At 36.1% G+C, this 71,799-nt stretch overlaps 6 protein-coding genes across 7 annotated transcripts; all 6 read right to left on the reverse strand.

Moving 5' to 3' along the window:
- Positions 1–13,602: 13,602 nt before the first annotated feature.
- Positions 13,603–16,067, reverse strand: LOC133872709 (L-type lectin-domain containing receptor kinase IV.1-like). Its single transcript, XM_062310284.1, has one exon. The coding sequence runs from the start codon at positions 15,829–15,831 to the stop codon at positions 13,822–13,824; it is 2,010 nt and encodes a 669-aa protein (XP_062166268.1). The 5' UTR covers positions 15,832–16,067; the 3' UTR covers positions 13,603–13,821.
- A 12,663-nt stretch (positions 16,068–28,730) lies between these two features.
- Positions 28,731–31,334, reverse strand: LOC133873059 (L-type lectin-domain containing receptor kinase S.4-like). The gene has a single exon (XM_062310775.1). The coding sequence runs from the start codon at positions 30,991–30,993 to the stop codon at positions 28,936–28,938; it is 2,058 nt and encodes a 685-aa protein (XP_062166759.1). The 5' UTR covers positions 30,994–31,334; the 3' UTR covers positions 28,731–28,935.
- Positions 31,335–38,782: 7,448 nt separating this feature from the next.
- On the reverse strand, positions 38,783–40,311 carry LOC133873369 (uncharacterized). The gene is made up of 2 exons (XM_062311085.1): positions 39,394–40,311; positions 38,783–39,304 (listed from the first exon to the last, which is right to left on the reverse strand). The coding sequence occupies exons 1-2, from the start codon at positions 40,045–40,047 to the stop codon at positions 38,783–38,785; spliced, it is 1,176 nt and encodes a 391-aa protein (XP_062167069.1). The 5' UTR covers positions 40,048–40,311.
- Positions 40,312–46,575: 6,264 nt separating this feature from the next.
- On the reverse strand, positions 46,576–49,903 carry LOC133873036 (ribulose bisphosphate carboxylase/oxygenase activase 2, chloroplastic-like). Of its 2 annotated transcripts, XM_062310748.1 has the most exons (6): positions 49,706–49,903; positions 49,050–49,375; positions 48,466–48,571; positions 48,277–48,362; positions 47,697–48,169; positions 46,576–47,237 (listed from the first exon to the last, which is right to left on the reverse strand). In XM_062310748.1, the coding sequence occupies exons 1-6, from the start codon at positions 49,748–49,750 to the stop codon at positions 46,951–46,953; spliced, it is 1,323 nt and encodes a 440-aa protein (XP_062166732.1). In that variant the 5' UTR covers positions 49,751–49,903; the 3' UTR covers positions 46,576–46,950. The 2 variants fall into 2 exon arrangements, with proteins under 2 accessions (XP_062166732.1, XP_062166731.1); XM_062310747.1 differs by lacking the exon at positions 49,706–49,903 and having other exon boundaries at positions 49,050–49,444.
- A 5,612-nt stretch (positions 49,904–55,515) lies between these two features.
- LOC133874366 (uncharacterized) lies at positions 55,516–57,390 on the reverse strand. The gene has a single exon (XM_062312265.1). It carries the CDS (start codon positions 57,344–57,346, stop codon positions 55,883–55,885), a length of 1,464 nt encoding a protein of 487 aa, XP_062168249.1. The 5' UTR covers positions 57,347–57,390; the 3' UTR covers positions 55,516–55,882.
- A 7,770-nt stretch (positions 57,391–65,160) lies between these two features.
- Positions 65,161–67,821, reverse strand: LOC133873540 (uncharacterized). The gene is made up of 3 exons (XM_062311256.1): positions 66,912–67,821; positions 66,244–66,789; positions 65,161–65,477 (listed from the first exon to the last, which is right to left on the reverse strand). Exons 1-3 carry the CDS (start codon positions 67,797–67,799, stop codon positions 65,364–65,366), a joined length of 1,548 nt encoding a protein of 515 aa, XP_062167240.1. The 5' UTR covers positions 67,800–67,821; the 3' UTR covers positions 65,161–65,363.
- Positions 67,822–71,799: the final 3,978 nt, after the last annotated feature.

Here is a 71,799-nt window from a genome sequence, read left to right on the forward strand (position 1 = left end):
TCTAAAAAATTATCGTTCTTTCATTTTTCCAAACAGAAGAATAATAAGTTCACGTGCAATCATAAAAACGTCATTTTTCCTAGAAAACATTATTTCTTTCATACTAGAAAACAATAATGAATAAACACATTTATAATAGTCAACTGAAAGGATAATTTACAGACGCAGTACAATAGTGAAGAGTCCCGAAACCACAAAACAATTAAGGAGCTAATGCATTGAAGACAAACTAGAAAACAGAGTAACAGAAACTTCAAATTTAGAGAGATAAGTTCTCCGTAGCTTGTGCCTGTGAGGGATGAGGAGTGATCGTTGCACTCCTCAAGCACAACTTGTGCACTCACAGCAGGCACAAGTCCTCATTCTAGATTAATGCTTTGGGCATGCTTGGGGCAACCTTATTCAGTTTGGTTAATGTCTTGCCAGAGTCTTTTAGCAGTAGTAAACCTTAAGGTATTGTCTTGTCAGAATCTTCAACAAGTAGTACTTAATGATGTGGGACAAAGATTTCGGTAATGTTTGAGATTGTGTTAAAGAATATAAAAAGTATTTATTGTTAGTATAAAAAAATAAAATAAAATGTTGTAAAGTAAAAATAGATCTGTTTGGTGAAAAAACTCAAAAATATTTCTTTGACTTTTTTGTTATAAAAATTGCCAAAATGCAATGTTGGGAAAAGCTTAAAAATGAATTGTTTTTCCAAAAAAAAAAAAAAAATTATGAATAATTGAATGTAGAAACTCTATTTCCTAACATAATTCCAAACGGCAAACGGGCTCTTCGTGTATTAGTTGAGGGTGTCGATTTAATTTATATGGCCTTTTTTAAAAGAAAAAAAATATTATAAGCTTTTTTAGACGGGGCTTAATCCAAATTTTAAACTAAATACACTTGTAAATTAATTGTAATACCAAAATACAAATTGGATTGTAAATATTAGGCAACAAACTGGGACGACTCTGTCAATTTCGAAAACATCATGGATGTATAAGAACTCCTTATAGATCGAGTAAACCTTCGTTTCTGTTTTCGACCACACACTCAAATAACAAAATCAACAAGCTACTCACACATGATACGAAAACGAGGAGTTGGAGTACCTGATAGCCAATAGGCCCGGATTAGCACGCAGGTTGTTGATGAGCTTGATGTTGTTGCCGCTGGGGTTCTTGATCTGTATAGCAACGGAACCAATCTGCATGTAACATCTATAAGCCTCTATATATTTTGTATACATGCATGCAATTTAAATTTGTAAATAAAACCTACGCCATACACCTTTCCTTTAAACGAAGCCCCTTGTTTTACTTTAACAAAACAAAACTAATTTTTTAATATATATGGGTATGCGGAGGCGGCCTATTTATATTCCGTTATCCGTATGCATATGTGCAGATAGCAAATATGGTATCCACCCACCTAGAATTAGGGGTTGAAAATCTACTCATAACTCATGGGGACGGGTAAATAGCGGATGCAAAGCGGTTTTTAACCGCCCACCTAAACACCTATATATGTAATTTAAAAAAAAAAATTGCACTCTACTTAAATCTGTTGGACTCAGGTTAACAAATGTTTATTTGTGAAAGTTTTCAATGGTTCATATTTAATTTCAAGTTTTACATATAAAAGGATAAGGAGTTAAATTAAATATAAACTATATATATATATATATTGTAGTTTTATTTATAACACCAACACCTATATCAAATTCAAGGTGATTAGCAATTTAGCATGCTTTTCTTACTTATAGACATCTTCTTCCTTCAAGTAGGAATTTTGATTCAAGTGCTACTCTGACGCCGGAACAGAATAGCGATTATTCTGTAGGCTAATCAATAAGTATTTGTAAGGAAGAAACAAGAAAATCACCCCAAAACAGAGAGAAAAACTCTGAATTCTCATAATTAATCAATAACAATGAACTGTCGAAAAACGCCCACAAGCCGGGCTTAAATAGCTGAAAATTAGGTTTAGGAGAATTTTTGCCAAAAATAGCAAAATCCCGAAAACCCTAATAAAATAAAACACGCAATAAAATAATTATTCTGTCGAAAATCTGGCCCAAATCGGGCTCAGAATCACCTCCTAAACAATAAACGAAAAGTTACCATAAATGGTAAAAAATATCTAAAATTAGGGTTTTGACAAGGAAAACAGCGGATTTTGGGGCTTAAAACGAGGCGCACCGAGCAAAGCTGGGTGGCCACGGCGTGCGCGCCGAAGAGAGCTTTCCGAATTGGGGTCATATGCGCGAAACGGATACCCGTAGCCAAAGTTATGGCCAAATTACTGCAGCGCACTCGAAAATTGCCCCAATTAGACCAAATTACGATTTCTTGCCAATTTTGCGCTGATCCGCCTGCTCCAGGTATTTCAGCGCCATTATTGTGCAATCTGACAACTCAGCGTCATCAGACTCGGATCCTCCTGCATCATACTCATAATCTAAATGAAGGAAAATTATTCAAATCCACCTCTTACTCATCTTATTTTTAAATTTATTATTAAATATGTGAAACTTCATAATAAATTTAAAACTTGATTATATTGAGTTAAGTAAAAAATGAATGTCTACCATGCGGAGGGGAAAAATAAAAATAATATCCTTTCTATTATTCAATTTGTCCTTGAAAATGACGTTGTTTTTTAATTACACCCTGATTTTTGGTTGTCGGGAATCGTATCTGGAGGTGTGATGGTTATTGTCGGTTGATTTTTTTTTTTTTTTTTTTTTTAGATACTTGTAAAACAGATTACATCAAAAGGAAAAATACAAAATAAAACACGATTGTCGGTTGATTGTTAATCCTTCCATTGCATCCTTCGGCTATTGTGACTGCACACTGCACAAGCCTTTTGAACATATGGCACTGGTGTCTGGTCATCTTTCCCTTTCAAGTTGTTCGTTGGATTTTATTTTCTAATAAACTAATTCCAATCAATTGTAATAAATCTGCTGTTGTTTATGATTTTTGTCTCACAAATTACCATTTTATTTATCTCCTTTATGTTCAAAAAAACTTGTGGATCTAATTTATTGGTAATTATTCATCTTGGAATAAGATTCTAACCTAATGTCTCAAGATCGCATACGATACTGGATTATCCGGGATTGTGACGTAGTCGTCTCCTTCAATCTCAACGACCAGGTTGACACCACAGTTTCTGGGGTACCTTTTTCCCGAGACTTAGTAGGGGAAGTCAAACTCTAAACATGGGATATATTCATTCTTGGAGTCAAATATGCCGCTGATCACGTACCCTAGAAATAGCCGTTTCTAGCGGTCGCTTACCACGCATTTTTCAAGGGGCTCTTTTCCGAAAGATTTGCCGCATGGGTCCGGGCCCATACTTCTTTTTGAACCAATATTGGTTTGGAGGTCCATGACCTTTGAATAGGACTGGACTGAATGGAATCATCTCCTACAAATAAGTTGAGGAGATGTAAAAGTTCAGTGTTTCCGTCTTAATTAATTTCATTTGATGTGACATACTCCCAGTTCCCTAATAGGACCCGTTACCAAATATGAAAATTGGTCCCGATTTGTCAACATGCCAAATTCCATGGGTCACCAGAACACTCACCCACCCACCAAGTCTCTCTCAACTTGCCGAGCAAAGCGTTTTTAAGCCCCCACGAAGCCGGCAATGAACAGCGTTCTTATTGAACCTCTCAATTTCCAGGGAAGGATTCTTATGAATATAAACTACACAAAGAAAGGTTTAACAGGGGATAGATTATGGATATTGGGGTCTTAAGTTAAACCTATATAATTTGCAATTTAAGAATTGAGTAATGTTAGGGATCAATTTCTTTTTCTCTTTTTATTCTTTTAAATTGACGTGTTTCTTAAAATTTTTATTAAATTTTAAATGGATTACTTTTACATTTTGATAGAATAATCATTTTAAAAGTAACATTCACTTTAGATAGGAAATAAATAAAAAAATAAAAAAAAAATTCTCTAAAGTTACTCTTATGAATTATATAATTGTTGGTACAATTTCGGGTATGGTGTGAATCTGCACGTTCTTCTGATGTTCTTCACGCTTTTCAATAATTCTACAAAACAACAAAAACTAGGGACCTTTCCGGGGATCCTACTCCAATGCCTAAATTAGCATTTGTGATAAAATAATATTCTGTGCATAAAAAATTGAGTCTTAGTTTATACCTGGGGTATGGGCCTATTTATAGGCAATGAGGTGGAGTCAAAGCTGGATTAGAATTCATGCTCCTTGTCGATCTAGAACTGTTGTCAGAGTTCTAATTGAGATCTAGAATTGATGTCAGAGTTCTAATTGGACTCTAATCCTTTATCAGACTTCTAATCTGATATCTTCTTAGACTTCTGATCTGATCATTCTTCTTATCTGATTGGACCATAAGTCCTATCCCAATTCCAACAGGGATAGGACTGCTAATCAAACTATACTTGGACTAATTAGAGTCCTATCCCAATTTATTGAGATAACTGATACTTAATTTTCCTGAAGTAGTTGCTAAATGTCTATCTCTTCCTTGGATCGGGTTGAGTGGAATTTATCACCAACAGTTATCCCCCAATTCCCTTATCCGAAACTTGCTTGAATAATGGGAATTCTATTTCTAAGGAAACCCGAGCTTTGTCTCCTTCTGAAAACCTGCTAACCTGCAAAACCTAAGAGTTAAATCTTACCCCCCCCCCCATTACCTTCTTGTTTTTCCTTAGGGTTTTCTCCCTGTCTCTTGGAATGGCTAACTTCTGAAAACCTGTAAAACCCGAGAGTTAAATCCGACCTCCAGTTCTTCTTGCTCTCGTCTAGGACTGATCCAAGAGGCTTTGCCTCGCTCTCGGCTAGGACTAATCCGAGAGGCTTTGCCTCGCTCTTGGCTAGGACTGATCCAAGAGGCTTTCTTCTTGCTCTCGGCTAGGACTGATCTGAGAGGTTTTGCTGATCCGAGAGGCTTTCTTCTTGCTCTCGACTAGGACTAATCCGAGAGGTTTTGCCTTGCTCTCGGCTAGGACTGATATGAGAGGCTTTGCCTTGCTCTCAGCTAGGACTGATCCAAGAGCTTTGCTTCTTGCTCTCGGATAGGACTGATTCGAGATGTTTGGCCTTACTCTCGGCTAGGATTGATCCGAGAAGCTTTGCCTCTTGCTCTCTGCTAGGGCTGATCCGAGAGGCTTTGCTTCTTACTCTCGGCTAGGACTGATCCGAGAGGCTTGGCCTTGCTCTCGGCTAGGATTGATCTGAGAGGCTTTGCCTCTTGCTCTTGACTAGGACTGATCCGAGAGGCTTTGCTTCTTGCTCTCAGCTAAGACTGATCCGAGAGGCTTTGCCTCTTGCTTTAGGCTAGGACTGATTCGAGAAGCTTTGCTTCTTGCTCTCGACTAGGACTGATCCGAGAGGCTTGGCCTTGCTCTCTGCTAGGATTGATCCAATAGGCTTTGCCTTTTGCTCTCGGCTAGGACTAATCCGAGAGGCTTTGCCTCTTGCTCTCGGCTAGGACTGATCTGAGAAGCTTTGCTTCTTGGTCTCGACTAGGACTGATCCAAGAGGCTTGGCCTTGCTCTCGGCTAGGACTGATCCGAGAGGCTTTCCCTATAAAAGAAGCGACATCAACGAGTTCCCGGTCCCTAGACCGAGAACACTCCGATGCTAAAGTCAGCTCTATTCTTTTATTCTAAATATATTTATTTCCAAAATTTGGATAATTTTTTGTCTTTTATTATAACTAGTCTGAATTAAAAATAAAAGTCTAGTTAATTGTAAACATAAATGCTAAAAATAAAAGTCTAGCCTGAAATTCTTGAGAGTCATTTCTACATGATCACGGGCAGATTCTGCTGTTGCCTCGGCTCTCTAAGCCATGGGCTTCTGCTTCCTCGGTCCTCTCTTTTTTCTATGTCATCTCGGGGATCATTCTCCTGATCCCTTTCGTTTGGCTGGGGACGGTCTCAGGGATAGTAATCATGTGGCTGCTGATCTCGGGGTTGATAGTCTCGATGATTCCGAGGCCTATTATTTCATGGCTGGTTCCGTTGCTCTCCCAAGAACCGAACCAGCTTGCCATTCGTTATTAATTCTTCTATTAACAACCTTAGGGTTACGCACCCCTCGTTGTAATGACCTGCTTGTTTATGAAAGTCACAATACTTGCCTGCATTCCTGTAAGGAGGATTACTTTGTATCTTTTGCAGTTCCCGAAACGCCAGATCTCTTTTGATCTCCATCAGGACTTCTGATATCTCGACATTAAGAGGTGTAAAGTTGTAATCTTTGAACTTCTTTACCTGCCTCTGCTCTTCCCCATTAGCTTTTCTAAATTCTTTCCTTTTCTTTTCCAGAGCTGTCTCTCGGGGTAGCCTAGAACTGGCCATAGATTTCAGCATCTCTTCCTGATTGATGAATTCTTCTACTCTATCCATTAGGCCCTGCAAGGTACTCGGTTGCTTCTGTACCAACTTCTTCATCAAAGGCTCATCGGGTGAAATTACCTGATAAATGGCAGCAAAGATCATATCCTCGGTTGGCTCTTTGATCGTAACCTTCTCTCGGTTGAACAGAGCCATAAACTCCTTAAGACGCTCGTTGCTCTGCTGGTGCAACGATAGCAAATATTCCGAAGGCTTCTTCTTTGTCCGGAAGCTAGAAATTCCGTTAGGAATATTTTGGACAACTCCTTGAACTAATCAACAGAATTCGGGGGTAGCTTTCTGAACCAGTCTCGTGCATTCCCCGAAAGAGTAAGAAGGAAGGCCCGACATGCTACTTCATCGGGTGTCCCATGAAGGTCTAGATGAGCTCGGAAATTCTCTAGGTGATCCAAGGGATCTCTGTCTCCTGCATAACTTAGAATTTGGGGTACCTTAAACTTCTCGGGAAGCCGATAGTCTGCTACTTGTCTAGTGAAGGGTGAGTCTGAAGCCATTAGGAGCTTGTCCACCGCTATGGATCTGCTTTTGTCCTTTCTTTCCATCTCCATGTACGTGCACCTTCTCTCCAGCTCGGCAATAACTCTGCTCAGATCTTCTTGGCGGTCATCCTCCCTCCGAGGATTAGTGTTGCTGTTCTGATCTTCTTCCTCACGCTTATCCCTATTCATCTCGGGATTGGGCTGTCCTGGCCTACTGCGCAATAATTCGGCATTCCGCTGTGTTAAGAATTCAATCTGGGCTTCCAACACTGCTATGCGATCTTGATCTCCACCCCCCGGGGGATGGTTTGGTGGAGGCTGTGGATTATTCTGAATAACTGGCTCCATTCAAACTATGGGCTCTCGGTTGGTCTGGCTTCCGGAATGTGTGTTCACTACCATGCTAGATCTTCTTTTTCTTTTATGAGGAACGAATAATTGTTTTCCACAGACGGCGCCAAACTGTTGGTACAGTTTTCGATATGGTGTGAATCTACACGTTCTTCTGATGTTCTTCATGCTTTTCAATAATTCTGCAAAACAACAAAAACTAGGGACCCTTCCGGGGATCCGCTCCAATGCCTAAATTAGCTTCTGTGATAAAATAATACTTTGTACATAAAAAATTGAGTCTTAGTTTATACCTGGGGTATGAGAAAAGCTGGATTAGAATTCATGCTCCTTGTCGATCTAGAACTGTTGTCAGAGTTCTAATTGAGATCTAAAATTGATGTCAGAGTTCTAATTGGACCCTAATCATTTATCAGACTTCTTATCTGATTGGACCGTAAGTCCTATCCCAATTCCAACAAGGATAGGACTGCTGATCAAACTACTATACTTGGACTAATTAGAGTCCTATCCCAATTTATTGAGATAACGGATACCTGATTTCTCTGAAGTAGTTGCTAAATGTCTATCTCTTTCTTGGATCGGGTTGAGTGGAATTTATCCCCAACAATAATGATTAAAGTTGCAAGGAAAATATAATGGACGATGATTTTAAAGTAGCGGCCACATGATTCCAAAGTCAATTTATACCACATTCCCACTTGTCATGCCAATGCCGGTGGAGACATAATTATTAAATAGGATAAAAACCTATATTATATGCATATTTTAATTATAAGAGCACCTTCAACAATGCTTTAAAGTTTAAACCTTAAGAGCAGTTAAGGTTGACTAATTAAAATAGTAAAATATTATTTTAATTAGCTCTATAACAAAAAAAAAAAAAAAAAAAAAAAAAAAAAAAAAAAACACCTCATGTTAGCCATTTTGGCCAAGAGCATTCATGTGAGCCAACTTGGTGAAATTGTAATTAAAAAATAACTCTCCAATCGCCTCACAAATTTGGTGAGTGGATAGTACTCACCAACAATATTAGTGAGCACTATTCACTCACCAAATCTATTAAAAAAAAAAAAAAAACTATTAAAACTGTCTCTTTTCCTTTTTCTTTTTTCTTTTTATTTTTCTCTCATGTATCACACACAACCTCAATTTTGAAAAAGATTATTTAAATGTAATAATGATAATGGATAGCTAAAATGGTGAGACTGTTGAGAGTGCTATAAAAAAGTTGATAGCAAAATAGAGAAAAGTGACTTTAAGCTATTTTGATTAATAAAATTTGATACAGCTACTAAGAATGCTCTAACATGTGGATTTAAGCCTCCACTTCGGGATAGTTCAGACGCACTAGTCCAAAGCCCTCATTCTAGAATAATGCTTAGGGCATGCTCGGGGCAACCTTATTCATTTTGATTGAGAGTAATGTTTCCTGCACAATAAGTGTACACATTTTGTACAACAAAGTTGATTTGTCCAGCATTTTTTTTTAAAAAAAAAAAAAAATGTAAAAATCATTTCCACATTAGCTTTTTTGTACAAAGTGTGTACATTGTTGTGCAGAAAACATTACTCTTTGACTAATGTCTTACCAGAGTCTTTTAGCAGTAGCAAACTTTATTCATTTAGGGTCTTGTCTTGTTAGACTCAGCAAGTAATTTATGATGTGACTGCCCACATAACACTTACCACACCAATCGTTAAACGGTAATTGATGTGACCATAAATGTTAATCCATCACATGTACCAAAAAAAGATGCGAAGCTTTTCACGTGAGGGTCCACATTTTAGCAACTGACATAGTAAGTGTCACATTGATTATCATGTCAGTTTGTAAATATAGTTCGTGTCATTTGAATTGTCACGTAGAAGTCCACGTTTTATAAGCTGACATGGTAAGTGTCACATTGACTATCACGTTAGTTTGTAAATGTAAGAACTGTCATGTAAATTGTCACGTAGCAGTCCACATTTTAGTTAGCTTGAAAACGCTTAGAGAAAAGTCACTCTACTCCAATTGGGAGCCTCTCATTTCCTTACATTTTTAAATGAAAGGATGCCAAGTGTTAAAACAAAGATATGACACTTAATTAGAATATTGCGACATCATTTACCTCTTCCAAAATCATGTTAATGTTGACATGGTAAGCTACTTAAAACATGTCATGCCAGTCAGTGCAAAATGGGTATGAAAAGTAACGGTACTTATTCAAATATGGAAAGAAAAAGGTGGCTCCCCAATTGGAGAAGAGTTAGTCTCTACTTGAGTATTAAAAATTTTACTATAATTTTTTGGGTAAATATTTAATAAATCTCTGAGTCGAAGCGCCATTTAAATTCAATCCCTCACTTTTTGAAAGTAAGTATTCGGTACTTAACTTTTTTGCGAATTTGAAACAGGTCCTTCTGTCATTTTTCCATCCATTTTTCTAATCACCGATTAGTGCCACAGCAGCATTTTCATATCAGCATAAAATAATATTATTTTATTTAATTATTAATTTAAAAACTTAAAATACTATTATTTTTTAAAAGAAAAAGAAAAGTCAAGGAAGTGTTGGGGCCACCTCTAGGGACCAAGGGTAGCTGTGCGACCACTCCCAATGGCCGGGGGTGGCCGTGCGGCCACCCCTGGCCACTGGAGGGTGGCTGGGCGGCTACCCCCGGACAATGGGGCGGCCGCGTGGCCACCCTCGTTGTTTGGGGATGGCCTTTGGGCCAACCCTAAATCCGAATCTACAACCCTAGATTCGGATCATCGAGCCACCCTAAGCCCATGGGGATGGCCGCGCAGCTACCCACAGTCCATGCGGCTGCCGCACGGCAGTCTAGGGTTAGCCCGAAGGCTACCCCCAGACCCTGGAGGTGGCTGCGAGGCGACCCCCAGCCACTGGGGAGTGGCTGAGTGGCTACCCCTAGCCACTGGGGGCAGCCGCGCGGCCCCAGTGGCAGCCACCCCAAATCCTTTACTGTTTTTTTTTTCTTTTAAAATAATAATTTAAGTTTTTAAATTAATAATAAAATAAAATAATATTATGTTAAGAAGATGTGGTGAAAATGCTGACGTGGTACTAATGGTGGTTAAAAAAATGGATGGAAAAATGACAGAATGACCTGTTTTAAATTCGCAAAAAAGTTAAGTACCAAATGCTTATTTTAAAAAAAATGATGCGCTCCAACTCAAAGATTTATTAGACATTTATCCTAATTTTTTTTTTACAAACTCACGTACCAATATCTTAATGATGAAAAAAAATAAATAACAAAATTTTAGAGATAAATTTAATCATTCATGCTATCAACAACATTTGGAAGACAAGTTACCGGATTTTGAAGTGATGTCAAGTGTAAAGACTTTGAGTCTTCGCTATAAAACAAGCAACTGAGCATTGACTGACAATCATGTATCCCTCGGCAATGGCTTGACTAAGCTTCTTGCTTGGAAGGTAGTATAAATTACTTGTTTGGGGTCACTTCTTTCACAAGTGTAAACCTCCCAACGACAAATGTAAACGTTTGATAAACTAAAACATTGATATTTTATTTTCCTTTTAACTCAATGTCTTTAAAAAGCTAGAACTTACAATGCATAGTAAAAAAAAAAAAAAAAAAAAAAAAAAAAAAAAAAAAAAAAAAAAAAAACCTATCCGGAATAAATCACTTCTAAAGTTATTATCCCTAAAACATTAATTTTAAATTCTAATATTATCAATAATAATAATTTATTTTCTCAAAGTCATCAATTCTAATAGTAAAAATTCTTACCACCAGACACGTGGCATGATGAGAGGTTGCCTTTGCCATTTCACTGTAAAACCATTCTCACCATGGAATGAGATACATCATTGGGATGCTTTTAGGGACTCCAAGAATCTCATAAAGTAATTATGTCTATTCTTTATGTCGGAATATCTTTGTCACTCGAAAGAGTAAGAGCATTTGTAGTGAACTCGTCTTTTCAGCAAAATCACCAAAATCAGTCGAGTTTGCTCAAAAACAAGCCCGCAGCAAGCTCTCTTTTACTATAGTAAATCAGGCAATTGTCAGAAAGCCTCATCTCTTTAGTGGAGTCGATTTCGCTCATTTCTTATTATTTTTTCATTTTTTATTCTATTTTCGCGGGTTCAAAGAAGCCAACTGCCTTCGTCTCTTTCCTGTCCCTCTTCCTTGTTCCTCTTTTGTGTTCAGCGTTGGAGGTCTATGGAGGAAGTCAAAGTTGAGAAGAAGTCGGTTGTGAAGAAAAGCTAGTTCCACCGGATCTAGAAGTAGAGGAGAAACCAGTTGGAATTTGAGGGGGTTTGGTGGTTTGGGTGGATCTAGAACTAGAGAAGGTCCATAGTCGGCCGATCTTTCATTTCTGCGGGTAGGCGAAGGTCGAGAAGTTGTTGGCCGTTGAAGGATCCAGTTGTCGTTGAAAGCCAGTTCCAGTGGATCTAGGAGTAGAGAAGGTCCACAAGTTGTCGATCTTTCTTTTTCGAGAGGAAACGCCGGCCGTTGAGCCTCCACCGGTCGTCGAAGCTTGGGTCCGGTGGAAGTCTTTGCTGGGTCCGGTGGAAGTCAAGATTCTAGAAGGGTCCGGTGGTTTGTTTTTTATTTTTTGGAACCAGAAGGTTTTTGCTGGGTTGGTTGATAGATTAATTAAAAAAGAGTATTTATTTTGAAGTAGAGAATATTTGGGGAGTTTGATCTTTTGAGCTTTTGAAAACTAGGTAGCTAAAATAACAAAAGTGATATTTTTCGTCAAAACCTGCTGAAATTTTGATGAGTTCACTGCAAATGCTCTAATGCTATGCAGTATAAAGATAATAAGCCAAGTTCCGTTAGCTTATGCTTTTTTAGAGCGTATTTTGATGTTATATAAATGTAAAAATGATTTTTTTTTTTTTTGAGTGTTTTTAATTTTAGGTTATTTGTTAATATTTTTAAGAAAAAATACACATATCCCTTTCAAACTGCCACTACATTGTCAATGTACCCCCCCCCCAAACTACCAATTTGGATAGAAATTTATTATAAACCGGTTTGTAAGAAATTTCATACAATCCACATATAAGAGTGACATGTGTCCTTTAAACATGTGAGAAGCACAAGTTCTTTTATTAATACTATTAAAAAAGCACATGCTTTTAAAACAACATGTGCTTCTCACATGCTAAAAGACACATGTCAATCTTATATGTGGGTTTGTAGGAAATTTCTGTCTGATTTTTATTTTTTTTCCCTTTTTCTTAAATAAAATAATATTATTTTAAGATAATGTAGCGAAAATTCTGACGTAGCATTAACGGTGGTTAGAAAAATAGATGGAAAAATGACAGAATGATCTGTTTTAAATTAACGAAAAAGTTAAACACCGAATACTTACTTTCAAAAAGTGATGGATCGAATTCAAATGACATTCCAACTCAAGAATTTATTAGACATTTATCCTATTTTTTTTTTTTTTTTTACAAACTCCCGTATCAATATCTTAATGATGAACAAAAATAAATAACAAAATTTTAGAGATAAATTTAATCGTTTAATGATTCACTTTGTCAACAACATTTGGAAGACAAGTGACCGTATTTTGAAGTGATGTGTAAAAAGTAGAGATTAGCTAGGATGCCTTTTGGTCCAAAGGAGAGTGGTCATTTTTTGTCTCACAAATTACCATTTTATTTGTCTCCTTTATGTTCGGAAAAACTTGTGGATCTAAGAAGTCCTGATTTGGTTTCTATTGAGGGTTAGCGTTACTATATTTGTTTTGCAGGCGGTTTTAGCAAATTTAACTAAGTTTATTTCCTCTTGCTTGAAAATTTGGCTTAGAAGGAATGCAGTAGTTCATAGGGGAGGGTTTCTTCACCCAAACCAAATTATTTTGAACCAGTAGCGATGCGATGGAGGCATTGGTTGCACTACATGCTGTGGAATTCAATCGAGACTTGGGGTTACAGAGAATCTTGTTGGAGGGTGATGTGGTCCAAATAATGAATGTCGTGAAGGCTAGGGAATGAAATTGGACTAGATATGATCAACTTGTGGAGGATTACTTCTTGAAAAGAAAAAAAAAAGTCATTTTCAATGCAAAATGTTAGGGAGATTAACCATCTTGGGGGAGTCAATGAGCTAATAAAGACACAAAATAACTTAAAAGCTTAAACTTGCTTATGGGTTTGACAATTTGTGTAAAACTAAGTGGAATGTGCTAAGCAAATATGATTTTTCACCAATATTTAAGATTTTTTGCTTTTCCCTCTTTCAGTTCATGCATAATAAAAATCTAATCTCTAGTCTCCATCCAAGGACAAGAAAGTGTAGAATTTTCTAATCTATTCCTTAACAGTGGCATCCAGTGGCATCCAATATAAATCCAAAACGCTGATGAATTATTTTGTAGAATGCAAAGTTGCAAAATATATGATCACAGAAGACCCAATCGACCCAGGGAGCTCATCTCGTCCATGTTTACACAACGATAACTATACTGCACTACCTTAAAAGAGACAATCTACTACTTCATTACAATCATTTCAAACAACATTACTCAAAAGATTACCAACAAACTCAAACAAAAGCTTTTAGAATTAACGACCGCCTGAGAGAAGCGACTCTGCAGCAAAAGAGGTCTGCGTGAATGGCCTGTCCCCTGAAGACGGATAGGACATGGCAAAATCACTGAAACCACCTCCCTTATGCGCAAATGTTAAGCCGCTGGAACAAAGGCCAAGCGACGTCAACTCTGGAAGAGGAAAGTCACCCTCCAAGAACTGCACAACTTGGCGCATGCTTGGCCTAGCTGAAGGCTCTGAATGAGAGCAGAGCAACCCAAGTTTCAAAACCAGCTCTACTTCCTCTGCTACATAATCTGTACCCAAACATCGATCCCTTGCCGCAAGAATTTCGCCCCGGTTCCAATGAGAAAACACCCAATCAAGCAAAAGGTCATCATCTGCTGCTCCCGCTTGTTCTATTGGTCTCCTTCCACAAGCAACCTCGAGCAAAAATGCCCCGAAAGCAAACACATCGGTGCCTGGCGTGGCCTTGCCGCTTCGACTATGCTCCGGCGCAAGATACCCAAGAGTTCCGACCACATGGGTGGTTTGAGGATCAGTTCCATGGTCATATAATCTTGCAAGACCGAAGTCTCCCAATCTGGCATTCAATTCACCATCCAGCAAGACATTACTAGCCTTGACATCTCTGTGAATAACAACTTGCTCCCATTCTTCGTGCAGATAAAACAGCCCCGATGCCACACCTTTTATCACTCGAAATCTCTGGCTCCAGCTCAGGGTAACCTTAGGTTGGTCGAAGAGGTACTTGTCTAGGCTGCCGTTGGGCATGTAGTCATACACCAAAAGCAGCTCTCCCTTGCGCCGGCAATACCCCAAGAGTGGTACTAAATTCCTGTGACGAAGCCGACCAATGCTTACAATTTCTGCAACAAATTGTTTCATTCCCTGCCTTGATTCATGGGAGACCTTCTTCACTGCAATCTCAATTTTAGAGGTAGGTAGTATACCTCTATACACCCTGCCAAATCCACCGGAGCCCAACAGCTCTTTGTCCCTAAATCCTTTTGTGGCAATATAAAGATCTTTGTACTTGAATCTGTGAGGCCCATATTGAAGCTCCCAGTCTTCTAGCAATTCTGCAAACTTCCTCTTCCTTCTTATCACATAAACTACAGCTGAAACTGCTACCGAGACTAAACTAACAATAATAATAGGCAACCCAATTGTCAGAAATTTAGATCTCGGTTTAGCTCCTATCCGAGGCAGCTTGGGAAGTTGAGAGAGGACAAGTTCTGGAGCCGGGCCGTTCACCTTAAAGCTCCAACCCGTAACATAATGGGCTGTTAGGACTGAGCCGGTTGCAGACGAGAAGCCAACATACATGTTGTCTCCAATGACCGTTGAAAGATCATAGGACAAAGACAAGAGCGGAGTTTTGGGTTTACCTCCATTAATTGGAGCCATAGTGACCTGGATTTGCTTCTTGACACCATCATATTCCACCCAAACTCGCATTGGGCGGCCACTGATAAGACTCAGATTCTTAAACGCACCATTGTTGTCATAATATCCTGCGGGAACAGATGCCTTGGACTTCAACCCATTTATATCAATCCCAACATGGTTGTCGTTGATGTCGGAAAACTCGTTGCTCTGGATGGTATCGAGCTCTATGGCGACAACATGATTGGTGGCATTACCATTGTTGCTACCATTGAAAAGGCCGAGGTACTGGCTTGGCAGAGCTCCAGGGAGCCCTCTTGTGGGAGCAATCACGAAAGCAATTCCATGACCGCTCAAAGTGGGATATTCAGAAATGATAGCGAATGCAAAGGTCGTAGAGAAGGAGGAAGCGGTGCCATTCGGGGAATTCTTGAAGCGGACTGGATTGGGGTAGAAAGCATGACCGGTTTTCTGTCTGGTGTCATTGGTGAGCCTCAAAAGGCCATTAGGAGTAATTTCGGCTATGCCATCTCGGCTTAGATTTGCCGATACAAACCCATTGAAGGTGAAGTTGGTATCTTCAGAGGCTACAAAGCTCACTAGAAGAGGCAGCAGTATTGCAAGCTTGGGAAACATGGCTATTTTTTTTTTTGGTTTGCGTAAACCACTCTTCTCACGGCTTCTTCAAGTCATGGAAATGCGGCCAAGGTTTATAGGCATGAAAATTGGTCCCGTTTTGTCAACTTCCCAAATTCCATGGGTCACCCACCAAGTCTCTCTCAACTTGCCGAGCAGCCAAGCCTTCAATAAACAGAGTGTTCTTACTCAAACCTCTCAATTTCCAGGAAAATAGGCCAGAGGTTGGTCCTACTATGACACGGAGGATATATCATGTGTACTGGGGTCTTAAGTGAAACCTACCTAATTTGCATTTAAGAATTAGGAAACTTCACCCACCATTCTTAATGACTTAGCCATTTTTTTTTCTTTATGCTAAAATGAATAACCAATCCACTTAAAAATTTATCCATCCCATTATGCAAATCAAATGTAAAATACATTTGTGATGTATATGTGAATAGTGCAACTCCACGTGCATCTCTCTCTCTCCCGGCCCTCTAGCTCTCTCACCAAAACTCTTTACTTCATAACAATATTCTAATATATCTCTGAATTTAAGAAATTATATTTTAGAATATGTCTATATGACAAAATCTATATTTGTCATTTTAAGATCACACTCATGCGAACTACCTCAAAAGAGAACAAAAAATTTGTTGACTTTATAGCAAATAATTATTCAAAAAAAAAAAAAAAGACTTATCGTTGAAAAAATGTCTTAAAATTAAAATAAAGAAAGAATAAAAAAAAAATGTTTAAATTATATAGTGAAATAATAGATAATTAGATGTATGATACTTTTTGAAACTTATTAGGTAAAATAGATAAAATAGGTTTTGGTTAGCTATTTTGCATATAAAAATGCATAAGCTAATAGGAATACTCTTAAATATTGTAATCATTCTACTCCAGATCTTTAGTCACTTTTGTAATCATACTCTTAAATTTTAAAAAGTGTCAATTTAATGTATCAATCTTTAATTTTATTTTTTTTTTCTATTTTATCAATTCGTTAAGATTTTTCGTTAAATCTTGTTAAAATTCTCAAAATACATCTGTTTTTTTTTATATATATAAAAAAATTATTAAAAAAAAAAAACACAAAGATTTAGGCATTTCTCAAAATACTACTGTTTTTTTTTAAATATAAAAAAATTATTAAAAAAAAAAACACAGAGATTTATGTACTAATATTTTTGTAAATTTCATTTATTTTAAGAATTTTGGCACCCCTTTATTAAGATTTATAGAGAATTGAAATTAAAAAAAAAATTAAAAGATGAATATACTAAACTAATATTTTTAATTTTAAGGTATAATTAAAAAATAAAAAAAATTAGAATTTTAAGTGAATTTTTTACTTGAAAAATATTTATAATGATTAAAGTTGCAAGAAAAATGGTCATTAGTTGTCGGATAATGGGACGACGACTTTAAAAGTTTAAAGTAGCGGCCGTATGATTCCAAAGTCAGTTTCTACTTGTCCCACTTGTCATGTCAATGCCGGGTGAAAAATTATTTGCGTTGTGTAAAATTGTTTGGACAGAAGTAACGAGTGATTCAAGTAATATAAAATTTGAGAATATTTTATAAAAAGTAAAAAATTTGTTTTATTATAATTTTTTTTATTTGAATAATAAAAAAAATATTAATGTGATATAAAAAATATAAAAAAATTAATTTTTTTTTTTTTCTAGAAGCGAAAAGATATAGAAAAAAAATTAAGGTGGTTTGCCAAACGGCCCTTAAAATTACATGAGTAATATTGCTATTTAGTGCCGTTGATCCAGTTTTTCCGTATCACATCATTTAAATCATATAAAAATCTAATGAATCAGATAACTCAAATTATATGCAAGTAGCGTATGGTCCATAGTGATCCCATGGTGGACAGTGTGTTGAAGTGGCAGCCACAGGCATGAATGATCACAGCCGCCATTCGAGAAGAAGCGATGGGCGCATGGCCAAAATTAAATCGAGTCAATTTTTGCCACTTGTCATGATGTCATTGTCACGGCCAAGTGGCTACTTAAAAAACACAAGAGAAATTCAAATCTATGGGCGTTGCCAATACTAAGAATGCCAATGATTCCGTGACAAGAACAAAAACAGACCATGAAAAAAAAAGAGTTTTTATATAAAGGTATGTTTGCTGCATAATAATTGCACTAGCATTTTTTTTAAAAAAAAAAAAAAAAATATTAGACACATCAATATAATTGTGCAACTGTTGTATAAGAGTTATGAAAATAACATATTTCTTTTATATATGTATATTGTGAGATATATTAGTTACACAACAATACTGATGTGTTTAATGTGCAATTGTTATGCAAATATCGTCTACTGTAATTTTCCATTGAATAATAATTTTTGTACAATATCTATGTGTACAATAATTACATACGACACATTGAAATGTAAAATTTATGCATATGGCCCTACATATATAAGATTCACGTGCATATCACTCATACCCAATATGCATTGATTGTGCAGTTATTATACGAAGGAAAATGCTAGATGGGGACACTCATCTGTCCCTGTGTAGCAAGCCTCTTATACGAATGGATGTTTTGCAAGTAAGACTCCCCTTTCCTATTTGACAGAGCCAACCACGTGGTTGATGCTTTTGAGCGTGGGTCTTCATTTTCTTAATATTTTCTCAAAGGAAACAATAATTATTTATGAGGGGTATGGGGTAACGTGCATTTGTTTTCTTCACAGGTATGTTTTATATTTTATTATTATTATTATTATTATTAAAATAGCATTCATTATTCAATAACAATCTCTTTCAAACATCTTTCCCTCATATTTTATATGGTGATTTGCATGTGAATCACCCCAAAAAATGTGAGTCTTACAGATACTTAGAGATGTCTCGGTCATCTTTGTACGTAGTTAGGAAAACTTAAGGGTTGTACAACGTTAGATAATTAATTTAAATGATTAATTTTTTTTTTAATGAGTTTAATTTTTTTAGATAAATAGTAATTTAATATAGTATTAAGGTCTTTTCAATATTGCCATCGTAATTCAAATATTATTTCAATTGAATATTTTATGTGTTAAATCTTAATTATTAAAGAAAAATTTAAGCCCACACGTGAGTAGAGAATATTAAAATATTAATCTATATTGATACAGTGACTACACACCAAACGTCTGGCGGAAGAGATCTTCAAGGAAGACAAGAGTGGGTAGGGAGGCTTGCCAGATATTTTGGCGGGATCACTTTCAATGCTTAAGTTAGTAAAAAAAAAAGAAAAAAAAAAAAAAAAAAAAAAAGGACTAAAAGCAAACTATGTATCAGCTAAGGGGGAGGATAAGCATACTTGATCATAGGACGGACCTAGCACAAGGTAGCCCCCCAAAAATTTAAAGTCTCCCCTAAATAATTAATTTCTTATGCCTTTTTTTTTTTTTTAGTTTTTTTCGTTCACACCTACCTTAGCAATTCGCCTCCTCTATACTTATAGGTTGCGGATTCCCGCCTCTTCCTGGTAGGGCATTATGGGCTCCCGCTCATTTTCTTATTGCAACCGTGGGAGATTTCCTGCAAGAGCATCGAGGATTTACCCTGCGTAGTCTTAGCCAGTTATGTGACATGGCTGATGGGGATGTCAAAGGAGGTATCTTCGAGTGGTCCGAAGTATTTGTGTGACATGACAAGCGAGTGGTTTTGAACGATTACGTCACGGTAAGGCAATTCAATCCATTGCGTTTTACTGTAGTCTTGGACCTTGGTGCTCTAATCTTTTGTTAGCTTGTCCTGGTCAGGTTAACCCTAGTGGCCTTTCAAGCCCTCGGCGGAATTCTAATCGTTGCGCCCAACAAACCTTTGATAAATGCGTGTCGTTATTAGATACACAAACTTAAATAATTAAATTTATTGTTTTTTTTTTTATGAATTTAAATCTTGAAAAAAAGTATAATTTAGCCTCTTTAAACTGTTAATCGTTTTGCAAATAGTTTCACAAACTACTAACACTTGAGCTTTGACCCCTAAACTATCAAAACATTTCAAAAATGCCCGTTTTGTCAAAATATGCATATAATACCCCTCTCTCGTGTCATTTTTCAACTAAAAAACTAATAATTTTTTCTAAAAAAAAAAAACTTAAAAAATTAAAAAAATTAAAAACTAAAAAAAATTATTTTTTTATTTAAAAAAAAAAAAGGTGTTTAAGCCACCCCAGAGGTGGCACTGCAGCCACCCCAAACACCTCTTTATTATTATTATTTTTTTTAGTTTTTTAGGTTTTTTTTAAACTTAATTTTTATTATTTTTTAATTAAAAAATAATACGTGACAAGAATAATATAAACATATTTCAACAAAAATTGTTCTTTTTAAAACGTTTTGATAGTTTAAAGACATAGAATTCAAGCGTTGAAAATTCTTAAGGCTACTTACTACATGATTATCCGTTTTAATAACTAAATTATAATTTTTCCTTAAATCTTTAAATTATAAACCACAATAGTAAGTCTTCACGTCAACATCAACATGGAAGTATCGTGGAAAAAAAGAATGGGTTGGCTCATTTTGTGACGCAAGCGAAGAATCTTTATATTATCTCACCGAAAGTTCTTATCTTTTTATATTTATAACTTTATACAGTTGAAATGATTTGTTTTAAATAATTTTTATTTTATTTTATTTTTTTAATATTTAATATAAAAAAATATATATATTTAAAACACGCCAACTCAACTAAAATTAAATCAGTTTGATATTGATATCAGCCGACAATTAAGTATGAAAGTAAAACAAATTTGCTGATGATGTCCAAAGTCCACTATAATAATATCATTTCCGATCACGACAGATGCCATGGTTGTACCACTCCTATCTCAATCAAAATTTTGTATTTTAATTTGGTCATGACAAGTGCTATGTTTTCAGTTTACGTATATTTTGTAAGGCCACAAGGTCCAAGGACATGTGTCCCACATGGCCCGTTTCATAAATTTGCTCAAAGTTCACGAATTAGGAGGCCCCAGCTCCAAATTTCTGTTGTCATGCAAGAACCAGTGGGTTTAAGTCAAGAAAAGCGGTGAACGAGCAGATAAATTTTGATTTTGATTCCTTTAATAAAGGTGTTCATCCTAATCCTAAAATTAGGCTTGACTATTAAATAATTTATATTTACATACACTCGACTTTATATTCGTATAATTTTATTTTATAATGAGAACATTTGAGTATCTCTAATAAGTTTAGACAAATGAGATGGTTATATTTACTCTACAATCACTAACCGTATAACCATTTTTAAAAACAGTTATAAATAATCGTTAATTAGATAGGCGGTTAGCGGTTTAAATAGTAGGCGGAGGCGATTAGTAACCGCTAATTACTTACCCTTATATATATAGATATTAAAAATTTGTTTGTATTTAATTATCTGGATTTTTTTTTTTTTTTTAATAGATATTTTGAATTTGTATTTAGATTTGTTAATTTTGTACCAAAAGGTTCATTTTTTTAAAAAAAAAATTAAAAATTAAAACATGGCCAAAAATCGGCCCAAAACCTAAATTAAAAAGCGGTTTTCAAACCGTCGGTTATAAACATAATAACCGCTAACCGTCGGTTATAAAAATAACTGTTATTGAAAAAGTAAAAATTTATACTTTAGCTACTCATTTTTTTATACACACTCCAATATACTTTTTATTATACTCTCTATTTTTATTTAAATATTATTTTGTTTGGAAAATAGTGTGAAAGAAAGAAAGGGAGTGAGAGAATATAATAAAAACTCTTTGTAGTGTGAATAATGAATAGGCAGAAGAACCTCTTTATTGTTCACACTATCATTAAAAAAAAAAAAAAAATGTTAAAGTAGCTACTCTATATTGGATCATTTGACTAATATGTTGGAAATGCTCTAAAATAAAATGGAACTCTCTTTGTAATATGATAAATATAGCTTGAATTATTATGATTATTATTATTAGTCTTGATATAAATATATGAATGTTCATAATGAATTTATATATATAAAAACAAAATTGTATTTTTTAAGATTCAAATTATATAATTTAATTAATTCAAAGTGTTAAACCACCGCTTATCCAACAAGTTTATGACTTTGAGATAAGTGATGATTTAAAATGGTATCGAAAAAAAAGGTCTTGAGTTTGAACCTTATCTCAGTCATTCATCTCCCATTTCAAATTAAAAAAAAAAAAAATCACGCATTAGGCCTCACTCATTTGAGCCCATACGTAAGAAAAATGTTAAAATATTAATTAAATAATTAAATTTATCCATTTCTATCGGCGGCTTTTATAAAATAATAAAAATAAACATTTATAATATTTATTTTACTTAAAAAATAAATTAATTAATTGAGTAACTGAGTTAAAGTTTCGTTTGAAAAATAAATAAACAAAACTTAAATAAATATTTAGCTTGATTTATAATTTTAAACTCACTCCCTATTCGCACTAAAATGAAATGAACTGAATTTATTGGTGATTAAATGAATACCATGGAGTAGTTTAGATCTCAATCCCAATTCCCTCACCCGTCGTCACATCTAAAAGATCTCTCAGGCTTTGCTCATTCAAATTTGACGTCGACCATGCGGTCCATGTCTTCTAGAATCACCATAAGTGTCCGCAACGAAAGTTGTGCGTCTTTTCCGGGAGAATAAAAGCATTCTTCTTCTTCTTCTTTTTTTTGAAAGGTATTTATTTATTTTTATGTTTTTTTTGTAAGAATTAAGAACGTTATTTTGTTTTTGAAGTAAGTTCAAATAATCAAAGTTGGATGTGATCGACGGAGGTCCAAAAATTTCAAAAGTCTACTCTTTGGGGCCAGCCCAAATTTTCCAATCATCGAGAATCCATGGCCATTAGGGTTAAAGACCATAGGAATGTTAGAGCATTTTTTTAAAGACCAATTCTCCAAAGTAATAAGAAAAATGTTAGATATTTTAATTTTAATTTTAATTTTTTTTTTTTAATTTGGTTTCAACTTGATGTGTCACAATCCTATGAAATTATGATAATTTAAGTTGGAACCAAATTTTGAAAAAATATTTTTGGATATCTAACATTCCTCAAACAATAATTATTGGTCCTCAAGCTTGACTCGAATCTTTCACAAAAAAATCTCAGGCTTAAACTAGTTTTTTGTCTTCTTTCTTTAATATGGCTTTTTATATTAGTATTTAATATGACAATGATGAAATTAAAACTTAGTTGTATAAAGATATGTAAATGATATATGTTTATTATTTTTCGATGTAGGAAATAGCCATCGTCATCTTTGTTAATAACTCATACTCATTTAGAAGAGGGAAAAAAACAAGGAATGACTTGCACCAAAATGATTTAATTTGGTTAATACATGTTGCTGATCTATTACTGAGGTTGCAACGTTTTCATTTTGCCCATAAAATGACAAAAATACTCTCTCAAAAAGAAAAACTAAATCAATATTAACCCTAATAAAGATTAAGGATAACATTTCAAATTTTGTGATAAATTTAGAGAAATAATAAGTGTAGAGTTTTTTTTCAAAAAAAAAAAAAAATCTCATGCGGATGACATTCGCTAAGAGGCAAGACGGCGTCATGTTGGAAGAGACGACGTAGGAAAGATAATAGAAGATAATAAGTCGCAATTAATGGTTGATGATCATGACAGTCTCATACTTTTATTATTCCAACAACGTTACAATCAAGTTCGCGTGTTTGTTTGACGTTTGGGGTGGTGCAAAGCTGTGACGAAATGTTAGCAGCTTTTCGCCTTATAGATTTCACACCTTCAAGGAGTTTATAATTCGAATATATATATATATATATATTTGATTTACGAAATTTTTGTCCAATTCTCAATTTTTTTATTTTTTTATTTTTAACTTCATTTATAACCTATAATCTTTCATCACTTTTAAAAAATGATATTCAAACTTTAAAAAGTGTCAAAGCGTTAGAAGATATATAGTGAGATATGAGATGAATAGTTATAGACATTCATAATTGTAGTAAAAGTTTTTTTTTTTTTTTTTTTTTGACATTTCTACACAAGAAGGGAGAGGGAAGATTCGAACTAGTGACCTCCGCTTCATAAGACGTGATCTCCAGTCGATTGAACTACCCTTTAGGGACAATTATAGTAAAAGTTGAATGATTACATAAATGTTATAAATATCAATATAATGATCCCATAATATTAATGTAATAGAAAGAAATATGATGGGTTATAAGTAAATTAAAGTTCTTCCTTTATTTTTATTTTTTTTATTTTTTTCTTTTTTACAAACACCGACTTAAAAACTATTTTTTACTACTACATCATCTAATTGTACGGTAATCGAAAAAAAATATTGAATATCAATTTATACTAATTTCAGGAATATGTAACTTGAAAAAGGAAAAAAAAGCACAAAGAAAAAAGAAAATCTTCCACTAAGTTCAAATCATTTGACTTGGATATATGCAAATATATATGAATGGGATAGCTAGGTGGACAAAAATTAAGCTGTGAATTTGATGATCTCATCTTCCAATTAAACAGGATACTTGAAGTTTTTGTCAATAACTTTTGTATGAACGTCAAACCTCTTGGCCGTAGGACTCCTTTTCCTCCAAATTTATGAGACCAATATGAACGGTTACCAATCTCCTCTCTCAACAATTTCGACCGCACCATAATCTGTCCACAATCTCGGAATATACACCAAAATTTGACCCTATCATCAAAGGGAGTGTGTACGTGTTTGTTGAGAATTAACTTCGTGAAAAGCATCAAAAAAAAAAAAAAAACCCACCTTCAATTCCTTCTTGGATTGAAGAAAAATATCTCCCACATATACGGCCTGCCTTGTAAGTCTATTTTGGGAGTACTAGATATTAATTCCACACCCACCTCAACAACTCCCACTTCCATCGCGTTTCTCACGTCGATCTCCAACAATACGGTTAACAAACCATGGTTTTATTTTATAACTATTAATTGCATAATGTTGATATGTCAGTTTTAATTAAGAACAAATTATTGTTAAAAAAATTAAAAATTAATTAAAACAGTCATATCAGTATTGTAAGATAAAAATGATAGTTATATATATGAAGGTATTCTATATTTCTATCCAACAGGAAAAGAACTAGTAACACATCACTTGTCATGTTTCGATGATTGCCACTTTACTTTAGAATCACTATCTTTCCCGTCTTGAAACACTGAAGGTGTTTGGGAAAGCTTCTTTTTTTTTCTTTTTCTTTTTTTTACATTTTTGTTTTCCTGCCTGAAGTAGTAATAAAATTTGATAAATGTGATATAAGTGTGAAAGTAGTTTTGAAAGAAAAGTGAAAGAAAGTTGTTTGTTAATGTAAAGAAATGAGTCCGACTTTTTTTTTTTTAAGAGAAAGGAAAAAAGATGGGAAAACTTGTTGTAATTCAATTTTTTAGCTATTCTATTCAAATAATTTTGGAATCAAGCAGGTTTTTGAATTTTTTTTTTTTTTTTCTCTTCCAAAAAGTTTAGATGTTTTGGGGAAATTTATGTTGTAGGAGTTCCCTTTATAGAAATTTTGATGAAAGGCTTCAACTTGGGAACAACTATTCTGTCGTTTAAAAAACAAATTTCTTGTATCTATTAAAAAAAAAAAAACAACAAAAAAAACAAATTTCTTGTCGTTTATAATAGCCAGCTAGATATATACTTGCCAAAAAAACCGAAGAAGTCAATTTCTTACTTATCATGCACGTCAATATTGCGTACTAAGCATCTAATTCCAAATTTTGAAGAGACTATAATCAATAGGTTGAATTGAGATGAGGGCACTTTATTTGGTAATAAGTGATTTAACGCATGAAAAGATAGTGAGAACAAAAGATGAGAAGATAAAGGCTCAATGTGGTTGTTGGCCACTCCAAAACACGTCAGGAGTGGCCGGACAAAGGCGTAATCAACCATAAAAAAATAAATTGAGGGTGGTCGAATCACTCACAAAACAAGATTTTTGTAGCAGTATGACCACTTCTATTATATTTTGGGTGGCCGTTAAGAGGGTGATTGGACATTTCAAAACAACTTGAATTATGAGAAAAAGAGAAACAAAATATTCAAATCGGCCAGTTTCGGTAGAAAAACTCTATTCCTTTTCTCTTAAAAAGAGTAACGCATTGCTACCTCCATTTGTGAGGTATTTACTCCACCTCCGATGCTTTTTCAAGGAAGGAGGGATAGATCTTTTTCCTTTCCTCCTCTGTTTCCCCATTGTTCTTCTTCTTGCTCTTCTTCTTCCTGTCGTTTTTTTTTTTTTTTTTTGGGTCTTTGTCTTCATAGTTTATGTTTTTGTTTCCTCCAAATAACTCCTTTACTGGCTGCTCTCCACCCCTGCCCTGTTGTCTCCCGCTGTCATGATGCTCTTCGCCCCTTTCCCGCGCCCCATGGCTGGTTGTTTCTTGGATCTATAGAGGTTCACATATTTGGCTTTTTCAAGGCCATATATGTAAACTTACATCAGCCCCACCCTCAAACGCATCCCACCTCTATGCTCTTGGACCTTCCCGCTTCTTGCCGCTCTCCTTAGCGTCGCTGTTCGGCCACCATGAGCCGGCACATGGTTCCTCCTTACTCGCACATGGCCTTTTCGGATTACGGCTTCACCATCCTCCTTCGTCGCTGCAGTTGTTTTTTGATATTTTATTGTATTAATGTTGTTTTTTTGGTATTTTTTTGCAACTTTTTGTGTTTTGCTGCTTATTTTGTGTTGTTTGGGTTACTGTCTCCCTACACTTATGTGGATTGATCTATTAGTGGAGACTTTTGTAGCAGATGTTTGTTCCTTTCCGATGGTTCATATTCGGTTCTTGGTAGTACTTCCATTGCAACAACCATTTAATGGTGGTTATTGCCTTTACCACTTGGGGATCCAAATGGAGCCTGTTTGCCCTTGTTTACCATTTCGTGCGGCCCTTAGAGAGGCCCCGGATCCTTTTTGGATTGAGCAATGATAGGCATGGGCCAACTTGCCGGTCCCTGCCCGCCCCTTCTCATTAAAAAGGGAGGTTTTTTAATGAAAAAGCAACTTCCGATGTCATCAAAAGTTGCTTTTTCATTAAAAAAACCATTTTTTTTAATTAAAAAAAGCCTGTTGGGGGTCGGCAAGTTGGCCCCCAACTATCATTTCCCTTTTGGATCTATTGCCTACTATTTGTTTTTATCTCTATATTGCTTTTTTTTCATTTGAGTTTTGTTGTTGGAGAGCCCATCCCGTTTTATTTGTTTTTTAAAATAATCACATCACCTTTCAAATTATTATCAATTCAAAAATCAAATTGTTGTGGATCCAATCCAATAGCTAGCTTTAACCCCTAACCAAAAAAAGGTAACAAATGATAAAAAGTTGAGACTGATGTTAGGATTAAGATCTTCTATAATTATTTGTCCGAATTTAAGAGAATTTGAGCAGGTAATTGTGAGAAACCACTTATGGGACTTACCTGGCCAAATAAAAATTAGGCTGTCCAACCACTTGTATAAAGGATATAAGATAGTGGGCTTTTAATAGGTTAGTGGGCCTTTTATGTAATGGGCTTCTCCTTGTAAATAAGTTAGTTTTGTTGGCCTATGCTAGTTTTCTAATGTAATTGGGATATTCTGAAAGGGATCTAGTGAGCTAGAGGAAATGGGGTATTCTAGAAGGGATAGAGTGAGCTGTACATTCCGTTAGAATATTCTCAAATAAAATGGGTTATTTAAGAAGAGGATGCAGCGGGTACAAGGTAAGAAGAAAGAATAAGAATAAGAATACTGTAGCTGGCTATTTCTTAGAGAGATTAGGCCTCTAGAAGTGCATGGGAGAGTCTAGGCCTCTCAGAATGCCTGGGAAAGATTAGGTCTCCGAAAGTGCCCTTAGCTATTAATGCATTATCCATTTATAATCTTCATCTTCTTCCTTGAATCTTTATCAATTCTGCCTTTGTTTGGCTATAATATCCCTGAATTCATATTCAAATAAGAAAATACCATAATATATCGGGTTAGGTGAATCCTATAAGTAGTCCCTCACATTTACTTACTCAAATTATTTTAAATTTGAACAAATAATAGTAGAGAATTGTTATCTTGGTACATGGTTATCCTATTAAATATTAAATACATAATACAAAAAAAGAAGAAAGCCCCTAGGCACTTCCAAACGAGTCCGCTAATAAAAAGCAGAGACTACGTCACAACAGTCTACAGGCATCCCTCATTGCTTTGTTGGTAGCAAATAACATGTGTTGCACTCAGATGCCTTGCATGATTATTTTTCCTAATTGTTTTTAGTGCTCATAAATCTATGCAAACTCTATATGGGATCATGGTTATCTCAAATTATTTGGTCAGATGGGTTTTATAAGTGATCTCTTATAATCACTTGTTTAAATTTTCTCATATTCAGACAAATAATTTAAAAAAAAAAAAAAAAAAAAAATTTGTTAAGAAATTGGTAATTTGTCCTATTTACATATCGATAAATTTGATCTGAAATTCCCATGTATAGTTCCGAATTGTAAAGCTACATAAGTTATTTACAAGCCCTACCACTGGGATTTAAGGCAAACATTTCAGTTAACTTAGGTTTTAGAGAAGGATTTAAGCCGAGTGTTTGGTTGTAGACTTGTGGTGCAGGTTCTTTCCTGTCCACAGCCCCACTCAATCGAACCAAGATTTTCATCAGATTCTACAAAGTGAGCCTTTAAAATCAAATCCAATTTTGCAACTACAAATTAAAGTTTTCCTCCAAATCGATGGAAGAAACTTTCTTAAACTTAACCTATATAAAAATATAATGTGTTCCTTCAAGGCTGGAACATGTAAAAATACATGCTTTTTAATAGTATTAACAAAGTTATAGAAAATTTTAATTAAAAAAACATATATTTCTTCCATGCTAATAGCAAAAATAAAACCTATATATATGCATTATAGGAAACTCAAGCATTTGGATGTGAGTTTGTTTACATTTTTTTTTTCTTGAAGTCACATATTTTTTGGAAAATTTTCGAGCAAATCAAATGGAACCTCAGAAGAAAATAAGTAATAGTAATAATAATAATAAAAGAAAAAAGAAAAGAAAAGAAAGAAAATTGACCATTACTACTACCTGGTCACCCCTCCTCTCCCATCGAGTAGGGAGAGAGACGAAGACGAAAGAGAAGCAAAACTATTCTCCATACCTCTATTCCTCGCGAACGCGGCGGAGCTCATATTACCGTACGACGAAGACGGAAATGAGTGCACAAAATCTTCGAACCCCTCCACATGACCCTTACCTCCATTGTACTCGCCCGGTGCTCTCAAGTCGTCCAAGATCTCAGCCTCTCCTTCCAAATACATCACCACATGCCGCATGCTCGGCCGTGCTACCGGCGCATTATTTGAACACATCAGCCCTAGCTTCAACACCATCACCACCTCACCTTCGTCGTACTGCCCATTCAGCCGGGAGTCCACCACATCAAGGAACCTCCCTTCTAAGAACCTGTCCCACACCCAATCCACCAAAACTAACTCTTCCGGCATTGCCTTGGGCTCAATCGGCCGGCGCCCACAGACAACCTCTAGCAAAAGTGCGCCAAATGCATACACATCGGACCCCGCTGTGGCCTTGCCTGTTCTAGGCAGCTCCGGTGCAAGATACCCGAGAGTGCCGACGACCCGGGTGGTGCTCGGGTTTGCCCCGTGCTCGTACAATCTCGCAAGCCCGAAATCGCCTAGTCTTCCGTTGAGCTCGCTGTCTAGCAACACATTGCTGGCCTTCACGTCTCTGTGAATCACAACCTGTTCATAGCCTTCGTGTAAATACAGAAGCCCAGAAGCGACACCCTTTATGATATTGAACCTTTCCTCCCAACTGAGAACTCTTTGTGGCTCATCAAACAAGAACTTATCTAAACTCCCATTAGCCATAAAATCATATACAAGAAGAAGATCACCTCCTCTGCGACACCAACCCAATAATTGAACCAAATTCCGGTGGCGAAGCCGACCGATGCTAGCGATTTCCGAGATGAACTCAGGCAGACCCTGTTTGGAATCGTGCGAGATTCTCTTAACCGCAACTTGGATCTTCGACTTTGGAAGCGTCCCTTTGTAAACTCGACCGAATCCACCGTGCCCGAGTAGCTCTTTTTCTTTGAAACCATTGGTTGCTTTCTTCAGTTCCGGGTAAGAGTACCGATGTGGGCCTAGTTCAAGCTCCCAATCTTCGATTATGTCGGCGTTTTTTGTCTTTCTGAAGAGGTAAATGGCAACGGAGATTGCAGCTAGTGCAAGAATAATAGCTGCAACAGAAACTCCTACTGTAAGAGCTGTGTGTTTCTTCTTGGGTCCTGGTAGAGAAGGCAGAGAAGAGAGATCAAGGGCTGGAGCTTGCCCGTTAATCTTAAAGCTCCAGCCCAAGAGGTGGTGTGAGCTAGCGAGCAAACCCGTTGAAGCAGAGAACCCAACGAACATAAATTCTTGGAGGATCGGTGAGAGATCTACCGGAAATGACAAGATTGGCTTTCTGGGTTTTGAAGAAGACGGCGAAATCGTTACGTTGAGAACATTTTGAACTGAATCGTAGTCGATCCACACCTGAATAGCTTTCCCACTCTTGAGGTTAAGATCTTGTTTGGTTGAATTGTCAGTGAAATACGCTGCGACGGCGGAGTCGTTGGAGGTTAAGCTATTGATGTCGATGCCGACATGGTTGTCGTTGATGTCTCCGAACTCGAAGTCTTGGACGGTGTCGAATTCAACCGCGAAGAGATGGTTGGAAAAATTTCCCAGATCGCTGGCGTTAAGAAGTCCCAAGTACTGGCTGGGCAGAGCTTTCAGATTCTTGGAGGGTGCGATTGTGAAAGCCATGCCATGGCCTCCGAGCTTTGGATACTCTGGGACTATAGCAAAAGCAAAGGAGGTGGAGAAAGAGAAAGCTTTACCATCGGTGGAGTTCTTGAACTGAAAAGGAGAGGCATAGAAGGCATGGCCCATTAACCGACTGGTCTCGTTGGTTAACTCAAGAATCCCGGTTTTCTGGATATTAGCGTTGCCGTTTAAGGTTAAGTTGGTGGCAGCAGCTTTGAATCCAGGAAAGAAGAGCTGGTTCAGCTGGGATGAAACTGGGATAGTTAGGAAGATAAGAGCAGAGAAAATCCAAAGAAATTTGGCCATGATTTTGGAACAAGAATCAAGGCATGGGAGATCAAAAGGGGGTTTGGATTTGGAAGAGGTAGGTGAGATTAGGATGTATTATAGGATCTAAGAGAGGTAGGTGAGATTTGAATGTATATACAATGAATGAAGTGGAGGCATCAAGAATTCAATATCAAACGGTGAAAGTGGATTCAAGCAGGAGATCTGAAATTTTTGGGAGGGATGATAAGGAGCACATTGAGACAGCAACGAGCAATGGAATGGGGCCTCACATGGGCTGCCTAGCAGTTACGGATAATAAAGTGAAAGCAGCCTTACTACACAACAGAAGACTCTCGAGCTCTGAACTCACACAAACATTGACCACTAGGGGAGGGTGTTACGGCTGCCACACTTAATACTAAGCTCATGAATAGTATAAAGATATTTTAATTTAATTTATAAATCGCTTACTCTGTAACTCGGTCAGAAAAACACAACCTATTCAGTCAGAGACGAAACCAGAATATCAGCAAAGGGAAAACGAAACAAAATTTTAAAAGGTTTAGGGGGACGTAAATTAGCCCCATCCCCAAACTAGGCTGTAAATCCGTCCGTGTATTCAATTCCATAATCAACGTGGTGGTAAGCTCTGATATTTGCAATGGCGTCATGCGGTGAAAAACATGTGCCCAGTACCCCAAATTGGAAAATTTCACGAATGGTAGTTCAACAATAATGTTTGACAAAAGAAACAATTAGTGTCGTGTTTTTCATTAAACTAATACTATGTAGTCCAAGTTGATGTCTTCGCTAAGTGCTTGTTGGTGAAGACGAATCTTTGATTTCTCAACTTCAAGGAGACTGTCTCCAATCTCACCACTTTCCCCATTGTTTAGTATTTGTTTTCTGATCTTAAAATAAACATATTAATAAATAATTTAAAATACAAAGTATTCCTAAAAGTATATTAAAAAAATGGATTTTTTTTTAAAAAAAAAAAATTAAAAGCAAACAATAATGCAGCGCAAAGCAACTTTTCACAAAAATTGAAAGAAGCAAGCTGGTGAGTGGTGAACATGTTTTTTTTTTTTTTTTTTTTTGGAGTATTTTATGTGGAAATTAAAGAAAACCAATGTCAAAGAAACCATTCTCGGCTGCCTGTTGTTATTATCATCAGGTGGATAGAAACCTTAAATTTATAACATGAAGATTCAAAGGATAAGTCTCCGGTTTCAGGGCCGGCCGGCGGCCACCGGCCCTAGCTTTAGTATGACGGTTTGAAATATGACTGGATATAATTAAGGGACTCTAAGAGTAATTCTAAACGTCATACCCATGTCTATCTTGTGTCCCTCTAAAAATGAGGTGGCTTTTAAAATCATCATGTGATCAAAATTCAATTTTGATCAATCACAAGCTCAATGGTGATTTTAAAAGCCATCTCATTTTTAGAGGGACACAAGAGGGACATGGGTATGACATGTAGCATTACTCGAGACTCTAACATCAAACCCACTAACTCAATTTATAATATGTACGTACATTTGTGAACTCAAAAGGAACGTGGCGACAAAACTTTTAGGTTATGCTAAATAATCTACTTTAATCATGATATCAACTTGTGCTGGAAAATATTTTATATATATATTTATCAATCTATGGGAATCAAACCAACGTCAAGGGGATTAAAAAAATAAAAATAAAAACCAACGTACGTCAAGGGAATAAAGAATTGGTGCCACCTGTAACGCTCCAGCTTAAATGATATAAGTGGATAAACAAAATAATTGCATATTCTACATGGTGTTATTATATATTTAAGATTTAGACAGTTGAAATTGCATGTATTTATTTAATTTTTTTGAAACCACAAGCCTCGCTTATATAAATTGAACACTAGAGCTTAACTTAAACAGACACCTTATATAATATCAACACTCAATAGAGTCATTTACATATTAATCTATCACTGTTAAAATATTGCAAAATGTGCCACTTGATGGTCGGTAACATATTGGTTGAAGCTCCTCATAAGTTTAGCAACCTTCAAAAGATGAGATTGCATGCGGATCTCACGGGTAGTAGTCTAAGCTTAAGTAGAATTCTTCCTTGTCAGTTGCGCCTATATCTGTAAAATCTCACAATTTATAAGTGAAAATGATGAGTCCATAGCTTAATAAGTGAATATTAACCAACCATTTTATAATGTGTGGCGTGAGCCATTCTTTCTAAAATTTCCCTCTCTTTTCACTTTCAAAACAAATCCTTTATTTAAAAACTATGTAGATCGGGTTTTTATAAAATTTGCGTAAAACGCATTTTATGATCAGTACAAAAACATTTAAACTCTGAGAGAGACTTTTTATACTAAATACAGATATTCTTGGCATTTTCTTTTTCACAATAAAATCTCAGTATATAACTATATAGTAGTTAAATTCGATTAATATCATATGATAATGATAAACATCAATTTAATAGATGGATAAATGTACATAATAAAATGTATATACATAATAGTATTGTTGAGCGTTTAACCCCCGCTCAACGATGGGTAAGAATTAATTAGAAACCTTTTATAGAAATCATTAAACCTAATCTTTTCATTTTCATAAGTGAGACTTTCTTTAAAAAATCTTTTTTTAAAAAAAACTCCTTTGTCTTTAAAACCCTCTTCTATGAAATTCATCTTTCTTTAAACAGTCTAAATCTCAATATAACATGCAGTGGAGATATAAACATACTTTAAATCTTAAGGCTCATAGTCAGTAAATATTCATAACAAATCATGGCATGTAAAACATTTTAGTTTAGTTGGAAATATTTACTTACACTTAACTCCTAGTGTTATCCTCCCGGAACACGTTTATGCTTGTCTACATTCATGTCATCATAGCAATACGTTAGATTCTAGGTTTATCTAGAATCCTAAAATATTTTCCAAACCCTAACGGTCCTTCATTTCTAGACAATCCCGGTCAAATGGAATGTGATCGGAGTGTGACTAGGGCTCCTTGGTTTTCAATTCGGTCAAACAGAGTTCAATTAGTCTTCGACCGAAGTTCTCAGATATAGTTCTTGATTTTAAGTTCCGTTCGACCGAACTTCAACTAAAGCTCTCGAGTATTGCCCAGTTGCTTGGAAATCGAACAACGATATGCAGATTTTGCACATTGACATGAAAATACACATACCATCGATTTTTTTCACTCCAAACCTTTATTTACTCCTTGTAATCATTCCTAACTCAATATGCAACTAATAACTTTAACTCTTACATTAAAAATTTTCCTTTTGTATAAAACCCTTATTTTTCCTCATTTTTCTCCAATGATCATGTAATAACAAGAATAATCACTTCACAACTTCTATTATTTATCACAATAATCCTTCAATAGCGTCAATGTATCATATCTATAATTATAACTTAGTGAAATTTACAACGAGAGTGTGCATAATTAAGTATACGTACATTTCGATGTCTTCCAAGCTCCTCCTTCACAAATTATTTGCTTTCCCTCTTTCTCTACACTCAAAAGTACCAAAGCTAACTCACAAAACTCTCTTAGGAGCAGTTATAAAGTTCCTTCCTCGTTTGTCTCCATTCAATAGTTATAAATTTCGTCATTGTCCACAGCCGGTCGAATAGGATATACTGTCGTTGCCGAGTCCGCAACGCGATTCTCGCAATTCAAATGGCACGTTACGTCGGTTGAACGCAATCGTTCATTTTTGTTTGACTTGATTTGTACCGCTGATTTTCGCACGCTTTCATCTCGCTACCACACTTTATCTTAGGTGTTGTGTGACGCCTTTATCTCTAACCACGCTCTATCTTATCATGGTTAATTAGGACATATATATATATATATATATATATATATATATATATATATATATATTATTTACACCTTTTAATTTTTCCGGACGTTACATTGACTACCAACTACTAAGATGCCATATATGTATGGACTTTTAGTTGCACTTATAATTATATATATGTCATCATGCACACGCCATGATGAGAAAGTAGCATAACATATATATTTAAACACCGCTCCATACTGGATGAATGCCTTTGTTGGGGTTGATCCAAAGCCACATCTAGTGCGTTGCTGACTAGAAAAAAGCAGCAATATTATGCTCTTTTTCTTTAGGTCGTTGCATGATGGAAGGTGGCACCTTGGCCGGCCCCGCGAAGAATTTCCATTCACTTGCATTAGCTAGGGCAGACTTCACGAGGAGAATACTTAATTATAGTAATACTTTTTCTTAAACCAATACTTTTTAAATAATGCTAGAAGCTTTTAATTCTCTTGTAGAATTATGGTTGTTTCTGACATTGTGAATTCTCCATGCGATTTTTTCTTTAATACTAATGGCCTTCATTTCAATGATTTGTGTATTGCCGATAATTAAGGTTGATTCATTAATTATAGTGATTTAATATTCCATTTATTAGCTAGGTGGATGCATATATATTAATATTATATAGTGTAAAAGTTACCATCATCTCCTCCGATTTATTTCTAACTCGGCAAAAAATAGAAGGTTGTGGTGGGTAACAAGCCGCTCAACCTGAACCCACTGGAGCGTACGTATATATCTCCTACGAGACTTTGGGCTCCATCTCGTTGAATAACTCAGTAGGGAATTTCCTGTGCCCTAGCTTTTTTGATAAAGAAATAGACTAGCTAAATGGTGCTTAAGTATAGTTGACCCATGGTAATTGGTATGTATATTTTGCTTTGGTAACCAGGCCATCTTTTGTTTGGGTCCCGTCATTTGCTTAATGAAAAATGCTACGCTTTCAAATATCTTCTTCTTTTTTGTTTTTTTAATGAATCAGTAAGCATTTCATTTCAAAACAAACAAACTACAAGCAAAGTCTAACAAACCAAAGCAGCAGAGAGCTCAAAATTTTCTTTTGGAAATTGTTGCATTTCTCTTGCTTAATTGATTCCGAGCAAACATGAAAGCTTGTGAGAAAGGCAATAATCAAGTACTTCTGCTGTAAAGGAAGGCAATAATCAAAGCTTGCATAAAACCCCGTGAGTATACTGCCCGCCAACCGGTTTATATATACATATTTAATTAGTGCAACAAATAATTATATTTTAAATGCTCCGGTAGTTGGATTAGCCAAATTTTAGCTAAATAATTCTCTCTTTTTTTTTTAATTACTTATTTTTCATAAACATCACATAATCGCACTCTTAAATCTTTTTTTACTTACTAAAATTAATAATCTTTTAATAATTTTATATTTTATCCCATCTTTCTCTCTCTTGCTACCGTCGAATCCCAAGGCCCACAACGCTATCTACCAAGCTCCCTCTCGTCTCTCTCCCCTCCTGCATGTTCTCTCTCTCTCTCTCTCTCTTTCTCTCTCTCCACATCGAGTTTTATCACTTTAAAGACATCATATTATTATTATTTTTTTATAAGACATCTTATTATTATTATTTTGGGATAACTTCACAAAAGGGTACCCAACTATACCGCTTTTTCACTTAAGGGTACCAATGTAGCAAAACGTTCAATCGAGTGTATGAAGTTATCAAAACCGTTCAATGTAGGGTATTCCGTCACCCTCCGTTCTAAATCGATGACGGAGGCCAAAACACGTGCGTTTCACGTGATATTTTAGCCTCGAACTACCACTTTTGCCCCTCATCTAAACGATCAAAAAGACCCGTTATACTCGAACTCAAAACACACTCTTCTTCCCTCCCAACGCAACACAGCAGCCGAACTGGAGAGATCGGGCTCTCAAACATTTTCGTCCAACAACATCGTGAAAAGGTGGGTTTTTATTATTGGTCATTATCCTCCTAAACTTCACTCCTATTTTCGTTCATGAAGGAGACGGGTTTTTATTCTTGGCCATTTGTGCAGTTACGGCACCGGGGTGAAATGGAGCCTATGTCCGACAGTGAGTCGACAGAGTCCAAATCAAACGGTCCAGTATGCAAATGTGGAAAGACATCATCATCTTGGACGTCATTCACCCTAAGTAATTTTGGTAGGAGGTTTTTTTCATGTGTAGATTACAAGGTAAGAGATTTTCCCCAAAGTTTTTCCTTTTGGTTTTCCCCAAAGTTTTTCCTTTTGATTTTCTCCAAATTTTTTCCTTTAGGGTTCTATCTCTGAGTTACCGTGAAATGGGTTGATTTGATTTTATTTCCGATTATTCAGAAACCAGAGGTGAGATGTGATTATTTTAAATGGCGTGATCCTGAAATCTGTGTCTACGGTCAGAGAGTTGTGTCGAGATTGAGAGATTGGCACGAGAATCTGAAGGCACTGAAGGCCGAACATGAACTGAGTCGAATAAATAGGTTGGATGAAGTTGGAAAATACAAGAATGAAGTTGAGAAATGCAGAGCTGAAGTTGAGAAATGCAGAGCTGAAGTTGAGAAATACAAGTTCAAACTACAGAGACAAAAGGATAAGTCTCGGTCAGTAGAGAGGAAGTACCAAATTGCATTGGTCTGTTCATGGGTGATGTTGATGTGGTTGCTGGTATATCCTTCGTACAGCAGAGAGTTTCTTCCATTAAGAATGATGTTGCAGTGAAACAATTGATTAATTGTACGATGATCAATTGATCAATTTTGTTGTTGATCAGATGCTAATGTTGTAGTTGTAGTATTTTGTAATGCTCTGAACATTTTGTAGTGCAAGATTCTGTAATGTTATTGTTAATATTGATGTTGTTGACATTGTATGGTGCTTGGTATGGTAATTCATTATGCACAATTCAATTATGAGCAATGGTTGCAAGTGGGCAGCAAATGAGCATAAGCAAATATGGTACCAAATTTTGTAGCATCTTTGGCCACAACTTTGGTACCAAATTTGACCACAATCCTCATATGCTTGAGCATTAACATTATGCACTTCTCTTTTCCTTTTGTACCAAATTTTGGTACCAAATCTGCAAAGGGGCAGTAAATAGGTACCAAACTTTGTTGCAAATTTGGTACCAAATTTACAAAATAGACAGTAAATCCACCACAATGATACCCTGCACAAATCCACTTGATACCATAACCTGCCTAATCACTTTACAACAATGGTTGCAAGTGGCCAACATAACCAAATTTGGTACCAAGTTATGCAGTAAATACTTGGTACCAAACTTTGTTGCAAATTTGGTACCAAATTTACAAAATGGACAGTAAATCCACCACAATGATACCATAACCTGCACAAATCCACTTGATACCATAACCTGCCTCATCAATTTACAACAATGGTTGCAAGTGGGCAACATAACCAAATTTGGTACCAAGTTATGCAGTAAATACTTGGTACCAAATTTTGTTCCAAATTTTACCACAATCCTGCACAACCAAATACTTCCATACCATAATCTGCATAACCAATTACTTTAACATAAATCATCACACTTTAACTTTCCATAAATCATCACACTTTAACTTTCCATAAATCATCACACTTTAACTTTCCATGTTCATCACACTTTAACATAACATAACTAGCAAACTTGTTCATCAAACTTTAACATAACATAACATAACTATCATCACACTTTAACATATGTCAACATAATAATAAACCATGTTCAGACTCTCCACATCTTTTTCTTCCCTTTGTCATTCTTCTTTGCAACTCCTTGTACTTCTGGTTGAGGAATGACAGTGGATGCAGCAACCAAATTGTGCATGTCGAAATCAGGGGGAGCAACTCTAAAAGTGATACCAGTTGCACTTCTGGGAGGACCCCATGAGCATGCTGGTCCACCCCCTGGAACTTTCGGTGGTCCAGCAGGGTTTCCAGTGAGATCGACAAGGAGTTTTCATTTGCTCTTGTGCATTCCTGTTTGTAAAACAGAAGTTCTCAACCTGCCAAATATTCTTGTCCTGGTGGCCAACCCGAGATTGCTCTTTTGCCCCCTACCTTGTGCAGTAGCAATGCCTTCACCCTGACTGCTTGCACCCATTCCTCTTGTGCTCCTTTGACCTCGACCTTGTGCAGTAGTTGTACTGCTTTCACCCCTTCCTCTTGTCGTATTTTGCCCTCTACCTTGTGCAGTTGCAATGCCTTCACCCTGACCTTGTCCTTCCCCTTCACTGCTTGCACCCCTTCCTCTTGTGCTCCTTTGACCTCGACTTTGTGTAGATGCACTGCTTGCACCCCTTCCCTGACCTTGTCCAGACGCACTGTTTGAATCATCTTCTCTTCTCCTCTTTTGCCCCCTACTTCCTGTTGGGTGAGTAGGATTACCAACACATGGGGCGCTGGATGTGGCACTGGATGGGGCACTTGGCATTGATGCAGTAGATTGGGCCACAGATGGGGCACTGGATGAACCATCCAACTACAAACAAAATCAAATAAACTAGTTAGCAAACAACATTGAATAACATACAAGTTTGCAATCATAAATATAACACAGGAAACACTTACCCTGTCAAGATTGCAGTCAAGATCTGCTGCATGTTTTCTATAGAAATTCCGCCTACGTTCTTGTCTTTCATCATGTCGCATCCTCGCAGTGCATGTTCTAGTATTGTGACCATATTTTTTGCACATCCTACATTGGTTCTTCGTACCACCCTTTCTAACTGTGTAGGGATTTAAGGTCTCATCAGCCCCTCTGTTCCTCAGTTTTTTAGGTCTTCCCGAAGATGCCCTTGCCTTAGGTGGTTCAATGATGGGTTGATTTGTCCTAGCCCACTGCTCCTCACTGGGTACAGGGTAGATGATGGGTGTGTATGCCTTTAGGTACATCTCCTTGCCAAAGTATGGGCTCAGATAATCCTCAGGGTTGCCTCCACCATGCCATATTGATGAGATGGCATGAGCACATGGGATACCAGAAACATCCCACTTTCTGCACCCACATGTCTTGGCAGGTAAATTCACAGCATACCTTCTACCCCTGCACTCGACCTCAAATAAACCATCACCAGCAAATGTTGGTGTACAATGTCCGGCCTCATCTTCTTCTATCTCCAACTTCTCCTTAATTTTTGGCCCAACATTGCCTTCCATCGCAGCTATAATTTCTCTTTTCCGCTGGTACCTTCTCATCAAACTTGTCCTAATGCCTTCCAACATTACCAGTATGGTCTTATCTCTGAACTTGGTGATCCAAGAATTGAAGCACTCGGCCAAATTGTTGTGTAAGAGGTCACACTTTGCATATGTGTTGAACCATCCCTACACCAAGTTGCAGGGTCAACCTTCGAAAGGTACTCATAGGCTGGCAGATTAAGGCCCTTAAGCTCTTCCATTACAGCATAGAACTCATTCTGTGTGTAAGATGCAGCAGCTCTCCACAGCAAGTCCTTTAGTAACACCCCCCGGTGACCGTCGTTCCGAAAATTGGAGTACAAGTGCCGCACACATATCCGATGCTCAGCGTTAGGGCACACCTCCATAAGACTTGGTACAAGACCCTACACACATGAAAAGCAAGTCAAACACATAGAAAAATACCACATAATCTGGAATGAAATGTCCAGCATAAAAAGCATAAGTGGAAAGATACCTTTTGTCTATCTGAAATAAAAGTCCATCTACGTACACCACTGGGGCGAAGATCAGCTAATAGTGCCTCAAGAAACCATGACCAGCTATCCTTGGTCTCTGCCTCTACAACTGCCATGGATATTAGATACATGTTATTATTGACATCCCTTCCAATAGCTGCCATTAACTGCCCATTGTAAACCCCCTTCAAGAAACACGCATCAAGGCCTATCACAGGCCTACACCCATCCTTGAAGCCATTTTTCATTGCTGCCAAGGATATGTACATCCTTTGGAATCTACATGGCATTTCGGGCATAGGTCTCTCAACCATCAAAATAACACAACTCCCCACATTTGTGCTTCTGATTGTCGCGCAATAGTCCCATAGACAATGGTACTGCTCACCCAACTTCCCATAAATCACCTCTTGTGCCCTCTTCCTAGCCCTATATAGGGTACTAGGATGAATTTCAACATTCCATTTCTTCTTCACCTTCTTCTTCAGGACTTCTACGGGCATGTTCGGTTGATCTCTAAAACTGTCCAAGCACCACTCAGCAATCCACTTGGAAGTAATCAAATGATTCTTGTATTTCCGAGCACATGTATGTTTGGGCCTAAGTGAAATCAACATGAATGTGGCCTCACCCTTCAACTGTCTTCCATAAACCCTATATTTACAATTCTTCTCTTTACACACTGCAATTACTTTTGATTTAGAATTCTTTTGGTAAACTAAGTCCTTCCCCTTCAATATATTGGCCTGTTTAATAGCTTTTCTGAAATCATACACACTATCAAAAGTATTACTTTTCTGCAGAGTCGGCTTCTCAAAATCAGATTTTGAAAATGGCACCCTCTTGGTGACACACGGCCTTTTTGAAGAATCCGGCTCATCATCTCCACTAGTATTATCGGGAGTGATCAGTATACCACTCCGAGACACATCGGAAACAGGCTCATCCTCACCCTCAACCACACCCTTACCCTTACCCACACCTTGTGCAAACTCATCTTCAGCTGCAGCTAAAGCTACTGCTACTTCTGCTTCCAAATCTTCTTCTACTACGTGTGATGGTTCTCCTACAAACTCTTGATCTACTCCTACATCTTCTCCTTCGACAGAAGCTCCTGCCTCTCCATACCCCGTATCAGCATTTACTTCTAAGGCGTCCGAGTCATCACTTAGAACCTCATTCCAAAATGGATCTCTCCTATATACAGTATTTCTCTCATATTCTTCTTCATATTCCTCATCAACACTTTCCTCTCCTCCAGGTAAATCTACAGGTACATCATACAAAATAAACCCAACCACATATAACTCTACTACTCCATGACCAATGTGGTGCCCCACCATTTCAATGACATCATGGTCAGAAGACAGAAGCCGTAGCCCTTCATCTAGACTCTTGTTAGGTATTCTGTAATAAATTAGATCACCGGGACTATACCCATAGCACTTAACTACAGTCTCCACCTCAAAAAAAGACAGCTCATCTTTGTCATACAGGTCAGGGTAATTTGTTACATCCCCACCAACATAGGCTACCCCATTTTCCCTATTAAACCGACCTCCGTGGTGCACCTCAAACATAAGACATTCATTAAACATTATGTGTCCTACAAATTGACAAAAAAAAAACTAAAAATGAACAAGTTTGAAAATTCAATGAGCAGACAAAAAGAAACGAATAAGACACTACAATATTGCAGTCACTAGATAAAGTCATTGGGACCACTTCATCACAGACAAAAACAAACCAGCACATTGCACAGTCATCAAAAAGACCCACGGGACCACAAGAGTAAACAAAATTCAGAGCAGCACATTGCACAGTCTTACCGACCCAGCACCAATCACAACACACCCCAAACAAGATACTCACAACATGAGGGACCACAAAACGTAAAAAATATACCTTTTTCACTAACATAAAAATACAACCAGATGTTGACAGTAGCGCTAAACATGGTACCCAAACAAAATCAACCAGATGTGAAAACCCCCTCAACTACAAACATGATGTTATTAACATACAAAAATCACATAACTGAACCGGATTTCACTAACCCATTAACAAAATAGTAAACTTTGACAGATTACGGTTACATAAATAAACTAAAATATAAGTTAGGGTTTAGGGTTACCTTTCTCAACCCTTTGTGTATTTCACTTCTGTATACAGCCGAAAGCCGAATCGATTTAGAACGAAATGCACCAGATTAGGGTTCTGAGTCGCAAGAAGGAAGTGGGTGATTTGTGTTCGAGGGAGTAGTTGCTTCGAGTTGTGAAATTTTTTCGGCCGATTATTCTCAAGTTTAAAAAATCTGAACGTTTAGATGAGGGGCAAAAGTGGTAGTTCGAGGCTAAAATATCACGTGAAACGCACGTGTTTTGGCCTCCGTCATTGATTTAGAACGGAGGGTGACGGAATACCCTACATTGAACGGTTTTGATAACTTCATACACTCGATTGAACGTTTTGCTACATTGGTACCCTTAAGTGAAAAAGCGGTATAGTTGGGTACCCTTTTGTGAAGTTATCCCTATTATTTTTAATTGAAAAAGTTAAAAGATAACATCATTCTCAAGCTAAATATGAAATTGAAAATTACAAGATACCCGAACTCCTTTTATGCATTAAGAAAAGAGTAATTCTATATATCACATTTATGTTCTCCTTGTGTCCTTTAAAATTGATGTGACTTTTAAAATTATCATTGAATCAAATCTAATAGTGATTTATTATAAATTCAATGATGATTTTAAGAGTCACATCAATTTTGAGAAGATATAAAGGGAACATGAGGGTGACATGTAATATTACTCTTAAAAAAAATGGATTTTTATTTTACAAACTTAAACGCAAGCAGCCATCATGACAAAAAAAAAAAAAAAAAAAAAAAAAAAAAAAAAAAGGGAAAAAAAAATTGACGACGGAAAAAGGACAACAAATGTTAAAAAAATATAAAATATTATATCATCAACTCCAATTATATATATATCTCTCCTCTTTTGATCTAGGGAAGGGTTATCTCTTATTTTATACATGAGTTCAGCTCAATCACGAGATAAAAATAGGGCTAAATAGTACTCCATGATAAATGATAGATAGGGGACATTTGACCGTCCTGTCCAGCTTTTAATATTAAAAAAATATTTTTAAAAAGAAAAAAATGAAAAAAATCATTAAGGACAAATAAAAAAAATGCATAATATATTTTTTTAATATTAAAAGCTAGACGCTGTCCCCTGTCTATCATTTCTCGTACTCCGTATCGTAAGTTGTATCTTCCTGGTATTACAAATATGCCTTAGAGTTTATTACAGTAAATTTAGAATTGTCTTATACATTATATATACATGTGAGGATGCTCAAATTAATAAGTAAATTAATGTGATGTCTTTAAAAATATAATTAAATTTTTACAATCGCATAAATCTCAACACAGTTATATACACATGAATGAAATTTACCTGAAATTAATGCTGAAATGGATAACGGAAATAAATTGTTAAGAGATTTATTGCATTATAAACCAAGGTTCTCTAAAGTCCGGCCAGCCACACTACTTGCGCCACCACCTAGGCCCCCAACACCCAATAGCCACCCATCCTCGCAAAGCCACCAACACCGGCCACTGTAAATAAAAATTTTACGAAATAGATCGATGCTTCACTATTATTTCCCTTCTTAACAACCCAAGCACATCTAACAACCCCAAGCACATCTCTTGGGCAGAAAGGATAATTATAGGGTTAAGAAAAGAAAAGCTGAAAGATGAAAAAGAAGAGAGAAGTAGGAGGAGTCAAGTCGTCTATGAGTTGTTAATTAGACTAATTATGAGGTATATATGTGAATCACGAATGTGATGTGTTTTCAAACCACGTACGTGACGTATTGAATAGAAAGAAAGGGAGCGAGGTGAAAGAACGGGGTAACATGCACATTCGTCAATCCTTTCAAATGGACTCCCCGAGAGACTTCACAGTCACAGACACCTTCTATTCTGAGCTATGCCCTGGGCCTGGCCACCTACAATTCCTTCTACATATGCATACACATACCAAGGCTGGTTCATAGGTTAAGCAAATTAGCTAGGCAAGGCTTCCAATTAAATAAGGTCTCAAATAGTGATAGTATAATGGAAAAAATACAATTTAACCTCCTAAACATTCATTTGTTTTTCGGATGGCCTCCCAAACTACTAAGGCTAGCATTCTGGCACCCCAAACTACTAAAACCTTTGAAAAAGACTTATTTTGGCAAAATATCTCCATAATACCCATGCCATGTGTCATTTTTCAATTAAAAAAAAATAAAAAAGTTCAAAAACAATCAAAATAAATAACAAATAAATAACAAATAAACTAAAAAAAATTAAAAACTAAAAAAAACCTCGATCGGTTTCTGACGGAAAAATCAACGGCCGTAAGCTTGTTCGTTGATGTTCATATCCACTTTCCTCTCTGTGATTTTTTAGCATTCAAAACATTGGCCAATAGCTACCTGTAGCTCTAGGATCACAAGCTTTTCTCTCAGGTTGAGGATATTTTTCAGAGCGGGACAAACTTCAGCTCGGCCGAGATCAGCAAGCTGATGATTGCAAATCAGAACTCGCATAGCCGAGCTATAAAATCGGCCATCACGGCGTTGCAAATGAACGATGACCGGAGGAGTTTCAGGAAAATCGAATCACGGTTGAGAAATAACTTTTTTTGATAAGTAAATCACGGTTGAGAAATAACGCCACCCCAAACACCCATATTTTTTTAAAAAAATAAGAAATAAGAAATAAAATTTTAGTTTATTTATTTTTTTGAACTTTTTTATTATTTATTATTTTTTTAATTGAAAAATGACACGTGACAAGGGTATTATGGGGATATTTCGCCAAAAAAAATGCATTTTTCAAATGTTTTAGTAGTTTGAGGAGCCAGAGTGCAAGCCTTGGTAGTTTAGGGGATCATCCGGAGAAATTGTGATAATTTTAGGGGCTAAATTGTATTTTTGCCTAGTATAATTAAATTTCCTTTCATAAAAAAATTAAAACCCCAATTATAGTAAAAAATAATATTATGACAAAAAAGTTAGTTAGTACTCTTTAATTGAAGTGTTAATTACTGTAAAAAATAAATACAAAGAATTGAATTCCAAGATATTAAGGAGGAAAAGAAAGAAAAATGAAATGTTACATTAATTGTACCCCTAAAACAGTTACTAAACTCATAATTTTACATGAACTTAAAACTAAGATTAAATTGTCCATTAAAATAATTTTTAGAATTCTACATAAAAATAATTATACGTAGTTCAACACAAAATATGACATCTACTGAAATTAAATATCTCCTAACAAAGATGAATTTTGCAAGTCGTTTTGAAAAAATTAAATATTTAAATATATAAAAGGTTCCACCTAAAAACATTTCGTCTTATGCCTCAAAATCTATTGAGTCGGCCTGCTACATACTACTCCTTTATACTATTCGTTTTGTTGTTGGGTTTTGGTTCCCGAAGCTATTGCGGGTTCAGGTCATAGCTTGGGTTCAACGTCCTCCACCAGTATTTACTACTCTTTTCTACTATAGCCGCTCACTTTCTTTGGTGGAAACGACACCTATCTCCTCACCCCTTTGGGACAGTACAACCCTTTTAAGCTCGTCCCCGAGTTCTTTGTTCTTTTTTATTTTTTGGGGAATTTTTAGTGGGTTTTTGAAGATTTGGAGAACCAGGTTCTGACAAAGAACTTCCAAACTGCGGCAAACTCTCACACGTAGGTTGGTGTGTCTCAGTCCTTTGCTCCTTCTGTTAAGAAAGTGGGGACGGAAGAGGAGATGATATATTAGAATAATTCAAAATAGGCCCAATGTTAAAAGTGAGGGAAACTACGGAGAATAATTTAAAAAAAAGACATGCGAAGGCTACGTGATGGGTTGATCGTTGATTTAACGAGATTGACCGACAGAATGAGAGTTTTGGTAAGTAAATGGTAGTTCGATGCAGTTGGGTGGTAAGAGTGTCAGTTCATTGGGGTATATTGACGGAGGCCGGTAATTGATGGGAGAAAAATATAATTACTGAAAAATAAAAAATAAGAGAGAAATAAGAAGAAAATTCGTATTCATGTATTACTAGACAAATATCAAAAGACTTTTTTTTTTTTTTTTTTTTATCGAAATAGAGTTAATTACACTAGTTCTCAGAGGATATTTTCCCCTGGCCTTCAATATATTCTCAAATGCCTGGAAGAGAACTAAAATTGGTACAGACAGCTCCCATTATCACTCCTAGTTGTTGGATCAAAGATTGCTGCAGATGGATCGGTGCAGCCTTCGGGAACAGGAAGATTAACCCGTTGGGACTCTTTCCCTGCATCCAAACAATTATTAACAGCTTAAATAATCTCTTGTCAAATCTATATAATCCCAAAGCCAGTCGATGGAAACTCCCATCAAGACCTTTAGGATCAAGAATCTAATTAACCATAGAAATTTCCAGTTTTAATGGCGTCTTCATTTGCATCTCCAAGAGCTGCCTCACTCAAGTACTTATCAGCCAATTGGACTCTCTTCACATTCTCCTGCTCTTGGACAAGCATGGTTCCATACCCAAGCAGCTGCTCGAGAGTCATTTCTGGTTCCTCAAAGATTGGAGGTCCCTCCTTTGAGTTCACAAGCCTTTTCCCAACATTTTCTACCCCGACACTCGATATCCATCTCCTCACTTCATCGTCATAGACTCTTGCCCTCAGGGCACCAAAGAAGTCTGCACACAAACACAATGAGATCACTAATCACTTCACCTACTTCAAAAATGTTATACAATTGAGATGATGCGACAGTGAAATAGTCTACTAAATAACATTAGTCAAATAGATTTGAAAGTTCTTTTTTTTCTTTTTTCTTTTTCTTTTTTTAAGTATTTAAACAACACTTCTAACCGGTCCTTAAATCCTTTTCGATACCGACTATATTGCAGGGTTCAAAACCAAAAAATTAAATTTAATAAGTTGTTGCTTGCTCAATATTATGTCACCCTTTTCATTAAAACCTTCACCTAAAAGTATTTTAACAATGCATATGTTCCTTTTCTACCCATGTCAGCATTTCACATGATGAAGGCTATTATGTCTTGTCTTTAGTCATCCATGATAAACTAGTTGTTGCCCCCATGGTTTTATATATAATCATACATACATATATATATATATATATATATATTTACCAATGGACTGTCCAGGAAAGGCGTCGACAAGCTTCACTACGTCCTTCTTGGGTATACCGTCTGTCCTGAAGATACCCGAGCAGACACCAATGCAGTCTTCCCGAGAAGGTGCCCAATAAAACTTTTCCATACGACCATCACGGATGAGAGGGGCATACAATGTAGAGAAGTCATTGCCGGTGACTATGACGGGAACCCGGGGATTCTCCTCCTTATTGTACATGCCGGGAAGCTGGACACTGGTTGGGTTATCAGCAATGTTCATGAGGGTGGCATTCACCATTTGATTGTTCACCGTGTACTGGGTAGTTCCGCCGAGCCTACCGGCTCCGGCATCCAGGTCATTAATGAATAGGCAGCACATTTTTCCCTTCCTGATGATGTCGGCTGCTTCACGATACCTTTGCCTAATCAGCTTTGCAGGCTCTCCGGCATTCCCACTTTCTAATTCTCCGGCACTCATCATGATGGGGCTGAAAATTCCCAAGAAATTCCATAACATTTTCACAATTCCTATGTGGAAGACTTGCATATATAATTACAACAAAAGAATAAGCGGCTTAAAAAGAAATTGACTCACTTGATTCCCATTTTTGCAAAGACAAGCTCACATTGGAATGATTTTCCTTGACCTTTGCCTCCCCAGATGCCCAAGATGAGAGGAACCTGTCACAATTTATTCACCAATCATCCTAATCTCTGAAAAACTATCATAAATCTAGCAACAACTACAACTTGTAAACTTCAGAATATATAGTCCACTACGAACCTTAATGTTTGGCAAGCTCAAGAAGTTCTTGGTGATGTGAACAACAACCTTGTCCATGAACGCGGGAGCAATGTAAAATCCATCCATGTTGTTATCAACGTTGAATCTGGAGAAGAATTCAATGCGATCTTATGATCAAAATCTAAGTCCAGCCAAATCAGAGAATCAAAAGACAGAGACCCATCTGATTTGTCCTCAAGAAAAAAAAAACTCAGATTCTGGCAATAACCGAAATCAATCTCCAACATGTATGGTATTCAAGGTTTTAGTTACTAAGGTTAAAACCGAAGCCCCAATCCAAAGGTGTGGCTCGAGTGGTAAGTCACCTAATTTTGCCTCGTGAAGCATTAGATATAAATTTCGATTTCTTTTAGTGCAAGCAATTTTTTAGAACCACGCTAGTAGGCAAAAGCCAGAACTGTATCTGACTTGTATGGAGGAGGCTCTTTGTATAGTGTCTCGGGATCTAGTCGGGGCAAAGCCAGGATACTCCGGTTATTAAAAAAAAAAACCGAAGACCCATATGATCAATGGCAAAAAAAAACTGATTCTGAATTACAGAAATCAAAACACGAATTACTTACTGTCGAAGGCCAGCACTGGAGTAATCGTAGGAGCTCATGACAGCATAGTGAGTCCCGGAACCCATAGGAGCTTGGAAGAGAGTGTCCACCATTCCCTTTCCTCTTGTAATGTCCTGCTGATCGTCGGAAATGTCGAAGGCTAGTCCTCCCCATCTGTCCTTGGAGCTCTGCTTCTCCTCATCGAACTCCGCAACAGGCTTGAAATTCCCAGAGGATATACTCCTCTGGTGGGTGATCTTGGAAATGGAGCTCACCCTCTTCAAGCTGTTGCCCAAAAATGCCGAGCTTGGAAGCAAATCTCTGGCCCCAGAACCATTCAATTTCAACTGCAAAAAACATGCTCCTTTCTTTACACCCAATAAAGCACAAGTTTCAATTGAAATCACTGATTCCATTAACTAATTTTGACAAACCCAGGTGCAAAATCACCTATAGGCTATAAAGGACCAAAATTAAATCTTTTTAAATGAGAATGAATTGAGAACAGAGGTAAAAACTCAAAAATCTAAAGCAACATGCAGAAATGCATACGAAACTGGCTGAATTCTTCGATGAAAACAATGGAAGAGAGCAAATTCAAGAATGTATGCGATGAAAACAAAGTGAAAAGGAAATCGAGTAGTATGGGTATAAAAAGGGCGGGAAAAACATAGTACCGATGCTCTGTTAACAGGCCCTACAGTTGGAACAGAGGCAGCCATTGATTGCAGAAGGCCCCAACGGACAACGGTTGTGATCAAGTGGGACTCTTAAGAGGTAGAAGACGAAGTACGTGGGACTGAAACTGTTTTGCAGTGTTGTCTTCGAGGGGAAGAGAGAGAGGAGGAGGGTGAGCTTTTTTGAAGTGTGGAGAAACTGAAAATGAAATAGAAATCCTGTGGATTGGCTTACGAATTTCCTAACGGCCAAACAAATGGTATTGGCTGTATTGCGTGGCTCTTGGGTGAGTTGGACGTTGGTTTTCTGGTGTGGGCTTGACTTTGTAGTTTGGTTACAAACATAATGGAGCTTCTCCGGATTGGAATTGGGATTGGGGCAATTCTTTGGATAGGTGGTCAGACACGTTTAATTTTTAATTTTTAATTTTTTTATTTTATTTTTATCTCTTAAGCTTTATTTGGTTTGCGGAATGATTTTTCTATTGAGAGATAAAATAGTACTATTATTAGGAGTAAAAAAGAGTAGAATGGAATGGTTATTCATATAATTTAATTGGAATCTAATCAAAATTATTAAAAAAAAAAACCCACATTATTATTATTTTTTTTTTTAAAAAGGGTTAAAAAAAACTCAAATTATAAATTATAAATAAATAAAAATTGAAAACTAGGGCCACCCGCAACTAGGGCTGATCAAATACCCGGGGACCTGCCCCAGCTCGCATGCCCCGCCCCTAAAATCCCGGGTTTTAGTTATTTGTTTTGCTAGTACGGGTCCAAAAATGATATACCCATGCGGAGCGAGGAGGGTTGAGGTTTTTAAAAACCCCGGGGACCCGCCTCGCCCCACACCGCACAATTATGAAGAAAAAAAAAATACAAAAAACCCTAGTAGACTAGCAGTGTCGTGCTGCACCCCTTCGCATCTTCTTCTTTTTCTTCAAGATCTCCTGCCGAATCCTGCGTGTTGCGTCTGCTCCAGGCCACGCCCACGCCCATGTGAAAGGTACGTTCTCTCGGTCTCTTCTTTTCTTCTTCTCTGCTTTTAATCCACTTATTTTTTTTCTTATTTTTATTCGTACTTATTTATTGTTTGGTTCCTGGGAAAATTTGTGAAAAAGAAAAAAAAAGAAAAAAAAAAAAAAAAGAAAAAAAAAAGAAAAAAAAAAGAAAAAAAAAGTGGAAAAAGATTTGAAGCTTTAGAGGCCTATGAGTTAATGGCTTTGGTCGTGTGAAATTGCAGAAAAGTTGTGAGGCTGGGAATAGAGTAGGTTTTGACGGTGATATCACAGAAATAGAAAGAGGCGCTTAGGGAAGTCTACAAGAAGAAGTACCTGCCTCTCGATCTTCATCCCAAGAAAACCCTGTTGTCTTTAGTATACGATGGTGGTAGATTAAAGTTTGTTGGATCAGATTTCACATTTAATGGTTTTGCATCATTTAAACTTTAAAGCATTTGTATGTACAGGGGAAAGAAGCGTGAAATCAGGGGAAGAAATAGTTGATGGCTTGTCTCTCTTTTGTACTTGTCTTCTTCCTCTTATTAGAAATCAGGGGAAGAAATACCCGCGGGATTTTTGGCCCCGCACCCTCCCCACCCCCAACCGCCACGCACGGTTGCAGGGCGTTTTTGGGGTTGGGGGGTGCGGGGCCAAAAAAAGGCCATCCCCACCCCCCCCCCCCCCCTCCCCCGCCCCCGCCCCATGCTCAGCATTACCCGCAACCACCCCCCAATTACTCATCGGGGGTGGCATGTGCCACCATGAGGCGTTTCGGGGGTGGTCGCACCACCCCCGGCTCTATATGTGGCTAGTTGATCATCCTAATGAGTGATTGGCCAACCACTATAAATGGGGATTTTGGTTTTTTCTTTAATTCTTTTTTTTTTAAAAAAAAAAATGAGAGAAAATAGAAAATAATGAATGGTCTTTTCTAGAAAATGTAGTCCATTACTTTAAGAATAGTTATTTCTCTCATTTTTTAGAGAAATAGGTATTCATATTCGTAATGTAATAGTTTATAATTCCAATGGAAATAACTATTTCAAAAAATAGACCAAAACAAAGTAATGACTATTTCTATGGAATAATCATTCTATTCCAAGGGTTTATTTCGCGATTCAAACAAGGTCTTACAATTATTAGAGATCCCAATTCAGCTTCCCGAAACTCGGTTGGTTTGAGGTTGGGGTTTAAGCTTCTCTCTCCTCCACCCAAAATTAGGTACCGAATTGAGGGAAAAATTGACTCATATATTAATCAAGCTTTCTTTTAATGTAAGCTTGGATTTCTTATTACTAATCAAATGAAGAGTATGGAACTTATTGAGTAATACCCTAAACTGGAGCATTTATTTTGAAGTAGGTCTATTTCTTTATATCTTCAATTTATTTAATAAAGGGAAAAAAAATATCCCTAAATTAAACTATACTCCAATTGTCAAGCGTGGGTTTGCTTTTTAGTAAGCAATCAGGCATGGCTTTTTTCTCGTTCTAGTTGAAACAACACATCATTTGAACTATTTTGCATATAATTTACGGGTTTCTTCTATCTGCATGCGGTTTAGGCGGAGTGAAACGGCCCATAAAAGCACGCGTGTTCTTCGAACCTATGAACATGATCAAGTAACATGCTTGTTCTTTGTCCCATTTGGGAGGAGAGCACGTGTCAGAAGCCCAAGACATGTCATATTCATGAATCACGGTCCTTCTATTTTGTGTTTGATTGTAGAGCATGTAGTGGAGTGGGCAATGACTGAGCAGATTTGGCGATTTTCTATCTTTGGGCACTCTGTTCCACGCGGTTCTTCTTGTCGGGGCACCAATTCAATTTGGTCGTACACGTTACCAAGGCCCCACCCGCCCACCAAAGCAAAACTCTTGGGGCCCATCCTTCAGTTGTCCAATAGGCCCATGAGGAGAAAACATTCCTTAAGGACTATCATTAGGAAATAGGAAATAGGAAATAGGAACCACAACCTTAAACTGTCTATTCTTACCTAAAACTAAATTGTCTGATGTTAATTTTGTCCAAGTCCTACCAATTGATAAAGTGGGTGGTCTTGCTTTTGCTTGAAGTAATTGTATCAATCTTGATGTTACGTACCTTTACTAATGACAATATTATAAATGCTTTTGTTTTCATACCCAAATAGTCAAGGATAAAATACAAAAATAGTTTATGTTGTTACATCAATTTACAATAAGCTCCTTCAAGTTTGAAAAATAACTTAGAACTCCCTATAATAATCATAAGTAGCAAATTACTCTCCATTCCAAACTTCCTTTCGTAATTTTAACAGAAATCGTCAATGTGCATGTTACATCAACACCAATAAAAATAAGGCATGTGTTCCATTTGAAAAATATATGAAAATTTCTCAAAAAGTCTTGTGCAGTAGATTCCATTGATTTTCCTTGAATAAGGGTAATCCAAGAGAACAAAAAAGGTGATACCCTATATATATCTAAGTTACATTATTGCTTCAATTACTATTATTATATTTAAAAAAAAAAAAAAAAAAAAAAAAAAAAAAAAGAAGCTTTATGTTTCGTTTCTTTCATTTCTCTTTTTCCTATCATTTTCTTTGAAAGAATATTTAAATGAATTTTCCTTTAGAATCGGATCCTCTTTATTTTAAATAAAATGGATACGAGCCGATTCATAGCTAGAATTTCTTTAAAAGGTTTTAGGGTCAAAGAATTAAAAGGAAAACAAGTTGGCCTTTAACATATAGTATCTAAAAGAAAATGTTGAACCCCCTCTTCCATCCAAACCCAAATCCCCATCTTCCATCTCCAGTACTTCTGTTATTCTACCCTAATTTTCCCCCTTCCTCACAATGCCTCCTCCACCACAACCACCATTCTTAGGCGACTTGTTACATTGAAGAGGTCGAAAAGCTAATGTGATACACCATCGCTCGTTCCGCCCAAATTACTCATAAATAATTACTCGTCATTCACTCATTACTCATAAATAATCTTACTATATCAGTTATTATTGTATTTTGTGTTCTTCATTCAATTTCATAGTTCTATTGCGAGGTCTCAAACATCATAAAACACAATGCATGCTTGCAAAATCACCAACCCAAATGCAAACCCATGACTCAGATTGCACGAAAGCAAACAATTTAGCACACGAGCTTCACATCCCTAACTAAAACAATGAATTCCAAACCAGAGGTAACATCTGAAGTAGTGAGAAAATTGAAAAAGTGGATTAATCTTTGTTCAACCGATTAATGGGATGCTCTTTTATGGGTAGTATCAAACGATTCGAAAGAGCTGGTGGTGTCCTCTTCGGCAGTGTACGGTGGTTGGAGGTACTTGGTGGTGTGTGTTGATTGTGCATGGCTCCAGAGTGAGAGAGTTGGGACTTGAAATTTGGGTGGAGCGATCGAGCCACGTCGCACACATAGCTTTCCAACCTCTCGATCGGGTGTGATGAGTTTCCCAATAATTAATGGTGGTTATGGTGGAGAAGGCGTCACCGGGAGGTGGGGAAATTAGGGCGGAATCGCAGACGTGAGATGAAAGAGGGGGTTCAACATATTCTTTTAAATGCAAACATTAAAGTCTAGCTTATTTTCCTAAAAAGAGGTGGCAAGTTTTTAACCTCGGATCCTATATATTAAATAAATCCTAGCCGTGAACAGGCTCGAGGATCCGATTCTTTTCTCTTTCTCGTAATATTTGTTTGAAATAATATCTTAAGGATATTTAAATGGTATAAAGAAAAAAAAAAAAAAAAAAAAAAAAAGTAAGAAATGATACTATTGAACTTATTTGAATAGGAAAGTAAAAAATAGTTTAATTTTCTAAATTTGATAAAAATCTAAGAATAATTACTGCTGGCATGGGTTCTAAGTTGGCTCTTCCTTATTTTCCCAAATCGGGAGCACGACAAAACGATTGGGTGAAGAGTTATTAATTATATGCCATTAATTAGAAAGCAAATGATTGGTTATCTATAAATACGGTCTACCCGAGATGTCGCCGTTTTGAGCATATGAAAAGGTCCACCGGCTTCTTTCTCTTGTCTTCCGTTGAATAAAATAGTAAAAAAATTCCAAGCACCAAATTTACTACTTTTTTTCTTTTTTTTCATCCAAATTTACGACTTGATCGAAGCAATTGCTCTCTCATGCCAAATTGTTAATTTAAGAGGAAGCTAGATATATAGAGAGATACAGCTATCCTTACGTTATATTCAACAAGAAGAAGATATCCACACGGCTATCCGATGTCGTTTACCCTTTGGACCGTCTGCCTAGCTAGGCTCCTGGCTACCAACAACAATTATTTCCTAAATTCAACAACAATTCTTAAATCAAGCAATCATTCCCGGCCGCGATGATTTTTTTTTTTTCTGTTCCAATTCTACACTTATCTAATCAAGACCTAAACCTTGACTAAGAATTGAATTTGTTAAGCATTAACGAGTCATCCAACCAAGCTAAGCCGGCCAATACTCTACATGCATGAAAAAAAAAAAAAAATTATCTCAGTGAAAAGAAACCACATGTTTATCCAAAGAGTATTCACACAGTCTTAAATCAACTATTAGATTAACTTTTGTTACAAAAAGAAAAATATCAAAAAGTTAGTAAAGAGAGTCACGATAGGAATATGAGATAATTTTAAATAAGATAAAATTGTGGGCTATGCTATTTACCGATTAGAGTAATTATTGGATTTAGGATCTTGGATATATTGGTAAACTGGTAGTGATTAAGGACATTGGCAAGGCATATTTCCAAACAACAAATTAATGCATCGAAAGCAAATTCAAAAAGATTAAAAATTTAAATCAAATAGAATCCCATCTTCCATTTTATACTCCTTTGCTTCATGTTCTCCAAATTCTGGAAATAATGAACATAAACATAACCAAAACATTCTCATTTTCATCCCCTCTTGAAAACAAAAACAAAAAGTGGCCGGAGTAAAAACAAAAAACAATCTCACTTAATTAATAAGCCAACTCTCTCTCTTCTTTTTTAGTCCTTTTATTTTCTTTTTCTTTTCCGCTCCCACCCAATCCAAAAGAGTATCGTATAATTAAGATCAATTAATCCAAAAAAAAAAAAAAAAAAAGAACCAAAACCGTTCGTCCATGACTTGAAAACCCAGCATCATCATCTCCGGTGAACAGCAAAAAAAGTAGGCAATCACCGAGGCTCATACCTATATATACAACTCAACCCCACCAAAATTTCGACAATGGCAGCCTCCGCCTTCTCCAAATCCGAGTAGTGCAGCGTCTGCAACAACAGCACCGTAGGCTTTGGATCAAACTTCTGCCTCTCATAGTTCCTCTCCGTCTGCCACTTCATCGTGTCGTGAGCCAGTGGCCCCAGCCACCCCATTATCTCCTCCACCGCGTCCCTCCACCCCTCCGCCAGCGAGTGCCCATCGCACCCATTTGACTCCTCCTCCTTCTTCAGCCAATGGCTCTTCAGCTTCACCCTCACCGTCGCCTTGAGCCTCGACGGCAACATCTCGTACAACGCCCCACGCTCGTCCTCGCCTATGGTGGCCGGCGTGTACAAACACCGCTCCGCGCATATTATCACGTTTGCGTAGCGCAGAGAGAGCCCGGACCCCCCCACCGTGGACGGCGGAGCCAAGCTGAAAACTCTGTTGTACTTCCCTATCGCTCCGCAGTTGTTGTTGCTCGTAAACCGGATTTCGTCCGAGAAAAAGTTGTTCGATTCGCTGCTGAAGAACCGGACAATTTCCTTTTTCTGAGTGGTCTTCGGCATCGGACCAGATCTCGAACCGGACTTTTCGTTTGTGTCTCGGAATTCGATAAGGCAATGGTTGGTCTCGTGGTCAAACCAAAAGATTTGCCTTTTCTGATTCGGAGAAGGACGTAAGTTCTTCGAGAGAGACGGTAGACCCGAAACGTAGGGTCCGAAAACGGTGCAGATTCGGGCGTACACGACGCAAACGGTTCGCGCCATGAGCCCTACGCTCCTGTCGAAGCTCTGGTTCCACAACGAGATTTCTTTATAGCGTTGCACCTGTTTTTTCTGAAACACGATTTTCTGCTTTAGATATTCCGAATTTGTCTTGTGTTTGTTACCGAGAGTGTTCTTCCACCGGTCAACTTTTCGCTCCGATACTTCCATTTGGGCGAGGGATTCCAACGCTGTGTACAGATTGGCAGTAGTGGATATGGATTTCTCCATTCTTTCAATGATTTTCTGGACGCCTCTCGTATCGAATTCGAGCTTGCTTATTTCGATGACTCCGAGCTTCAAATCATTGTAGACAATGTCGAACCGGTTAAGTCCGAAATCGGAGCATTTCTGGCCCAGGCGGGAGACGGTGTGGGCGGCTTGATTGAGATCCTCGAGCCTTTCTGCGCAAGCAAGCTTGAGAAGAAATCCTTCGTCTTGGCTGTTCAAATATGCGACGCCTTTGGACCTCATGGCCTCTTTTCTGAGCTTCAAGATCTCGTCGTCGGCAAGGGACCTGTAGAGCGAGACGAGGCGCGTCATCGCCTTGGCTGTCTCGAATGCGAGGATTCCGAGGGTCGGCGGGTGCGGTTTCTCGTGGTGCGAGAAAAGATTGTGCAAGGAGATGCTCTTGGTGGCCCCAGAGAGCCAGGCCATGGTTGCAACCACCATGCACGTAGACTATCCGTAGGGTTTTACGGTGAGGAATATTGGAGAAGAGAGACTCTGGTATTTGAAGGTGCGGTGGGAATGGGAGACGATCCTTCGAAGCTCGTTCATGCGGACGCGTTTATACGGTTGGGTCCAAAAAAAAATAAAATATAAATATATATATTGCAGAGTACTAAATCTGTGTCCGACAAAAGAATGATGGCTGACTATGATTGGGGGCGTACCGCCACGTAGGATTCCGGTTTTGTCGGCCTGAGACAATATTGGGGTGTGGTTTGTGAGGATCGTTCTACTCAGTTTTGTGATCAGTGGTTGTTAATTTGAACGTTGAAGATCTTAATTAATTAGATGACGATGCTCGTCTCCGAGTCATGCGGGGGTGCAAATTAAGGTTTTAACAAAATTGGTGGACACAGATATTTCACACTTGTTTCTATTCTTTGGCACATGCCTCGTACGTGCGTTTTACTTTTACCGTGTTTTACGCGTGAAAGCATAAAATTAAAAGTTGAGGATAATTGGATAAATATAAATATATAGCACCATATCAATATCTGAAAATTAAGTTCATTTTTTTGCATAAATTTATGGTATAATTAAATAGATTAAGCCTAAAAGTTATCTTACAATTGTCTCGTAATACTAACATGATAGCCTCGATTAATTATTAAATCAACTTATATGCTTTACGGATCGAGTTTACTTTTACATATTTGATATATGAGATATAAGGAGCGCTGATATATCTTAATTCAAAGTTAATTGAAACTGTTATATCAAAATAATTATAAGATATTTGTGAAGTAAAAATACGAGTTTTGACATTATTCTTTCTTAAAAATAAGTGAAATACGATAAAGTAAAAAGTAAATTGTTACGGACCTCCATAACGGGGATGAATGGTGTATAATTTAGATGTGGAAGGGTGTGGGATAGTAGGGTATTCGAGGTACTCTGGGCCTCCTAAAGTTAGGATTATTCAAAAAACCCTAAAAAACTCCTAATCAACTACGTACAAGAGCTTAATTATAATAATTTTCTTCTTTTCCATTTTATTCTTCAATACTCTTATTAATAGAGTTACAAAGCTGGAATTACGGGATGATAATTCAATAAATATTAATTCTAAAGGAAAACAATTTTCTTATTTTTCTATTTGAGATATTGCTTTATGAACAATACTCCTTATTTACCTAATAATAATAATAATAATATACGACTCTTACCTTATTTAAAAATTAAACTTAAATATTTTATTGAAGAAGGCATAAAAATAATTTTAATAATACCCTTGTCACATATCCTAGGTAGGTAACATAAATTAGGATCAATGAAATAATAGCTAGCTAGGCACATCAAATTAAAGTGTGGGAACACAAAAGGTCAAAAGTTGAAAGTGAATATAAATGTGAATGCGAATGATATTTTGTCTGAAGTCCTGCAGACCTTATCGGGCCCCCCAAGTCTTACTCTTACACATATCCTATGTTCTTTTATTTTCTATGTTCTGATTGTTTTGGGACGATGAAGTCAAGGCGATGAAGTCATAAGCGTGTGACTTGAAGCTCCTTTTTCGTCTTTTCCCATGGAGATGATGATGATATATAGTCATAGTACGTACCAAACCTGATCGAATTCAGTGAATTCACACACTGGAAGAGTGGAGAAGAAGACACGTATACTGATTAACATTTCTGGTCATTTTGGTCAAGAGGACGACTTTGACCAACCAAGGACTTCAGTGAGATATTTATTATCATATGAGGGTGGGAATTCCAGGTGTGACGCTGTTGAATGAATAATCTGGAAAATTCCCATGGGAAAAGAAGAATCGAGGTACTCAAGTACCGTGACATCCATCAATGTGTTGGTTTCCTCTCCTATTCCTAGTCGTGAGACGTGGCTTGGCAACTTCTTCCCCTTATATTTGAGAAAAAAAAAATTGAATAATAATAAGAAGTGGGTTATATGATATAAATTAATAGAAATAATTTATATAAAAAAAAAAATTGAAGTATAATTTATATTGTAGTGAATTTTTTTTTATTTAAATAGTAATAAAAAAATATTAATGTGATATAAAAAGTGAAAAAGTTAGAATGTTTTCTAGTTGATTTTTTTTTTTTTAAAAAAAAAAAAAAAAAAGAAGATGGGGGAGATGAGGGGGTTCCAAACAGAGATTATCAACAATTTGAACAGATAAATTTAAAAATTTTATATGAATTTTACTTGTCTGAATAAGTAATTGAGCAGTTCTAAATTTATTTGAGCACCTAAATTCCACACTTACATTCCCCATATGTACTGACTCCACACGTCAGGGTTTGTTTGTATTTTTTCTACAATCTGATTTGTAAGAAATTTCTTACAACCCACATATAAAATTGACATGTGTTTTTTAAACATATGAAAAATACATATTTTTTTTTATTAATACTATTAAAAAAGCATGTAAAAAGTATATGCGATTTAAATAATATGTATTTTTCACATTATAATAGATACATGTCAATCTTATATGTAGAGTGTATGAAGTAATTTTTTTTCGTTTCAATTTTCACACAAAACTGGGTGGGCAAAGCACAAGGCCCAAATACACTAAAATAGTAGGGCTAGTGGCCCCAATATAATCGTTCTTTCTTTCTTTCTTTTTCTTTTTTTCTTCTTTTTTTTTTAATAAAAAGATTTTATTAAAAAAAAAAAAAAAAAACGTGACATACAACCGATCAGCAGGTAAAAACGCCCAAACGAAAGAGGAGAAAGTAAATCTTTGTCACACGTGACTCTGCAGAAGGTGAACAAGTGAGAGTTTGAAGGCCCCGTTTATAAGCAGGCCCGTCTATATCAAACCCCTACCTTAAACAAACCACGTTAGGAAACGCACGAAAGAACTCAATTGAAATTCGCAAAAAAAATAAAAAAAATAAAAAAAATAAAAAAATAAAAAAAATCGCAAATAATTTAATTAAGGATTTAAAAATTCAAAGAGTAAATTGAAATGAAGCGTTTACTTATGGAAAATGGGCCTGCAAGTTTAAAGTTAACAACGAGTTGTTCAATTGATAGAAGTTCAAAGTTTTTAAGATTGACTAACGGACTTCAAAAGATGAATGATATATTTTTAAGAGCATTTTTAATAGCTTAGTCATTTTTTATTTTTAGGCTAAAGTAGCTAACAAATTTATTAAAAAGTCTCGCATCCGATTATGCAAACCAAATGTAAAATGCATTTGTGATTCATTTGGGAATAGTGCAACGTAACTCGGAGTTGCACTATTCACACATGCATATCTTTTTTTATTTATTCCTCTTTCTTTCACTCTTTTTCTCTCTCCCTCTCTATTTTTCACCAAAACTCATTTACGCTATAGCAATATTATAATATATTTCTAAATCTGAAAAATTGTATTTCAAAGCATGTCTATATGACAAAATCTATGTTTGCCATTTTAAGCTTACACTCATATGAACCACCTCATATGATAACAAAAATTTTGCTGACTTTATAGCAAATAATTATCCAAAAAAAAATTGCCATGTAACCAAAAAAAAAAAAAAAAAAAGACTTATTGTTGAAAAAATATCTAATAATTAAAAAAAAAAAAGAATATTTAAATGATATAGTGAAATAATAGTTAATCGAATGTATGATACATTTTGAAACCCATTAGTTAAAATAGATCAAGTAGGTTTTGGTTAACTATTTTGCATATAAAAATGCATAATCCATTGAGAGTGTTCTTAGACTTTCACGATACCCAACCCATGCCCATGATGCCCCAGCTGCCACAAAACTCACATTAATAGTATGGAAAATGTTACTTGCACTACAAGTTTACAACATGGACGCAACAACCCCTCACATGAGGGTGGGGCCCCACACTGAGCCCCACCCTCATGTGAGGAGTTGTTGTGCCCATGTTGTGGGCTTGTAGTGCAACAATCAAATCCCTAATAGTATTATGCGTGTACATGCAAGCAGTTAATGTTATTAATTGTTTGCATCCGCTATCCGTACATGTGGATGCGGATAGCGATTGTAAGGTATTAATCGCATCCGCATACTCTTCATACACAATATATATATAATAAATTCACCAAAACGATGTTGTTTTAGATTAGGTATATGTTATGTTTATATTTGTTTGGTTGGCTTTATTACTTTCCTGTTTAACACTTTTTTTTTAAAAGTATTCTCGTATAACACTTAGGTAAAAAGATAAAATTAATGTAAAATTAATATATTTTCAAAATATTATGGCTTAAAATAATTAAAACAAGCCAAAAACACTAAAAATCGGCTTAAATTATTTTTAAAATCATTTAAAATAGGCCTTAATAGAGTCCAATAAAAGATTCAAAAGGCTCATTACTTAATATGTGAATAGCTGATAATAACCGCATTTAATAACCGTAATAATAGCGTAAATGTCGTTATTAAAAACATGACAATTATGCGGATGCAGATATCTAAAGGTGATATCCACATTTTGCAGATGTAGCTACAAATATTATAAATAACAACATCTGCATTTGCATGTATTGATCCTATGATAGTTCCCAAAAGTAGCCAAGAGTTACAGGAGATTTGGGTTTCTCAAAGAGAGAGAGAGAGAGAGAGAGAGAGTTGACTTGCACACTAAACACGAAGAAAAAAAAAGAAAAAAAAGAAAAAGAGAAGGGCTTGTTGAGAAGCCTGTTATAAATTTCACTCCTCATAAAACAGATTTGAAAGTAGGAGGGAGAAGATCTACTCTTTCCTTCTCTCCCTTTCCCTTTCTACTCTCCGCTCCTACCTTCCCCCTCCCTTTTTGGTTTTTTCTTTTGTCTGAAGGTGTTTTCCAACTAGATCAGTAATTTTGACATCTCCGCTATGCATACGTTTATCTACCTTCGTGTTGTGTCGTTCATCTCCTCCCTAGTCGCTATTGCTGTTTGTTGGTTGCATTTTTGCTTTGAATAAGAGTTTTTTTCTCTTTAAATTTGCCTTCATGGACTCTATGGGATGAAGGTTAGTCAGGTGTGAGAGTTTATGTATCTCTTACGGCCTAGATAGTTTGATATAAGGGGTTATCTCTCACGGCCGATTTAAATAAATTTTTTAAAGATATTTGGCTACCATTGTTTTAGATTTAGTCTACTCGTAGCAGATATGCTCTTTAACTATTTTTGTACATGGGTTAGCGAAAGATGAAAGTCATATATAACACTTTATTGTAAAAATTTTGTTTGTATCTATAACTATGTAACCTCATAGCATGTGGCTATGATTTTGCAGAACTTTATGCTTTGTAATGTAAGTGATTTATGCTCGTAATCTTTGATTAATAAAATACACTGATTTTTCGTTAAATATATATATATGGAGAAATTAGCTTCTCTTGTATACTGTTGTTTTAAGTTTGTTGTTGTACTTAGTGGGAGGCTAGTTAATGCTCTAAACTGAGCATACACAAAAGATCAGTCCGCATGCCGTTACCTTTTAGTCCATGTAAGTATTATTTATCCATATTACTAAAAGCAAAATTTAAAACTTTTTAGGGTAATTACATTTTTCCCCATCAACTATTAGCCATTGTCAACATGCTCCCATGAACTGACACATTGACCAAAAGAGAACATTCAACTACCAACTTTACATACTTTGCCCCCCTCTGTCAGGAAATCCTGTTAACTTGGATAGAATATTCTATTTTTGGGCGTTAATTTTAGTTTAAAGACCAAAATGTCCTCCAACAGTAATTAATAAAAAAATATTAAAATTAATATGTTTAAAAAAGTTGAGGGCATTTATATCATTTTTGAATTTGAGTTAGGGTATTTAAGTCTTTTCACGAATTAAATTGACGAAAGGGGGTAAAGTATGTAAAGGTGGTAATTAGATGTTCTCTTTTGGTCGATGTGTCAGTTCATGGGGCTATGTTGATAATGACCGGTAGTTAATGGAGGAAAAAGGTAATTCCCCCAAACTTTTTTAAGTGTCAAATTTTATCGACTTTTTCTCTCTATAATATACCTATTTCGCTATTATTGTATAATAAAAACCAAAGTTTTTCGTTAAATTTTTTTAACTTACATCAGCTACTCTTCTATCTTCTCTCAAGTCTCAACATTCTCCCTTCACTTTTTCTATTTTTTCTTTTTTTGGACAATATATGAATACTTTGATAAATGGAGGGACGTCCACAGTGAGCGCGCCCCTCCACGTAATTGTCTAATAAACAATCAAGCCTCAATTAAATTTTAGTGAATAAATTCACTTTTTTTTTTTCTTTTGTTTAATTACCACTTTTAAAAAGTTTTCTAAATCCAATCTTTAAATATTTATCTATTTTAAATAAATATTATTTTTTATTGGTTTTGGAGCAACTATTTTAACTATTTAAACATAAAAAATTAAAGGGATCGATTCCCCTTATAAGGATTTGACGAAAAACTGAAAGAAAATAATTAGAAAATGAATAGAAAAATGATTTGGGAGGTTAAATATAGAAAGAGTTTTTGTCATGCACCATTTTAGAAAATCTTTAAAGAGTTTGATGGATGAGATGTTTCGATAACTTTCACCAAAATTTGGAGAATTTTTTGAAGTAAAGAATCCATTGAAGATACTCTACCCTAGTCTTTTCTCGTTCCCATCATTGAGTGTGAAGCTATACATAGCCTCTCATTGGATGGGTTGGCAGATTAGATAATTGCATAACAATGTGAGTAATTGTGTGTGTTAGGTGAGGACAATCTCTTTCTTAATGTGTGGTTTATCGTTCTTTTAGACGGTAGGTTTTTACTACTAAAAATCGAGAGATTAGTGTCGTACCACATTTCTTCTGAATCACTAATATAGGTATCACGCCATCGTCCCAGGATATGGATCCGCATGAGTGACTATGTACGTACGTAGGATATTAAATTATGTTGACAGTCGTAACAGACCATATTATTATTATTTTGAATGTAGGTGAGATATCAAGGTTTGTAAATGATATAAGCAGTAAACATTGTTCATACAGTTTTATCGATTGACAATGATCGGTTTATGATTATAGGTAAATTATGCATTATGTTTGGAATTACTTTGAATGTTTTGAAGTTTGTATTATATATGTTTTGGATTGCGTGACATTACGTTGATACGTCGTCTTATTTTTTATAGTTTTGTTTATGGCTTTATATACATCAAGCCATAGTGATTGTTTATGAGTATATGAAGTTTAGATTATGAATATATGTGATCGTTTATGAACGTATGAATATGTAAACATTATTCTTGCTATATCAGGTATTACCAGAAAAATAAATAATAATGTAATTATTATTATTATTATTTTATTATGAAAAATAACTCCAACAGTTGGAGTCGTTTTTGTTTAAAACGATTCAAAACAATTAGAGTTGTTTTGGTAAAAACGATTCTAATTGGAGTCGTCTGAACAGTAAAACGACTCTAAACCAAAGTCCAAACGCTATATGTTATGTCAAAAACGTGTCTTTAAAATTATCATTCAATTGTCAATGTCCTTTTAAATTACAAATTGTGTTAATATCTTTATCAAACTATCAAAAATGTTAATGTCCCCACGACAAAAATATCATTCATAAAATTATAAAAAATTTCAAAATTATAAAATAAAAAATAAAAAATATTAAAAAAAAAAACAATTGGATTTTCAATTTTTTTTCCCCCTTTTTTTTAATATTTTTAATTTTTTTTTTCATATTTTTAAAGACTTGAGGTGTTATTCCTCAAATTTGAAGAAAATGTTAGTGTAAAGGATGCATTTTGGATAAAAAGAACAAGAGAATTAAAAAAAAAATTTAAAAAAATAAAAACCTCAATATCATGTATGTACATGGTGAGGAGATGGATTTAATTCTTTTCTACAAACAGAACCTTACACGTGTATGGGACTCGAATGGAGAGTTTTCCAATAGGGGTGGACTAACTACTCCCACCACTAACTTCTCTAACAACAAAGAAAAATGTTAAAAAGTAGTTCACTAACTTCAATACTATGTTCTATGGAGGAGGGGTCACACTCTCAAAGTGATTACAGCCTCTGATCTCGACCTGAACCACGCTGTCCATCATATCTGAACCGTTGATAATCTCGCAGCACTGTCTACGTGGCGCCTGCACATTAATCATTCTCCAACAATTTAGGCACCAATCAATGACCAGTGCGAAAGTTTCCATAAATCAGACATAAATATTCAAACCCGAATTTATCATATGCGCAACAATTGCGCATAAAATGTTGGACAAGTTAAGCTCCGAAGAAAAATATTTTTGAATTGGTATTCGTGCCCAAACAACATTCCTCAATTAAGGTCCCACGTTGCTCTATCAACAAAGATTTGTCCACTGATCGTGACCGGACAGTTGGAAGTTGTTTTAATTTGGTCCTCCAAATTGGGTCACCCACCACAGAAATTCAATCAACTAAATGTACATATAATTTCATGTTATTTAAAAATTTTAAATGCCGTGTTAACATATTCATAACATGTAGAAATGATCTTATTCTTATCAAATTGGGATTTTTAGCAATTTATTGTATGAATTATTAGCAGTTTAGATAGTAAATATTATGGAGTCTATTTGTTCGAACAGGTGACCCCATATAAACTGTTACGTAGGGGTGGAACTAAAATTTTAAGATTAGAGTAAAACTAAAATAATAATAATAAATAAAAAATTGGAGGGTAAAAATTTGATTTTAAAAAATTTGAAAAAAACAGGGGTTGAAGTCCTCTATGCATGTAATTTTACTAATTGCTTGCAATCTTAATAGCAAAAATAATAGGATCTCTATCAATAAAATCAATAGGAGTGACAAAATCTAAACCGTCTCATTTGGTGCAATTTTTTCTGCCGAAGAATGCTCGTGAATTTTTACCTTTTTCCACAAGTCAGGGTTGGAATTGGAAGCAGAGACGTTGAATAACCGGACCGCCAAGGCAGGTGCGTGCTCACCCTGCTCACAGTCATTTTCCCAATTGTACGCGGACCTTTTGTACGTGGTCAGTGTCCTACCCTGACCCACCCTCTCAACCCGGTCCAACAAATACACAACCGGACGCTGACACGGGTCTGGACTGATCGGCCGTGTGTTGAACGTGAAGGGCTTGTTGCTCCCACCCTTCCACGTCCGAAATGTCTGAATCGCCGTTTCGAGATTCTTAGCCGTCACCAACGACGGGTATAACTGAACGGTGTAACCCCAAGACACCGAGACGGACCAGTTGCGTCTCCGGTCGTAACAGAAACTTTGCTGCAGGGTCCGACCCGGGTCCATTTCGTAAGCGCTTATTAGCTTCTTGAGCGAGTCTATCTGGGTCACGTTTGGAAACAGAGACTGGACGTAGTCGAGGTGGTGCAGCGACACCAATGGTGCTAATGGGTGCGCCGCTAGTAAACCGTACGGGTTTCCTCGTATGTCAAGCTGCAATTAATTAGTTAAATTAAAATTTATCAGAGCTAATTAATTAAGTTTCAAAAGTGGAAGAATTAAATTAAATCAGAGCTAATTAAGTTTCAAATTAGAAGAATTAAATTTAATCATACCTGATGAAAACCGAGCTCTTTGGTGACTGGTACGCCAATCTCGCTCAAGCACCCCTGGACCTTCTGATCGGAGCCGTAGAAACTCGCGTACCGATCAATGCAACCATCGAGAACCCTGACGAGCTCGGCGGCCAAAGGGTAGCTAATGGCGAACCCGCCACCGCCATAGGCCATCGTGTACGAGTGTGTCACATCCTGCTCCACGCTCTCTGAGTTCCCACCGATGTAATACATTTGATTATGATCGTATTTCTCCAACACATTGACCAAGTTGTCGGTGAAAAAAACTGTGTCGTCATCGCCCATCACGAACCACCTCACGTTGTCCAACCCCAACTCAAAGCTCTCCTTCACGATACGCGCAATCCGGATCGCAGAGCGCGAACCGTACCAGCAGGTGTATTTGAACCGGGAAGTATTCCCGGAGACTTTGTACGGAGGAGAGTTCTCAGGCCAAGCCACGTCGTCGTTTGAATGCTTCTTCTTTTTGGATGAAACGGATGAAGGCTTCTCCTCGAGCCAAACGAAGCCGCGGGTGATGTTAGGCTTCCACCATAGCTCATTGTAATGCCGGCGCTTCTTCCATGTCTTGGCGGATCCTCCGATGCCGAACAGGATATGGGATATATTTGTCTTTTCGTGACCGGCGAAGATATCGATGTTGTCAGCAGTACTGAATTTCTCGTTCGTGATTGTAACAGTTTGGCATTCGGGGCAACCGAGGATTTGGGTTGAGAAAGCAAAGTAGCAGATACAAGAGATTGAAACGACCGTGCAGAAGAGAGAAAAGGCATAGCTGGCTCTGATTGTTGGGAAAAGCAGGTATTTCCAGGCTTTGAAGGGGTCGTGAATTGTCTCTCTCGTAGAAGACATCTCTCTTCCTTCCATGGGAATCCTTGGAAGAAATAGTTTGAAGACAAATAATGTATACTATATATATATATATATATGATCGAGGAGAAAAAGAAATTAAGAAGATATTTAACCCATTTTTTCATTCAAAATTAATTTTTTGTTGATAGCAGTCGCAATCACTCTAGAACTGCATACCATATATTTGACGACCCAGTCCCAGTAGACCCAGTCCGGCCCAGTAGTTTGTCACCTGCACGTTTCCCGTTTAGTGTATTTCTTTTGTAATTAGCCTTTGATGTCAGCGAAAAAGGAATGAATTATACAACGTGCCTTTCGGGGGGGAGTAAATTGATTACAGTTGTTTCTCTCTGCAGATTTTCAAAGGGTTGGTAGAATATTTCCACCTTCTTCTCTTCTATTAATGTTTTTTTGGGTCTTATTTTAAATGAAAAATATACACATTCCATTAAAATTTTCATTTTCTGTTTCTTGTTTTTCTCTTTTCAAATAAAAAAAAAAATATTAACAAATAATTAAGACACAAAACACTCCTAAAAATATAAAAACAATTTTCACACTTATGTTACCTCAAAAATACAATTTATTTTATTTTTTTTATTTGGTCCTTGTCCCATATTCTCTATTTTCAAAATTACTATTGGATATGTAAGGTTCATGTGAATGGTTTCACAAATCTAATGATTTTGAAAAGTGAAAAAAATGAGATAAGAACTAGAGGAAGATGCATACCAAGTCTCTAGAGCATCTTTAGTAGTAGGGGTTATTTTGGCTACCCAAAATTCTTTCTTTATTTCTTTCTTTCTTTCTCTTTTTTTTTATATATATATTAGCTACTAGTCTTCGATACAAATTCCAACAAATTATCTATCTTACACTCAGCTTTCTTCAAATATTATTTTTCAATGTATTTTTCATTGTGAAAGTTAAGGGAAAGGGAGAGAGAAGGAAAGATGAGAGGAGAAATAATAACAATAATAATAATAATAATAATAAAAGGTAGCAAACTTGATGAAAATATTCTATTTTAAAGCATTGCTAAAGAAATAAAGTGACTAATAATAGCTATATTTGCTATTATAAGGTATATAAAATATCTCTTGAATATGCCGTCCCAAATGGAATAGGATCCTCTCCGTATCTATTTTAAATGAAAGGTCAGAATTTGAAATTAGTACATCTAACAGTGTATATAAAGTATGTTGACACGTCTTTTAAAATTTAAAATAGTGTGAAATCAAGTACACCATTACATATATTAACTTTAAATTCCGACACAAAGACCTACATTTTTTTTAAAAAAATGCTAGGCTGCATTTTTTTAAATTTGTAATTAAATTTGTGCTTTACGACCTAGAGATGCAAAGGTGAAAGTGAAAGTGGTATTTAATGCGACAAACATTAAACGAAAAATAAAGTAAAAAGTAAATATTGATACGATGCTTCCCCATATTTTGTTAAATTTACAAATTGATCCTCAAAATTTCAACTATTTAATCCATCTTAGTTGGGTGGGTGGCCTAACACAAACAGGCAGTGAGCAGCGAGCAGCGACCGACTGACGTCCGACCCGCGCGTCCTTTAGCAATTGGATTAGGAATTTGAATATTAATGTCCGGTAAAGTTGGTTCTTTTGGTGTCGTTGTTTTTGCTCGCAAAAAGCCATCAATAATGGATAGGAGTTCGGTAAATGAGTGGCAGGGTGATTATAATTTGGAATCAGATTCCAAAACAGCCATTAAGAAACTCCCACGTGCCCTTGATCTCTCAAAGTCTCAACAATGGATCCTGATTCCGGAGTCCCTCGCGGAGGTCTTATTCATCCAGCTTGTATGCCGGACTGTTTGTACAAATTGTTTCCTTTAATACAATTACAAATTACCCATTCATCTGAAAAACAAAATAATAATAATAATATAAAAAATGAATGCTATATAGAAAATAGAAATGAGCTCGAGAGTTTGTACAGATTGTTTGGACTTATAATGTTTGTATATTACATTTTTATTTTATAATTATTTGATAATTCTGATTGGCAATTCCAACCAATCAATTAATTTTTATTTAAAAAAAAAAAAACAATTGATTCAATAGTTAATTAAAATTGTAGTTTCAACATTGTTAGATAAAAATGTAATATGTAGCATTATTTATGATAAATTATAGTGGCAACCTTATACTTTATTGTTTCTTAGCATGCTTTTTTAACTGGCTATAGTGGCTTATTGGGCATTTATGCAGGGACGGAACCAGAAAATATTTTGAGCAGGGGTCAAGGCATTTGTGTTATATATATATATATATTAAACAAAAGAAATTATATAAAAATAAGTGTTTCATAATACATCACATTTCAATCAAAATGGAACCCGTTGTTTTTTTGAATCCCGAAAATCATTTAAGATTAAATCTATGCTAATTGTTGTAGCAACTTCTTTTTCGATGTACACCATTAGAGAATCCGTTAGAAACTCATCTTCAATTTTGTTACGAAGCCTAGTTTTAACAATATTCATGGCTGAAAATGCTTGTTCTGTAGTTGCGGTAGAAATTGAAAGAATAAGCACAAGTACAATAACTCGAAAAACAAATTGGTAGATGGTTGATTTTCCGGTACTAACCAATCATTGGCACAATTCAAAAATATTTGACAGTGCTTGGAAACTCGAATGTTGAATTATATTATGCTTATAATGGTTAAGTTCTATTTCTAACTATTCTATTTCTAACTGTTCATTTTCAAGATTAGTAAAGTCTTGCGGATAAAACTTGTTTGCCAATTGACAAATATCATCAATTCTAAAAAATTCACTTGCGGCTCGAGGATCAAGAGCCAAGCCGAGAATAAGCAACTCCACCTTATGCTCACTAAATCGGCGATTTAATTCTTGCAATTGAGAATCTATTGAGGCACAAAAAATATCTACTCAATAATGTTGCTCAACTATAAAGTCAGCTTGTTGATGGCGAGCTCAACCTCATCTCTCAATATAACGAGCATTTATATCTGGGACATCAATATTGCGTTTCTCGCAAAATGACTTCACATTGGTAAATAAATCATCCCATTTATCATCTCTATATTGTTGGATATATGCTTTAGTTGACGAAACAAGAAGCATGACACTTAAAATGTCTTGAGATTTTTATCGCGATTCTTGACATAGATGATCAGTGATCTGCATCGTTTCTTTCATGAGATGCAAGATGAAAACAAATTCAAATGAAGTCATTACCTGATAAATTGAATCTGCTTCTACTCGTTGGGAAGAAGTAATTCCCACATCAATGATTTTAAGAATAACTTTACAGGTTGGACTAAAATTTTTGATCAAGCTAGAAACTGATCTCAAGTGAGAACTCCAATGAGTATCTCCAGCCCGTTGTAAAGTACTAATTTGATTAAGTCCATTTCCACTCTAAATCTCATCAATTTCAATCAGGTAAGCAATTTCAGCAGTTTGAAAAATCTGTAATTCTTCAAATCGATTGCATGAGGCACAAACAATACTGACAATAAAATTCAAATTAGTGAAAAATTGACGAACATGAATAATTTCTTTTGATGCCGCCACTAATGCCAATTGCAAACGATGTGCGAAACAATGAATGTAGTAGGCATATGGACAATCATTTGAAACTAAAGCTTGCAACCCATTCCACCCACCTCACATATTACTTACGTCATCATATCCTTACCCTCGAATATTTTCAATAGCTAACTTATGTTGAGACAATACAAAATATATACCCTTTTGTATGGTTAATGCCGCAGTATTAGAGACATGAACAAGCCCAAAAAAACGTTTTCGCACAAAACTATCTTTGTCGTAAAATTATAGCCATTTGTTCCTTCATTGACTCATCAAAAGCTTCATTAACAATTATGTAAAACTTTGCATTACCAATTTCTTTGCGAATTACCTCATTCACTTTGTTTGAAAAAATATGTAAAATTTCTTTTTGTATCATTGGTAATGTGTAAGAGGCATTTTTTGGAGCTTTAGCTATCACT

The sequence above is a fragment of the Alnus glutinosa genome, chromosome 7, assembly GCF_958979055.1.
Source record: "Alnus glutinosa chromosome 7, dhAlnGlut1.1, whole genome shotgun sequence".
Classification (NCBI taxonomy): domain Eukaryota; kingdom Viridiplantae; phylum Streptophyta; class Magnoliopsida; order Fagales; family Betulaceae; genus Alnus; species Alnus glutinosa.

What these genes read in the sequence shown, in the direction of transcription:
- LOC133872709 (XM_062310284.1), bottom strand. Translation starts at nt 15,831, where the DNA reads ATGTTTCCCAAGCTTGCAATACTGCTGCCTCTTCTAGTGAGCTTTGTA.
- LOC133873059 (XM_062310775.1), bottom strand. Translation starts at nt 30,993, where the DNA reads ATGGCCAAATTTCTTTGGATTTTCTCTGCTCTTATCTTCCTAACTATC.
- LOC133873369 (XM_062311085.1), bottom strand. Translation starts at nt 40,047, where the DNA reads ATGTTGGAAGGCATTAGGACAAGTTTGATGAGAAGGTACCAGCGGAAA. An exon ending in TTGACTGCAATCTTGACAGG is followed by an intron (nt 39,305 to 39,393) that starts GTAAGTGTTTCC and finishes TTTTGTTTGTAG; the next exon opens with TTGGATGGTTCATCCAGTGC.
- LOC133873036 (XM_062310747.1), bottom strand. Translation starts at nt 49,444, where the DNA reads ATGGAATCAGTGATTTCAATTGAAACTTGTGCTTTATTGGGTGTAAAG. An exon ending in TCCAGTGCTGGCCTTCGACA is followed by an intron (nt 48,572 to 49,049) that starts GTAAGTAATTCG and finishes ATTCTTCTCCAG; the next exon opens with ATTCAACGTTGATAACAACA. An exon ending in TGAGCTTGCCAAACATTAAG is followed by an intron (nt 48,363 to 48,465) that starts GTTCGTAGTGGA and finishes AAATTGTGACAG; the next exon opens with GTTCCTCTCATCTTGGGCAT.
- LOC133874366 (XM_062312265.1), bottom strand. Translation starts at nt 57,346, where the DNA reads ATGGTGGTTGCAACCATGGCCTGGCTCTCTGGGGCCACCAAGAGCATC.
- LOC133873540 (XM_062311256.1), bottom strand. Translation starts at nt 67,799, where the DNA reads ATGGAAGGAAGAGAGATGTCTTCTACGAGAGAGACAATTCACGACCCC. An exon ending in AAGAGCTCGGTTTTCATCAG is followed by an intron (nt 66,790 to 66,911) that starts GTATGATTAAAT and finishes AATTAATTGCAG; the next exon opens with CTTGACATACGAGGAAACCC. An exon ending in ACCCTGACTTGTGGAAAAAG is followed by an intron (nt 65,478 to 66,243) that starts GTAAAAATTCAC and finishes ATTAATGTGCAG; the next exon opens with GCGCCACGTAGACAGTGCTG.